Below are 72,089 nucleotides of genomic sequence, written 5' to 3' on the forward strand. Positions count from 1 at the left end.
GTTTTAGCAAAAAAATAAGAGATCAAAATTGTATACAATAAAATTATCTCCATTTTTGTTTATGTACATTCATCTCGTAACGTTAATATTAAACGAGATAATTCAATAATTATACTCACCACCTTCCACTATTTTCCCACTTAACTCGGAAAATATCGACGGCACGAAAAAATTTGTAAAAGGAATATTGTAAGAAATCGCATTGGCAACAATTTCCGTACCCTTTTCGTCTGTTGAAAATGGCGGATATTGAGCAAAAACGGTTCTCTTTTAAAATCAACAAGGCGGCTAACGCAACGATGGTATTCAGTCGCGATTTTAAAATTACACTACTATTGACCCCCCATAAAGGTTAGAATAAAATTTGGAGCAATTCGCCATGCAAGGTCTAATGCTATCCCGATTGGACTATATCTCGTTTAATGTTTAGTCTATAGAAATAAAAAAAAAATAAAAATCTTCAATAAAAATGAAATCTAACTGCATTTGGAAAAGAAGCTGCATATTAACACTAATGGACAAAGTGTGGAATGAACGAACGCATTAGAAACCTAATGAATGTGAAGCAGACACTAAGTGACAAAACAGAAAAAGGAAAATCACTCTGGTATGGACATATGCGAACGGTGGAGACAAGAATACCGCTGAAAACTTGGAAATAAAAACCAAATAGAAAGAGGATGTCCTAGATTATAGTGGAATAGACAAATAAAAAACGACAATGGGCAAAAGAGACCTCACTGAAGATGTACATGACAAGAAATGGCGATTGGGGTGTGGTAAACGACAAACAGAATATGCTGTGTAAAGCCACGGGTAATTCAGCAGATTATTCTCGTTTGTACAATCAGAAATCTAGATCATGCAAACTTTTAAATTATACTAGCTTATACTATAAATTCAATAGGATTGTCAGGGCAGACATTTTGTAGTTCGTTAATACTCGGTGGTAAGCGGCTATATATTTATTTCTTTATTAGCATACAAATCCACTTCTTAATTATCATTTTTGACGGTTACATCTGTTGGAAGTCCGAACTAGAGAAGGTACACTCGCCTTGTTGCGAAATTTATTATTTAGTACCGCTTGCAGCTTATCCGTACCATTGAGGTATACCCTGAATGCCAATAGAGAGGCAGGCGGACACCGTTATTTCTTTTCGAAAGTAATATTCTTAATGCAATACGGCAACATTGTGAAAACTCACCCACAAATAACCATTAAATCAGGTGGTTGGTAGTATTTCATGAGCGTACCGGCGGGTAACATCATGGCATCAAAACCAACGTGCAGTACATCTGTTAATAAACAAAATAAAAAAAGGTATGCTTATAGAGGACGTTGCGGCATTGTCTGGAGATTTTACGAAAGTATCGGCTCGTACGGTTTTCCGAATAATTCAAGGTAACAAACCTATCCAAAAACCAATCCATAAAAGACGTGCAAAAATTGTATTGGACGATAGTACGAAAAGTATAATCCAAAGAAAAGTTCATGGATTTTATTTTAGGAACGAACTGCCCACGTTAAAGGCTATTCAACGAGAAGTTAATGCAGACGCAGATGATACTTTAAATAAAATATCCATGAGAGTATTACAAAGAACTTTACATGAAATGGACTTTCGGTATGTGAAGAGAAATCGGAAAAGTTTGTTGATCGAGAGAGACGAATTAGTGATATGGCGGAGAAAATATGTGCAAAAAATTCGTGATTTTAGACGACTTTGTAAAAAAATTTATTATAGGGACGAAACGTGGTTGAATGAGGGTCATACGAAATCCAAAGTATGGCAAGACTTGAATATTAAAAGTGCGCGACAGGCTTTCATTGAGGGACTTTCAACCGGCTTAAAAGCACCCACGGACAAAGGAAGACGTCTCATTATAACGCACATTGGAAGTGATTCAGGTTTTTTACAAGATGGTTTAAATGTGTTTACCTCAATCAAAACGGGAGATTATCATGAGGATATGAATTCGGATGTGTTTGAAAAGTGGTTTTCGTCTATACTGACTCTTGTAGATCCTGGTTCGGTAATTATAATGGACAATGCACCTTATCACAGCCGTCGTATGGAAAAAATACCGACTTCTGCATCTCGAAAGGCAGATATAATAGATTGGTTAAGAAGTAAAAAATATAGATTTTGATGAATCCATGATAGAGGTTCAATTACTTGATATAGTGCGCGAACATAAGAGTTCATATATCAGATTTGCAGTAGACGAAATGGCACGCGAGCATGGCATCACCGTATTATGAACTCCACCGTATCATTGTGAATTGAATCCCATCGAGCTAATATGGACACAAATAAAAAATGAGGTAGTGCAAAAGAATACAACCTTTAAATTAAAAGATGTAAAATTTTATTAGACCAAGCCATACAAAATATAACCGCTTCCAAATGGCAGTCATACATTAAACATACACAGAAAGAAGAAGATACAATGTGGGACGTAGACACGCGTGTTGATGTTCTTATCAAGCCCATTATCATTACTCCAGGAGAAGACAGTAGTGATAGTGAATTAACAACAGGAAGTGATTCAGAATAAAAATATTTCTTTAAAATAATAACTAATAGGTACAGTTCTAGAGATTTTTTGTTGCTACATTCGGAGACTACCTGTGAGATCCTTCGTCCTACCTGGTTATAATTTTCTAAGTGGGTATGTACCTAATAAGTATATTATTATTATGTCAAGTTTGTTTTTCACAATTGTAGTATACATTAGGTTGCTGGGTCTAGAATTATTATTTTCTGTAAAGTTGGTATTTATATGTGAATATGAATTTTATTAAAAAAAAAAAAAAAATATTGTACATTCTACAGATCTCAAAGTCGATCACAAAGCGACTAAGTTATTTCGAAACTATTACCTATTTACAAATTCATTCACATTTACTTAAAACTCTCATGTAGAAATTGATTGTAAATAAAAGTTCAAAAGAAAAAACAAGGCTGTTTCGGGAATTCTATTATTTCCATATTAACCCATTAACGCCTACGGGTCCCATATGGGGACACAAAACCGCCCTCTATTTATGTGGGTGTACTAACTGACAAATTTAATTTAAACGCCATTGACTGCGAACTAATCGTTTGAAATGCTCATCAGATGCGCCTGACAAGATCAGTTGCTTGTTGTACTCGCGAGTGAGAGGTTGTGCTATTTTTTATTGGACAGATTATTTTCGACGACAAACATATGGACATCCCATTACGGTAAGTTAAATTATGTCGATCTTATTTATTTTATTGTATATCTAGGCGATCGATTTTATTTAAAAAACGTATTTTCGCAATACTGTTTGTTGATTTTCTAAATATATGGTTCTAGTTTTTCATAATTTCGTCGTAAACGTCACTGTCACCATATGGGACCAGTAGGCGTACTACGGACAATATGTATTAACCTATAGTTTTATACGATAATTTTAGTTTCAGAGGAATAACTCTTCAAGAAGCGTTAGATATCGCCTACTAATCTGATAACGAAGTCATTGATATATACATACAGCCACCTGACTGTCAGGATCTGACCGATGAGGATTCAGGGATGAAGATGAGGGTGAAATTGTTGAAAATTTGAGTAGTTGTCAACTGTTAGCTCCAGCTGAAGTTGTATTTTCAAATGGTACAAGAGTGGAGGACATGTCTGAAGATTTAGCAAATGAGCAATTACCTATGTGGTACAAAGTGACGCTAAAGCAAATTCAGTACTGATGGTATTCCATGGTATTCTTTATGTGAGGTGAATGGACAATAATGTGGTAACAGAGGCCAGTACGTGTTTTGGGGTTACTCCAGTGAAATCTGTAGAGAGATTTTCAAGGAAAGATAAAAGAAACGTACCTATACCACGTCCGGATGTAATTTCCAAATACAATAAAAACATGGGAGGCACCGATCTGATGGATGCAAATGTATCTTGGTATGTAAAGTATATTGATTATAATAATATAATAACATACATTGTTTCAGTTATCGTATTGGTGTAAGATCAAAAAAGTGGTACTGGTCGATATTCACATATCTTATTGATGTATCTATAAAAAATGCTTGGATTCTCTACCGCAAAAGTGGCAGAAATATCAGCCAGTTGGAGTTTAGGCGAAGTATTGCTCAGGTAATGTTATAATTTACTACATATTTACGTAGTCTTAGATGTTACTGTGATTTTTAGACATATTTGGCAAATTACAAAACGACAGCTAAAGGTCCAGGTCGAATGCCTAAAGCTGCTGAAAGTAACAGCCGTGTTGGAGACGATGTCAGATTTGATGGGCTAAACCATTACGTAGTAGTAGTGCCAGAAGGAAAAAGAAGAAGATGTGCCGGGTTCAATTGTATAAGCAAAGGGCGTACAATGTGTATCAAGTGCGATGTTGGTTTATGTTTAGAATGTTTTATGAAATTTCATACAAACACTTAATTCAGATAATATTTTGTGTATACCCTGGAAAGCCTACAGGGCCCATATGGTGACAGCATGTTTTTTGTATATTTTGAAATAAAAATTTATTTTTTTCCAAACGTAAGTTAATTTTACACCTTTCTTTATGAAAGTTACAAAAAAAAAATCATATATTCAAAAAAAATTTTTTCTCGGCGTTAATGGGTTAATCGTATTTAATTGGAAATTTCTAGGTATTATATGTGTTCTTGGAAATTGCTCAATTTGAATGCTACGTCGTGTTTAGTTTAAAACGCATATTATGACTAACGAGGGTTTTTCAAAAGGTTAATCTGACAATTCATTACAGTTTGATGTCTTAACGGTGGAAAATTTTATAAAAAGCAGTGGAAGATATTCTATTGGGGAAATGCAAGGCGATACAATAGTTATTAGTTATTCTTACGTTTACTACTAAAAGTTTCGTTTATATTTTTAAGTTATTTTCTTTCTTGTTTGTTATGAATTTAAGATATTTATAAATGATAGGTCGATCGGATAGCCAAGCGGGCTGGGCGGCTGGCTTCTCCTTCGCTTCAATGCGAGAGATGTCAGTTCAATCCCCAGCTCGGTGTACAGAAAACAAAAAGGCTAACGCAGCAGTTTAAAATTCTAAATGAATCTGCGGCTTAGTCTAGAATATGCTGGTATCTGATCGGCCTATGGTGGAGCAGTACGGCAAGAGATAAGGGCTTGCGGCTCGGTGATACTCCTCCATAGATCCCTACCGGAAGGGCGTGTGCCGCTTAAATACCGGGTATATATATAAATGATAAGTTTTGTTTATTACAAATTATTACGAACCAGAAGTATATTCGTGACACTTCATTATTATAAGGGAGAAAGTTTTGGATTTAAAATATAATATAATTTAGCACCTCGACACCGTAAGGTACAAAAGGACGGCTTAAGTAAGTAATAATTTAGCATTTGAGATGTTGTAAAATAAACATGTAGGTACATATTTCTTAAACTAAAAATAATATAAATGAATGAAAATATTGTGTTTACATCTGGATTACACAATTAATTGTTAATACGTAATATTTTGAATATAATACTTTTACATAACATTTTAACAAAATATATTTAACATATAAGTTTGCTATTATTTTCCTTATTTTAAAAATATACACGCCACCATTGAACTACACGCGTCTCTCATCTCGGACCCCTCGAGGATCTACCATTTCTAAGCGATAACCTGAAAATCCTATTGAATTTCGACTATACATATACACATTTTTATTTTTGGTCAATAAAAGGAGGGTGATGACAGAAAGAACAGTTTATTTATACATTTCTTTTATTGAAATATTAATTGAAAAAGTATTAAAAATAATTTATTATATTTTAGTCAAAATTGTAAATATTTTTTCTCAGATCTTACATAACTTCCCCTCCTATCTTCCCGACTTCGTCGCCTATAATCAAAATCCCTTTTTTTTCTTTCCTTACTTCTTCGTTCATGTCTTCTTTTATGTTCCTCATCTCTATTTTTACTCTTTCGGCTATATTTATCGCGACAAGAGGTACCATTTGAAGATTTATAATCACTTCTTGCTTCATTACTTAATCCATCACTACTATACATATGCAATTCATGCTGTTCACAATTATTTTCTATCCTTAGCGGTAATTCTACACTGTAATCATACGTTACATTAACGCTAACATTACCGTTAATTGAATTTTCAATTTCGTATGGATCAAGTCCATAATCATATACTACTCTACTATCAATGTGCGGAAATTGCTCGTAAGTTTCAGCCTTTTCTAATATTTCCTGTTGCCTTTTACGCTCAATTTCCTCTTGTTCTTTTTGCTTTTCCATTAAATAATCCTTGTACATATCTGTTTGATTTTGAATAACTTCCCTCATAATTTCTATATAACTTTTGCTGCGGCTAGTGTGTACAGATTTATATTTGACAGGTCGTCGTTTGGCATCACGTTGTTTTTTTAATTCCTCTTCTGCAGTGGGTGTTGTATCTTCTTTTCTGTTTGATTCTTTAATGTTCCTAAAAATTAAAATGATGTAAACATGTGAACACGACTTTTTTAGTATTGAATGATTAGCAGGAAATTATATAAGAAATTATATTATTTTAAGAAATATCAATGTTATAAAACTATGAATAGTTATTGTGTATAATGTCAGTATTTTACTGTGAATCTAATCCATTAGCTGAAATAAGTAGACATTGCACATCAAATTGTTGTAGAATAATAGAAAACCATTAATCAAAGCGCTTATTACAGTATAAGTTCGAGCAGAACATTTTGCACAAAACAATTCTAGTAATGAATTCTTTAATGTTTAACAACGCTGTGTATAACGTACAGGTTCTAAATGAACAGAGTATTAAATTAAGCATACAAATGTGTAAACCTAAGGCAAAATTGAGGAAAAGGTTGTTTCTTATTTTTTAATCTAAGCTCAAAAATACACAAAAAGATAAAATGAAGAAAATGGTGGTTTCGAGTTTCATAATCCAAGTTCAGTACAATAATAAATGATGTTGGTGGTATCTATGATGAGGGCCTTAGTAAATAAATACATTTTAATTCACTATATTACTTCACTTTATTGGTTTGTGCATCGCTATGCTCACGAACCCACTTGACCTATTATCGTAGAGCGATTTAAGCACCCGCAGTGGATTTAAAGAATACATGTAAACGTAAAAATATGGGTCATAGTGTTTGTTGCATCCTATTTTACCGAAAAACGGGTAGAAATAGTAAATCCACATTTTTAATAACTTAATTAATACAATATATATTGACTTTTACAAAATCACTTAATCGTTTAAGTTATACTTAACGTTTCCACCTTTTAATAATGTTTTAAGAGCGTAGGCGCAAAATTTCGGGCCAATGCTTTTTAAATGCATTTATTTTTTTCGTGAAAAGTTTACAAGATGTTACGTGTGGTCTGTACTTTTGTATGGATGTGAAACTTGGACTTTAAACGCCGATATCATGAATAAAATCGAGGCGTTTGAGATGTGGTTGTATCGAAGGATACTAAAAATTCCATGGACTAGCAGAACCAGAAGCGAAGAAATTCTTCGAAGAATGGAGCATCAACAAACTCTATTAAATATTATTAAGAGGCGTAAACTAAAATATCTTGGACATATAATCAGAGGACCAAGATATGAGTTCCTTCGGCTAATTCTCAACGGTAAAATCGAAGGAAAGAAATGGATAGGACGGAAGAAACTCTCTTGGTTGAGGAATTTGCGGCAGTGGACAGGTTTGACAGCGGACCAATTGCTACACGTAGCGCAAGACCGAGATCTGTATAAAAATATTATAAGCATGGTAGTCGCCGACGTTCCGTAGGGATATGGCACTCTAAGAAGAAGAAGATTTTTTTCGAATCCTGAGAAAACTAATAAATATTTTTGAAAAATTTAAACGCAGAATGAAAGATTACATTATTAACGAGGGCCGAAAGTCCCTTAGAATAAACAAAAAGTTTCCTTTAAACAAGATATTTGAAATTAAAAATCACACTTAATTTTCTCTTCTTTTTCACCCCTGTTACTTACTAAAATAAACATTATAGAAGTTTTCAGCAGTTTTATATTTTATATAGCTAAGGATGAATTGAAAATACACTTACCGCCTTTTGATGGAGACAAACCACTTGCCACAGGAACCAACTCGAAAATGAATTCGAATTCTGTTCTTAGACAAGCTACGGATAAAAAAGGAGTGACAGTATTGGCCGAAGAGTGTCACGCAAAAATGATATTTAAATGGCAAGGCTAGTGTGGTCATTTTTGTAACATAACCAGTCTCTCCCGGCAGGAATTATAATTTCACCGAAAACCAACTTCTCTGCTTTTCTGAGAAGGTAGATCGGGTATTCAACAATAGGCACTGATTCCTTTGTTACTAGGAAAGGTTTCTATTTAGCAAAGAATAGATAAAAAGAGCAGGGAACATTTGGCGAAATATTTCATTGTTAAAAAAAAAACGTGGCAAATCGCTCGTTGCTTTTGGGTTAGTTTTAAGGCTTTTAACAAAATATATAGACATAGGCGGAGTGAAAGTAATTTTCCAAGGGGAATAATTTAAAGAAATTTTAAACATGCTTCAATATTACATGTGGTTCAAACTATTTTGAAAAGCACATTGTCGTATGTCTAAATTGGCTCTTTTATACAAGGCAGGAAGATAGTGTTCAAAATAAAATTCTGCACTTTTTATATAATATGTTTAATAAAATCTTTATTTCTTAAAACAGTATAGTTAAAACTAACAATTAACGTTGCCGAATAAACAAATAAATCAAAAACACTCAGTCCACTAACATATATTGCACTTGGCACTGTGTATAATGTATGTGACTTTCTTTCAATCAACTTCATTATCTATAATTTGAAAGTAATTTTTTTAAATTAATTATTAATTTGCTGATATTTCTATCTGTACATTTAACCAACTTTCACCTCTAAACGATTAACGGAATTCGCAGAAAACCTTTCGTTGTAGTAAAAGGCACGGTAAACTGCACTGGTGTTCTCCATAATGTTTAACAATTTGCTAACTTTTAGGTATAAAATAAATATATGTGGCATTAACCCGTTGTTCATATTTTTGCTTATTTTGTTACATTTTTTTTTAATACATAGTATTCTTGCATACTGTTATTTAAAGTAAATTTCTTTTACCTACTTGTTTAACAATTTTTTTTTTTGAAACAAATACTACCGTGCTAAGGATAATTTATATTCAAAGTAGATATACAAAGTACTAAAATATCACTTTTAAGTTTTGTTAAAAAATACTTCGGAGTAAACTAGAACATTTTGTTAATTTTAAATAGTGGTGGTTATATTGACCATATATGTCTGTTTTTGTGACGTCTGCGATTACGGGTTAAAGTTAGGGTTTTGGTAAATATATTCAACTTTTTATTTTCAAATGAAAATACTTGTACTAAAAATAAAATAATTGTGGGAAACAATTTAATTTGTTTATGTACGGTTTCCAACCATTTCTAAACTTACAATAGGCATTCCTTATGATCATTAGGCTAATTTGCTTAATGATCTTTGTAAGCGGTTATATTATATTTTATCTCTCAAACACAACAATTAGAAAGTTTGAATATACTAGACTTCAATCTGAAAATGCAACATTTGTGTACTTAGATGATGATTTTAATTCCTCCCTGCAAAGGGTGGAATTAAAAGAATTTGGTAAGACGACAGCATAAAATCAATAAGACACACAGATAGCGAAGGCAAAAGATACATCATTCTTCATGCAGGAGGGAAAGAAGGCTTTATAGAAAACGCAGATTTGATTTTTTCTTCAAAATCAAAATCTGCTGCTTACCATGAAAACATGAATGTAGATATGTTTGTTAAATGGCTTGAGGAGACACTATTACCTAGTCTGAGTGAACCATCAGTTTTAGATAATGCACCCCACCATTCCCAAGCGAGTATAAAAAATTGGTTAGTTAAAAATAATATCAATTTTCCGGAATACGCCTTTAAATCAGAATTACTGGAAATTTCGAAACGTAATGAAAAATCAACAGTTTATATAATTGACCAAATTTTCTTAAGTTATGGATATCAAGTACTATGGTTACCACCGTATCACTGCCAGTTTAATCCCATCGAACACATTTTAATCCCACATTTGGGGTATGTGTAAAACGTACTATGATAATCAAGTTGCATGCAGTGGATACAGTGACGATGCAGTTAGGGAAATGTGGCAAGAAGCTCTTAAAATTGCAACTCAAGAAATATGGGCCAAAACTGTAAATAAATGTGAAAAATTAATAGAAAAGTGGTGGATACAGGAAAATAAAATTAGTGAAACTAATCCAGTGATTATAGATTTACATAATGATAGCGGTAGTGAATTTAGTGACGATGATTTATAAATTTAAATAATCAGTAAGTACACTATTATAATTTTATTTACAAAATAATTGTACAGCAGGTTAATCACTATATTTATACATTCATTATTAGCCAAATAAACAATAATATTTAAAATTCCATTTGGCAAATACAGGCAAAAATATTCTGAATAAAGTAATTAAAAAGATTATGGAGAACTCCAGTGCAGTTTACCGTGCCTTTTACTACAGCGAAAGGTTTTCTGCGAATTCCATTAATCGTTTAGAGGTGTAAGTCGGTTGAATGTACTGTAACTAGTATTAATAGGAGTTATGTACTTACTTCTTTACTCAAAAATATCAGCAGATAAGAGAGTAATTATTTTATAAATAGAAACCACTACTGAAATAATTTAAAATTTTAATTAAGTACACACAACTTAAAATATTTTTCCATTTAAATTCTCTATAGACTGTCCTCAGTTCAATTTCGCAGACTGACCACAAGATGCCTCTGCCATCGTGTGCATAGCGAATACTAACGAATGTTAACACAACGTAAACATGAACAATAACATAATATTTACCCGCATTAACAGTTGTGAAACAATATTCTAATTATGATTGTTACTCGTAAATCTGTACTCGTATTTATATATTTAATTATGGTAAACAGTCTTGCTCTCCCGATGTCAGTATGTTAATTCAAGTTCACCTTAGTTTATTGTATCTTTAAGTGTTAAAACATTTATATTAAGGACAAATTATTTATGTTATATTGTAAGACTTTTTGCGTTTAATAATTAAGGGTAACCTATCTAACTACATCAGCCCATAAAAAAGAAACCAATTAATTGATAAAAATATTGTAAAAAACATTGTAATCTTACATTTCGAGATGGCATTTTTGCCGTCCATCTTAATAAGTTTATTTCGCCAATCAATCCTATTCATTGTCAACCTACTTGTTATTAGGTTTGCTGCACCTACTTTTGTAGCAATTTCATCTACACCATCCCTACATCTAAGTTTTAGCATAGCTCTTCGTCTACTTCCCACCGTCTGTAAGATAAGGATTCTTTTTAGGAAGGTTGTTCTGCTGCGATCTTGCTAGATACCCTGTCCATCTTAGTCTTCCTATTTTTCCTTCCTAAGAGATATTACGTCTTTACCACTAGATATCTGTTTGTATTTATATAATGTGTGATATATCTTACAGTTGTATATTGTTCTTTTGGTTTTCTGGCTTAAGTTTCTATTTTTCATGTGTTTAAGCAGCCTAAAATAGCACTTACTTGCCAGAATTTTTCTCCATTTGATTTCATCCGTTATGGAGTTATCATTGGTAATCAGGATGCCTAAGTATGTGAATTTGTCACACTTCATCACTTTAAAGCTAGAGTTATTAACAGTGAATTGGAGACCGATGTTCCTGACTCTATCGTTGAGTGTTGATGCCATAGGTTTTTTTCTTTATTTATTTGTAGGCACATACTTTTTTAGACACTTGAGAAAGCGATTTACATTTCTTCTAGCTTGCCTGTTGTACAAGCAATTAGGTCTAGATAATCTGCCTAGGCCATAATTTGTGAGGATTTTTAAAAAATCTTTCCTCCGTTCTCTATTGTGGCGTCTCTAACCGCCTTTTACAAGACTATGTTGAAAAGGAGGCATGTCAGCGTATGTCCCTGCCGCAATCCGACATGCGTTTCAAACGCTTGTGATTATTCACACAGTATTATTTCTAACAACTGGATTGCAAACAACTTTACGCATTGTAGCCCTTACCCATCTTATTAGTTTATCGGGAATGTAGAATTCGTCCATGGCTTCATACAATTTACTTCGAGTTACTATCTTTTCGAGAGTTCTTCTTTGTTGATTAAGTTTATATGGACAATTTTTTCTTTGGGTAATGTCCTCACACTCAGCATCGAACAAATTATTGTACGGTGGAGTTCTATGGGAACCATGGAGGGACTTTTTGCGCTTAACATCCTATTACAAAAGTGCCGTGACCAAAGAAAAGATGTATTTCCATGTTGCGTGGACTTCGAAAAGGCATTCGATAAAGTACAGTATGTAAAATTAATGCAAATACTGAAAAACATCGAAATAGATGACAAGAATATTCGTGTCATTTAAAATTTGTACTGGAATCAAACTGCTATCGTACAAATTGGAGATAACTACACCGATGAAATCTCCATACACAGAGGAGTCAGACAAGGTTGCATTTTGTCGAGAACATTTTTGAATGTTTACTCGGACCAGTTATTTAAAAAGGCACTTGAGAGACAACCATATGGAATAAAAATCAACGGGGAACTACTTAATGTGATTAGATATGCAGACGATACAGTAATTCTGTCAGATAAATGAGCATTAAAATAAAAACAAATTAGTAAAAACGTTTTTAGTTTCGATATAGTTTTGAAACCTTTCTAATGTTTGTGGATTTTTGAGGAGTTTAATATTGTGGCTAGTGGTTTTGGTGCTCATCTCCTTAGCATTTGAGATTCTAGCTCTAATCTTTGCGCTAAGTAGAAAGTGGCCTGAATCAATGCTGGCTCATCGGTAGGTGTGGACATTCATTGGCTTGGAGATCTGTCTAGCATCTATAAGTACATGATCGATTTGGCTACTTGTTAAGTCATCGGGTGAGGTCCAAGTCATCATGTACTTTTTGTGTGGAAAATATGTACTTCCACGACCACGTTCTTAGCGATTGAAAAACTGACTACTCGAGTTAATATAACACTTTGTGAAACCACTGTATTTTATTATCAAATTAGTTGCAAAACTAAGGACCACAACTCATGGCAGTACCTATAACAACATAGCTGGAAACTCGGCTTCATCCATCACGGGTAGAATTTGTTAGTGTCATTAATGTGTGCCAACTATGACGTAGCTTGATATTGAAATGAGAGCAGCCATTTGGTATAGCCTCTGCCACAAAACTCATCACTAACCATTCACCCTCTTCCTTTCTCAACCCGGTTTGGGAAGCCATATTATTATTTTTATGATAAATTCATAAAAATTGTGTAGATTTTACACTACTTAAATGAATATTAAAATTTTTATGTTCTTTCGAAAGATTCCAATTTTATATCTTATTAACTAAGTTGTACAGTTCCCGTCATATAAAACTGGTACAGTTTTTTTTTCCAATGTAAACCTGTGTTCAGACTTGACACAATGGTCGTGAATAAATTCGTTGTTGCCATCACAGATAACGAAATTTCAATAAATCTAAATAAAAAAAGTTATAAAAAAAGAACGTTCAAAAATGTTTAAAATTTTTATATTGGTATTATTATTATTATCATTAACAACAAAAAACTGTATCTAATAAATTTTAATAACCAGAGAGAGGGTTGAGTTAATGCCCAAAATGTTTAAAGGATCTTTAAACGTAGGGTATTGGCACAGGGAACATTGGAATGCATCTACTGTAATTTTATAATGTGTCTGTTGCACAGCCCTCCTTTTCGCTGATTTGATACAATATTTTCATTGAACTGGCAACATTGCCCTAGAAATTAGAATGACATATGTGACAAGATCAACTTACACAACTTGAAAAACACGATTTTCGGTTATAAGAGTTGTACCATTTTTTATGACGCGAACGGTACCTATAATAATTTGTAAGCATAGAATAGGTGATAAAATTTATTCATTATTAAACCTGCAAACAAGCGGAAAGCCCTCTGCAAGCCTGTCAGACAAGTCAAATATAAACATAAATACAAATAAACATTACATTTTATATTAAAATATTTTAAAAACTTTTACATAAAATAAAATATACTACATTACAAGTACATGTTTTACCAAGCTCAGTGACATATTGGGTGCCGATATACTTGTAATGTAGTATATTTTATTTTATGTAATGTTTTCAAAGTTTTTAAAATATTTTAATATGAAATGTAATGTTTATTTATATTTATGTTTATATTGATTTGTATGTTTATATTATATGACATATCGGCACCCAATGTGTCACTGAGCTTGGTAAAACATTTCACTCCAATATGACCAGGAGCATGGTGTGCCACTCCCAAACGTGAAAATGGATAATGCATATTATCCTTTTGTCAGGTATTATAAGAATGTACATCACCGATTTTATTTATTGCATTGCTCATTTCCTGTAACGTATATTATTTATCAGTTGAAGTATGCACAGACAAGGCAAGGTTAATATGTTTGCCTTTATAAAAAGCGGTCTGCAAAAATATGAAATTATTTAAAATTGCGAAGTGACGTAACCTGAATATTGCTAGACTCCAACCAATGCACAGTGACTCACTTTCTCTTTGTGCAGTATCATGTCTAGGTCATAACTTTTCTTAGCGAAGGTGCCTTCTAAAGTCGAAAAGAGCAAAATAAATATTCTTTGAGCAAAAATTTACATCGCAGATTATTTTGAAATCAGGATTAACTCCTACCATAAATGATTGATTATTCCATTTAGTTGTTTTTGTTGTTAATTTTTTGATCTGCACATCTTGGGTACTTGTATTTTTAACTACAAAATTTAAATATTTGGTTAGAACTGACTCTGGCACCCCCGAGATAAACAGCCATATATATTTTTGTCCAGCTTTTCATGACCAGAAAACTAGTCATCACCTTTTTCTGTACCAAGGTACCAATAAGATTTGGTTTTCTTTTTGTAAATTTCCTTCTCTGTTTGTTTCTTCTATCAACAGTTTAAAAGCCATCATCATCTGCAGCCTCTTTAAGTTCTGTTGTTGTGGTATTTTAATAATTAACCTCATCGTTATCATTTATATTAATTATATTTGACATTATTGCCTTGTCTGAACTTGCATAACGGCTAAATTTAGATCATTTTATTGGATATGATTATTTGTTTATTTACTGCCATTTCTAATCTTCATCAACTCTTTTTCAATTGTCCTAGTATGTGTTGTCTGTGCAGCTACTTTGAAAGCGGACGTCATTTGATTGACTTTTGATTTGTTACAATATATTAATTTATTTTAATATATAACAAATACTACTTAAATTGGCACTGTAATTCAACTTTGATTTAACAAAGCACTTTTTGTACCTGATGTTGTCTATCTGACACTATTTCGGTTAATACATTATTACTTCAAAACATTGATTTTGTCTTTTAATTCCGCGACTAATTGTTTAAGGTACTTATTTACACTTTCTAATGATTTATTAGTTTCAAAAATTTGTATTTGTTTCTTGACATTTTCGTTGAGGGATTACAACAAACCATTTTGTTTTCGTGTATAAAAACTATTTTGGAGCCTTTATCACGTTTACCACAACTTTTGTGCGGAGTTCCAGAACAGAATATGCATACATACACTGAGCACTGCTTATTGCGCAACATTTATGATAACTCAGGCTTTATTAATGTCACTGTTCTCCCTATTATTATTGAGATTTACTTGACTACTAAGATCACTGCTGTGTTTACTCGACGCCATCTTAAAAGTCATCATTTAATACATATAGATATTTAAAAACTTTTTGATACTTACATACAAATTTCTTCTGGTACTGGTGGACCTTCTGTATTTTGTACACAATAATCATAAATTGCTAGCCTTTCATCAGGTGAATATGTTGAAAAAAGTCTATCACTGGTTTTTGGATCTGGTTCAATTTGATTCCAAGCTAATAAAACACAGTATAACTATAAAAAATGAGACTAAGATACATTATAAGGGCCGGTTGTTAGAACGCTAATCAAAACTTGATTGTAATCCAATATTTAATTACAAGCAAATACGTCACAGCAGCTGTCAAAATTATTAAAAATTGCTTATTATTATTATTGATTTGTAAATAAAAACATGAAATTAACATCAGAAAGAGATTAATTATGGTTTATTTTAAATTAAAACGCAAAATAAATCAGTCAACATAACCTCAAAATGTGACGTATTTGATTGTAATTAAATATTTGATTACAATCAAGTTTTGATTAGCGTTCGAACAACCGGCCCTTAGAGTTATAGTAGCAAGAAATAAAATATTAATTTGATAACTTATTTGTTGCTTGTAGTGCCTTAAATTCCTTGATCTTTTCTTTTAATTGAATTTATTATTTATAACATACTTTATGAAGTTGTTATGTAAGTTATTCAAAATACTAATAATGGAAAAAACTATTAACACTGGAAATTTTGGGTTTGGGTTTAATACACGGCCGGACTGGCCCGCCGGTGCGCCTTTTGCCTTCGTTAGCATCTATGAAAAATGAATATGGGTAGAGCTCAAAAAATTATGTTAATTATATTAAACAGGCACAGCATTCTACATAATTTTACTGTAATATTATTAAAGAAAAGTAGGCACACAACTGACATAATCCCCTCATCAATGTCAAAATATTTTATTTAGTTTCTAGATCAGTATTACCCTCAACATAAAAATGTGAAGTAAACTATAGGATATAAGTAAAACCAAATCAAATAAAATATGTCTATATTTTTACTGCATATATTATCAACATTGGCTTATGGAAAGAATTTCCATTTCTGTAAGTGTTCGAAACCTCCAATTTGACACATTACTTAGAGTGCCCGTATGGGTTCATTAGGCCGAGTCTGACAGGGTTTCCTTATCTGACTTTTTTTGGTTCTGGAGCGGTTTTCCTCTAATTCTCCCGAAACATGTCGATTTTATGACATACCGAAAATTTATAGATACTGCTATTTTTTTTAATTAAATAGCTTAAAAATTATAAAAAAAATGAAATTGTCTGATAATAAATATAGGTCATTCAACGCGTCTGAAGACTCGAATATGTCTGAAAACCTACTGTGGCGAAATTCATAGATAACCAGCTAATTTTTTCTAATAACTTTCATTTAAAGCAGCAAAAACAACTTTTAAATATAATTAAATTACGGTAAACAAAATTAAATAAAATTAAAACAAAATTAGGTAAAATGAAACAAAATTAAATAAATTTAAGTAAAATTAAATAAAATTTAATAAAATTAAGTAAAATTAAACAACATTAAATAAAATTAAGATAAAGATAATAATAAAAATGTAACTAAATTCTATAGTATATTTAAGAAATTTAAAAAAATACTAAAATCATTAAACAAAATTTTTAAATAAAAAAATTCAGATTTTTTAAATTTTAAGGTACTTAACGTGGTGTTATTATAACAAAATATTAACAATTTGGTAATAAGCAGACGTAAAATTTCATTTTTCCAAATAATAATAACGCGCTATAAGAAGTATTCACTTTTATCGGCACTCCCCTAGTGTTACGCGCCATTTTTATGTTTTTAAAATTAATGAGTGACTGTAGATGCGAAGCATGCGACGGGCAAAATCACTAGTGATATAAAATTGTCAGATAGTGAAATAGAATAGTTTCAAGTAAAAAAAAAATAAATTGTACATTGACTTTTATATCGAAAATGATACCTTGCGTTCATTAGGATATATATATATATATATATATATATATATATATATATATATATATATATATTGTTTTCACACATTTTACATTAAAAAAAAAAAAATGGTAAAAACCTTTAATTATCCATGTCTGTCTGACCGTAAACACAACTTTTCCGTTATTAAATAGATAGAATGACAAATGAGGTGTCGAATGAGAGCTTATAACCCAAAAATCGTATTAAAGATGAGAAATTTGACCTTGTACTTTCGGTTCCAGATTTGCAACCGAAAGCATCATTTTAAAGTCACCGAAATAGTACATGTGATATATTAATCGGCGCGTATTGAAAAGTCGGGGTCCAATATTTAGTTCCCATTTTGATGTCATTTCCGGTTAAAAAGTTATGAGCGGAAGTCTGGCAAAAATGACTAAAAATTAGCGAAATTGTTTATCAATCGATGCAAAGTTACACAAAGAGTTCAAATATCGACTTCCGGTCATTTTGGCCGAAAACCTAGGACTTACGAAGTCCAATTACTTATTTGGTCGATATTTATTAATAACCAACTGATTGTTTCACAGTTTTAACATTTTTTTAGTCTGACCCTTGAAACAAAATTATAAAATATTTTTTTGCAATAAGTTCTATTTTTAATGTAATTTTTAATTAATAAAAAATTCAGTGTTTTGTGTCAAAATCGAATCACGGTGAAATTATTTTATTTACGAAGCATACGTTAAATATATGCAAATTATTAATAGATAATTTGTAAATTTAATTAAATCTGTACTTTTTTTATTTTGAAAACGTACAACAATTTTGATATTAACTAGATATTTTTCAATGCAATATTTATTTATTCATATACTATTATACAGTCCATTGTAGTTTTAATATTATGAAAAGATAATGTATTTTTTTTTAATTTAATTTTTTTTTACACTTTTATTAATTTTCTTAATACAATACTTGATATTTATTTAAATTGTATTATATTACAAAGTATGTTTATTAATAATATTTCGTAAAAGTTCATTATTGATTGATAAAATAATAACTGCAAATTATAAGATTATAATTATTATTAGCCAGTCGCGTTCGAATCTGTGAGTTGTTTGAGACGAACTAACTGTGTATAATTATCTTATATTTTTGTAATTAGTACCTATAATTAGTATAAGCCGTTCGTTATCAAGAAACTTAAACACAATAACCGAAAAAAGTGTTTGCGTTTAATGTTATTATAATTATCCAGCAAAGAACTAACAAATTTAATTGCTATATTTATTAACATAAATATAAACGAAATCGTCCGGTATATTAACAAAATATGCCGGAGTATCTTAATCATTCCTATTTATAATTAGTGGAAAACTATGGATCACCAACTAGATAGCCAAGAACCATCTAGTTATCATCGAGGACATAAATCCAGCTATTAGAAAATTCTGCCTAGCCCGGACTCCTTCACCTGCAAAATATCGCAAAGACAGTTATAAATCACTATATGAACAGCAGAAAAAGTTTAAAACACGTAACAACGATCTACATAAGAATTTACCAAACTTTCAAACAGTTAAGCCACAAAAAGATCTCCCAGATGCAGATGAGGTAAAAAGTAATAGCCCACCACAAGAAACGTCAACGCAACGATGATAGTCCTAAATTGAAAAACACCAAACAAGCTACACTCAAAGATGAGACTTCTCATGTAATAGAAACAACAACTCCTTAACACATACAAAACAATCTGGAACTAGTAGTACATAAGTTAATGGAAAGAATGGATAAGATGTTTGATCTCATAATGTCTCTGATATCTAAGCTTAACCTTCAACACTAAACTATGTGCTGTTGGAATGCCAATGGCTTAACCACTCATTTCCACGAAGTTGAAGCATTTATTTACTCTCGTAATCTAGATGTCATGTTTATTTCCGAATATCAAATATGATTAATAAGAGCCATTTTCATATTCCCACATATTCAACCTATGTAACTCAACATCCATTAGCTAAAGCCCATGGAGGGACGGCAATTATTATAAGAAATAACATTAAGTCAAATGAAATAAATAAAATTAGTAGGGTTAACATGCAAGCAACATCAGTGTAGGTCGAAGATTCACAAGGCCCGATTATTTTATCTGCTGTTTATTGCCCACCAAATAAAATAATTAGAGCTGATCATTTTACTGAATACTTTAAGACGTTCGGACACCGTTTCATTACTGCTGAAGATTATAATGCCAAACATCATAAATTAAGCTCCAGAATCATAACCTACGTGGACGAGAATTATTAAAATGTATTAATGAGAATTATTTAATTCCTTTCTCTACTGGACTGCCTACTTATTGGCCCACTGATAGACAAAAAATTCCTAATCTTATTGATTTCGCTATAGTAAAAGAAATGTCACATACCTACCTCCAAATTTCTTCTTCATTTGACCTTTCATCAGATCATTCCCACTTCTTCATAGATCTACAAAGCCAACTTCGTAACTGTCCTAAACATTTAATACTCTCGAATACAAAAGAACAAACATTAACAGATATAGAGAAGAAATAAAAACATCCTTTAACCTAAACTCTTCATCTGTCAAAAAACTGTCAAAGTTGAAACACGCTTTTTGAAGTTCCTTATAATTTTTTAGAGATTTATAGTATTAAATACAGTTCCGTAGTAGTATTCATAGAAATTAGACGTACAATTAGAAATACAATTAATATTGTGCTTTAAATTGTGAAATTTGTTGCATTCTAACAGCAATATCGTTTGTTGAACCACCAACCATATGAGTGTCAATAGCGGGGGAAACCCCCTGACCCCAAAAAACCCACAAAACCAGCTATATCTGGAAATATATTCGATAGTCAAAGTGATGCCGAAATGGATATTTCTGTAAGTACTCCAATTCCAATTAATTTGATGAATAATGCAAATACAATCAATCTGAATGAGACACAACAAAAAGTAATAAAACAGGTAAGGCAAGCATTTTTATTCAATAGTAATGATCTAGGCCCATATCATGTATATATCGAGAATAGCTCTACTGAGTTTAAAGGTAAACTAAATCCTTTAAAGATTGGTGAAATTATTTTGTCTAACTTTCCTGAAGCAGACAATATGATTTCAAGTATAGACGCCATTGGCCGAAATAGAATTAGAGTCAAATGCAAAGATTATAAAACTGCCAATAACCTCATTAAAAACAAAACTCTAGAAATATTTCGTTTAAATAATTTAGATCTGTATATTCCAAAATTTATTTTACACAGACAAGGAGTTATTAGGGATATAGACACAGATTTATCGGAAGAGTATATTAAAAATAGAATTAAACAGTATGATAGTCATTGCATATTTGAAATTGCAAACGTTAAAAGAATTACGCGTAAAGTAGAAAAAATTGTTAATGAGGAAAAAATTGTCGAATATGTCCCTACTAAATCTTGTATTGTGACCTTTAAATCGCAAACTTTACCTAAATATATAGTAATCAATAAGGTTATTAAAGAAGTTGAAATATATAAACAGAAAGTTTTGTTATGTTTTAACTATCTTAGATACGGCCACTTGGGAAATCAATGTAGGAGTCAGCCAAGATGTAACAGATGCCAAGAAACCCATAATTCAAAGAATTGTACAAAAGTTGAGTTCACACAAGTATGTTTCAGTTGTAAGGGGAATCATTTGACCACAAACTTAAGCGCATGCCCAGAATTTACACGACAAAAGTTAATAAAAGAGACGATGGGTTTAACAAACGTTAATTTTTACGATGCAAATAAACAAGTGCCTAAGAATTCATATGCTAGTGTTCTTAGGACCAATACAGCCAACAATGATACAAATTTTCCACAAAATTCACAATCTTGTACTTCCTCCCAAGGAAATAATTTTGCTAAATTCATATTTAATCCTCACACAAATACCAGTAGACCGAATAAAAGGCAGAAACCAAATAATTCAGACCCAACTGATATAGCTAGAAAAGAAATAGTATCTACAGTTTCCATTCCAAAACATCCTGAGGGAATAGTTAAAAGTCAATTTTACCAAAAAAACTTAAACATTGCAGATTCACGGTCAGAAGAGTTAAATTCTTCTGTAATAAATGTCATTTTAGATTCGGTTCTTACAATTATTAATTCAATTAAACAAAATAATAATTTTAATATTTCAAAAGCTGATGTAATTCAGATAATTAGTAACCATTTTAACCAAAATCTAGCATCAAATTCGCAGACTTAAATAAAATAAACATATTACAGTGGAACTGTCGTTCAGCAGTTGCCAATAAAGAAAATTTAGAATATTTACTTCATCAGAACGACATCACTATAGCTCTATTATCTGAAACCTGGTTCAAACCGGGAAAATATTATAATTTTAAAGAATTTAATTGTGTTCGAGCTGATCGCCCTGATGGATATGGCGGTTGTGCAATCCTTTTGAAATCCAACATCATATATGAAGAAATAAATTTTCAAAATACGTATTCGTTTACATATAAGTGTATTTCAATAAAAATTTCACATTTCAAGAAACCTTTACATATAATTTCTCTATATAATGAACCCAGGAATAAAGTTTTAATTCAACAATGGATCAATTTTTTAGAAAATATACCAAAACCATTTATAATTGGAGGCGATTTTAACGCACACAATTTGGCATGGGGCTGCGAAGTTGATGATAGATTAGGTAAAGATCTTCTAGATGCTATAGAATACTGTAATTTAGAATATTTAAACGACGGATCCCCCACTCTTGCTATTTCCAATAAACCTTCTGCTGTAGACTTAACCATTTGTTCCCGAGATATCGCCTCTCATTTTCGTTGGAATACTCTACAAGAACCTTATGGATCTAATCATGTGCCAATTATTTTTTCATCACAAAGTTTCTCCGCAGCAAAAGCCACATCCAGTAGAAAACATAGAATATGGAACCTTAGCAGAGCCAATTGGATGATCTATACCAGTACTTTGGAAACAATGAAAATACCATTAATCTACGAAGAATTGTTGACAAATATAAACCAAGCAGCCAACGTCGCTATCCCAAAACATTCTTCCATTAAAGAAAAAAACAAAGGTCATATTCCGAAACCATGGTGGAACAATCATTGTCAGTTAGCAGCTGAAAATAGAAAACATGCGTTTATAAATTATAAACAGAATCCAACGCTCCAAAACCTAATGGAGTATAAACGACTAGATGCTATTGCAAAGAAAATCTTCAAACAGAAGAAAAAGAAAAATTGGATTGATTTTTGCGAAAGCCTTAACTCAAGAACACCAATAAAAGATGTCTGGAAAAAAGTTAATTGTTTTAAAAACCGCAAACAAGCCAACAAAGTACCTATTGATCCCGAAGATACATGGTTGCAGGAATTCCATAGAAAAATTGCACCGGCATGGGTTCCAAATGACGACACTGTACAAGAACATATCCAAACAGTACCCCGACAAAACCACAATTTTGACGAAAATTTTCATTTATGGGAATTGCATCGAGCCCTTGAACAAAGAAATAATACTTCTCCAGGTATTGACAATGTGTCATATTCGCTGTTATACAACTTACCTATAGAATATAAAATTTCACTAGTAAACATTTTCAACAATATTTGGAAAAATAAGACACCAGTACCAAATAGTTGGAAAGAGTACCTGGTAATTCCGATTAAAAAACCTGGCAGACCAGAACGTGATCCAAGTTCTTACCGACCTATCTCCTTATCTTCATGTGTTTTAAAAACATTTGAAAGAATAATTAAAAATAGATTTGAACATTGGCTAGAAGTCTACAGCAGCTGCGTTCCTTGACGTTTCTGCTGCTTTTGATAATGTTAATTTAAACATTCTTTACCAAAAAATGTTGTATATTGGAATCCCTAGATCATTTGCTCTCTTTTTAAAATCTTTGTATTCTAACAGACTAACTTTTTTAAAAATTAATAATGAGGAATTTTCATACTCTCGACTCACTAATATTGGATTGCCACAGGGGAGTATTTTAAGCCCGATTTTATACATCCTGTACAACATAGATCTTGAAGTTAGTATACCGAACCATACAAAAATTCTTCAATATGCTGATGATGTTGTTTTATACACAGCAGGAAAATTGTTAAGTACCTGTGAGGATAATTTGAAAGTCACATTAGAAATCGTAAATCAGTACTATGAAGAAATAGGTTTATCAATTTCCGACACAAAAACTGAGGTGTGTTACTTTTCACAAAAACATAGAGTTCCACAAGGCAATCTTAATGTGGGAAAGTTTAATTTCCCTATAAAAAACTGTATTAAGTATCTTGGTACCTATCTAGACAGGAAATTGTTATGGAAAGATCACATTCATCAAATTGTCAAAAAATCAGAAATCTCAATAAACATTTTAAGAGCTTTCTGTAAAACAAATTGGGGAGCAGACCCAAATATTGCTTTGATGTTTTACCGTAACATGATCAGGCCGATTTTCGATTATAACTGTCATTTATTTGGATCAGCGTCCAATACACATATAAACAAACTTGAAATTCAAAAAAATAAATGCCTGAGATTATGCCTAGGTTATTTAAAATCCACTCCAGTCCAAATAATGGAAAATAAAGCGGTGGAACCTCCATTGCATTTATGCCGCCAATTTCTTAGCGACAAATTCACAGTCCGAATTATGTCCAAAAATTGTAAATACCTTCAAGATCTTAATGAGCTATCAGTTTTAGACCTCACCCATAGGTACTGGAGAACTAAAAAATCTATACCTTTGGTAGAAAGCTATCTAAGTACGGTAAAATATAACGATATTCTCTATAAACGCCAAATTCCGCCCTACTACGGTGAAATGGCAAAAACACTATTTTCTAGAAAGGTTAGGATATGTTACTTAAACTCACATTTACTCCCAAATATGTTTGATATAATCATTAAAGAAAAATGGACAAATTATCAGTACATTTTTACTGATGGGTCAAAAGATGCAAACGGCCTGTGCAATGTTCCACGAAAATAAAAATTACCATCACCAGTATAGCTTACCCAGTGAATGCTCAATATACACAGCAGAAATGATGGCAATAATGTTTGCTCTTCAGTATGTAGTACTGAATCCGACTAGCAACTATGTTATATTTACTGACAGTAAAAGCGTGGTCGACAGATTTAACAACATTCAAACAGTTAAACAAATAAACCACATTGAACTGGAAATTCTTAAAATTCTTTATGAAACTATACAATTAGGATTAAATGTAACAATTACATGGATCAAGGGCCATTCGGGAATAAAAGGCAATGAGATCGTTGACAATTTGGCTAAATCAGCATACATGCTTGGAGAAAAAGTAAACAGAAATTTAATTCCAGCGACAGATATTGACACCGTTAGTAGACAAAAACTTAAAAATAATTGGCATTTACATTACAGAGAATGTAAGACTGGCTTAAACTTTTATCATTGTAACACTAGGATACCCTCCATAAGATGGTTCTACACAGAATCTAATCGACATTTTATAAAGACCATTAATCGGCTGAGAGCAAATCATGCTCTTACGCCATCTTACATGCATGGAATCGGCTTATCAAATACTCCCAATTGTACTTGTGGTAAAATAGGCGATCTAACACATATTATATTAGAATGTGATTTACAAATTATTAATATAAACGAACTTTATAAGGAATTAATAAATTCTAAGTGTTGTTTTCCAACAAACCTTAATCTTTTAATAGTTTCAAATAATATGGAAATTCTTCATTGCATTTACAAACATGTTAAAATATGTAAATATAAGTTGTAAATAGTATATAGGCATAATCTGTTACAGTGGAACCTCGATTATCCGTCAGGGCACCGGACCAAGGGTATGACGGATAATCGAAAAGACGGTTAAAAGATCATTAAAAAAAAATTCATAGTATAACTCCCAAATTTTATTTGTATGTTTTATTTGTCAATATAAGAGGGATTTATATTAGTACAGTAGAATCAATTTGATTTAAAATATTCCGAAATCTTTGTTTCTTTTATTGTTACTTCACATTTTGCAACGGCTGAATTTCTTTATCGACGTAAAATCATCAAATCTACCTTATTTGTTTCTTCTTGCCGAGAATTCCACTCGATGAATTGTTGTATGTGCGATGCAGCTTCTCTAGCTTCTTTACGCAAATCTTTGTGAGTTGCAATCATCAACATCGCCACCCCAGCCATACTTTTCAATTCCTTCGGCATTTTTCTTTAAGATTGTTGTTCTCGGAACATCATACTTTTTGCTCAATGCGACAGCAGAAACACCTTTCTTTCGTTATGCAATAATTTCTATTTTTTTTTTCAATTGACAAAACAACACGTTTTCTTTTTGATGCTCCAGATGTGGAAGGCTCCATTTTTCAAAACTTAATGAATCAAAGGACTAAGTGACACAATCAATGTTCGAATTTGAATCAAACTGAATTATGGTGACACACAGATATTGACTGTAATAATTATTGTGCTGTGGGTTTTTATTTTCTGTTTGCGATTCTAAAAATAGAACTCTAAAAGCACGGTATCATTTATTACTACCTATTTACCTTGAAATTTAATCCAGAGCCCTTGATAAGAACAAAAATTATTTACATAAAATAATGTGGTGGTGGCATAACTGCACGTGTATATTTCAACGAATGTCGTTTGGCTGATCGCAATGCTCAAACAAAATGAAGTTAGGACTAAATTTTTACTTATGTAGTCAATATAACTTATGTATGAACGCTGACGGTTAACAGAGGTGACGGTTAATAGAGAGACGGATAATCGAGGTTCCACTGTAATATGGTTTGAAAAAAAAAAACAAAAAAAAAGTATACCACAAATTAAAAAAAAAAACATAAAAGAATTAAGAAAATAGAAATAGAACAAAAAACAAAAAAATAAATCCAAAAAAAAAGAACAAAAAAAGCAAAAAACAAAAAAAAAATCAAAACAGCAACAAAACAAAACAAAAAAAAAACAAGAAAATAATAAAAGAATAAAAAAAAAAACAAAATAAAAATATATCAAAACAAAATGTATGTACCTATCCATAAAAATATTAGCTATATGTAGTACTAACATTTGACTATGAATCTGCAATCAATAATAATTGAAATTCAGTCGATTTTAACAAAAAACACAAACAAGTCTGGCTAATTGGCTCTGCCAAAGCCATTTTTCAGAAAAAAAAACCTAAACTCTTAAAGTAATAACTCCTAAAAGTGATAGCGAAATAGAAAATGCAGTTGCTCACTTAACTACCAGAAATTACCTACAAACACAACTCCGAGTCCTATCCTGCTCCCATAAATACACTTATATTGGAAAAAAGAAAATTGCGAAAGAGGTGGCAGCTCACTAGGCACGCAGAAGATAAAGTAAATCTCTCTGACATAGCCCTACTAATTTCTTTCTTCTTTTCACACATCATCATTCCTTTTTGTTTTTTAATTTACTTTTGTTTTTCATTACTTCAATTTCATTTTTCACGCTGTTAATTTCCATTATGGCAGTATTTTCTATTTTCCTTGCTCCATATATATCTACTAATACTTGTAGTTCCTTTTCCATAAAATTCTCCATAGTCTCTTGCAAAACTTTTTGATCGTTTCGATAATTTCCTCATCATTTTTATCATGTGGTCCATTCGACTTGTCTTTTCTTTATCTCTTTTTTGCAGTGTTCTCGGTATTTTTTTTTTATCCTTTGCTGTTGTAGTATTTCTTCTCTTCTCCTTTTCCCTATATAAGTAAAATGTAATGGCATGTCTCGCAAAACAGAAAACCAAAAAAAAGGTATATCGATGGAAGGCAGAATGTTTTTATTAGCATAACATAAGAAGTACAGGTTATAACGTCACTAAAAATAAATTAATTAAATACGCGTCAGTAGCGCGTGTTTCCGCTTTTACTTCTAATGACGGCTTCACATCGACAAGACATACTCTAAATTAGGTTTGCTATTTGGTCTTGGACTAAAGTCGAGGAAATTATGAAGCAAATAGGAAAAGATGAAGCAATGGATGATGTAATGAAAGTTATTCGAGTAGAGAAGAACACAAATAGTAGGTCTCGTCCTCTTAGAGTTATTTTTTCCAATAATAGTGTTGGTAAGGACATTTTAAGGAATAAAAAAAGACTACAAAACTCAAAAATCAAAATAAATAGTTATCAAACAAATATACAAAGGGATATGTTCAGTAAAGCTTGGAAAGAATTAAAAGACAGACAAAATAAAGGCGACAAAGGTGGATTTCATCCCCATTACAAGTTTATTGTCAGAATTTCGGAAGATTTGGTACAAAAATTCAAGATCTTATTAGTTCTGTTTTATGTTCTTACTATGACATATATATGTATATATGTATATATGTATATATATATATATATATATATATATATATATATATATATATATATATATATATATATCCACGGTGTAGGTAAAACTTTATCATTGGTATAGTAGAATTTAGACTTTAACAGGATATCTATCACAGATATAAAATCATATTTTCAGCGAATAGACAAAGAAAACAATATTTCCCCTTGGTCTCCCCTCCACATTTCTTAGGCACGCCCATTAGTAAACGCCAGATGATTATTTCCGATCCAGCTTATACGTAAGAAACAGCGGCAGGTTTGGCTTATTACATATTTGAATTAAAACATTAATTGATTCAAAAAATTGGCGATTAGTGGAGCGGTTATATTGTCATTCAAAACTGGATGATGATATTAAAAATGAAACACTAATTGACACAAATACTGGTACAAAATTTTTTTATTTGACGAAATTGTAACCTAATTTCCAATAATTCCAAAAGATAATTTTTTCAACATCGCCATTCGTCCGTTCTTTTGAATGTTAATCTACATACGAGACAGGCCGATCGCTATGCTGTGTATTTCTTTTTGGAGGTCAATTTGAAAAGTTTGGCTGTACTAATGGGAGATGTAAAAAATCAGATCAACATCGCGAAAAGAAAATTTCTCAAGAACGAGAAATTAGAGAAATTCAAGTTTGCGCATTGGCTGAAGCGACGCTGTGTTCAAGTAAACAAATTGCCGATGAAATTGATTTGAATGCAAAAACAGTGGGGAATATTTTGAAAAGAAACAACTACCATTGTTATAAAGTGCAGACAACTCAAGAAATATTTCCTGATGATCAATTTAAACGGATGCAATTTTGTGAAATTATGATGGGGAGATGCCATGCAAATAATAATTTTTTTAAAATATTTTGTTTACAGATGAGTCCTCCTTCACAATTCACAAGAAACATAATCGATCCGTTGTACGTTATTGGTCTCAGGAGAATAAGCATTTGAGCGTGTCTGTGAGTACCCATTATCCACAAAAGTTAAATGTTTGGACTGGAATTTTGAACCATATTATTGTTCCTTTTTTCATTGAAGACAATTTAAACGCAGTCAAATATCTCCAATTACTGCAAAATCTAATTATTCCTGCACTTCAACGTCTCCAAATTAACTTAACGAAATTTGGTTTCAACAAGACGGCTGTCGTGCACATAATGCAAAAGCCGTTAGAGACTATTTAGTGTTAATTTTTACTGAACGTGTCATTAGTACAGACGGTACAATAAAATGGATCCCTCGGTTACCCGAATTAACTCCTCTAGATTTTTATATTTGGGAGATGCTAAAAACGGAATTGTACAGGCATGAGTTCGAGCGAGCCACCAACTTAGAGAAACTGAAGGAAAAGATAATCCAACTTAGCCAAAACATGCGTTGTATAATAGATTTGGTTAGTGTTCGTTACAATTTGTTGGTGTGTTTGAACATTTAATTATCTAAGAATTTGGTGTAGAATTTTTAATTGTTTGGAATTATTTTTAATTTAAACACTGGTGTTGGAATTAGTTTTTATTTGATTTTATTTTTATAGAATAAATTTTATACTTTTATAATAATTTTATCTTTTTTTGTTTCATTTTTATAGAACTAATTTTTATTTTCACACCTACTACCTTCAAAAAATCTAAACAAAATATGGTTTCAAAGATATTGTTTGGAAAATACTAAATAATATCTTACTTTTAATTAAAAGACGTAATTTTTAGTTCAGTTTAAATTTAATATAAGACAGCTGCTCCTTCCTAATGCTTTACTAGTACTGTATTTATGTATTATGCTTTATAAAATACCAACTCACTATAAACCCAGGCAAAACGCATGACATGCCAAACTAGTTCTGTTCGTTACCAGTGTCCTTACTTTGACGACGCGACGTTGCCAAATAATTTTGCATGAAGCTTTTTTATTCTGGCGAATAATGCAGTTTATTATTTTTATTGAGAATAAGGCACAATGTGACTTTAAAATAAGCTTATTTTGATGTTTAGATTTCCAATTCGGAAATCGTACTTAAAATATGAAACATTAATAAATTTTATTTAAGTATATAAAACGATTTCCGAAGTGGAAATCAAAATGTTAAATTAAACTTATTGTAAAGGAAAATTGTGTCGTATTCCTAATCAAAAACAGTAAGCTGTCATTTAAATTAATTCGCCCAAATTTGATTATCTTGTGAACATATGTGATGAACATTGTTCAAATGCTAGAAAGACAACAGGTCAAATAAAACCAATACGTTTGGCAACGTTGAACTTCCCCTTTTATTATTTGCACTAATGTATTTTCGACGATATAAAGGGCGAACCTAATATACCTTTTTAAACAGGTGTTTCTCACTCCATCTTACGTAAGGTCCATACCGACCATAAACTTTACCTACATATATATATATATATATATATATATATATATATATATATATATATATATATATATATATATATATATATATATATAGTTATCGACCCATATAAGTTATCGACCCATAAATTACGAACTAAGCTTTAATGAGGTAATGACCCAAGTCCAGTGAACTGAAGAACGCTGATTAAGACAACATACGTTCCGAATGTTATACTTTTAATATTATATTTCTTTCTGTATAAAAAATCATATTGTTAGTTAGTCTAGATTCTGCTTTTATCGTAGTTAAACCTATTGTTAGTATTTTGTGTTAAATAAATATTTTTTAAAAATATAGTTTTGGAAAACTCAAATATATTTGGCGCAGTCAGATTGGATGGTCAAACGGGCGTTAATGAATATAACTCTCGGTTCGTTTCTACGATTTTTTGACCATTTGAACCATATTCGCGAAGTGAATTCCAGTTGGGCGAATTGAGTAACCTGACGAGAAGATTCGTACTTCTATACCGGAGGGACTTTCAAGTGAATATTGTGAGTGTCTCTAGATCCAGTTCCAAAGCAAGGTATTCCATGGACAAGATCGCTACATTACTGTAAGTGAATTAATGTCATATAGAGAGCCTAATTTAACACTAGATACTGATTATTCAGAGAGTAGTAACTCAGATACAGATTCTGACTCAATTTTAACTAATTTACATTTTAATAGTAATAATAAAATAATTTCAGAAATAATAAAATTAAATAATAAATTTAAAATGGCAGTTCCACAATTAAAGAAAGAATACTTAGATATGATTCCAGATTTTGATGGAAATCATACATTACTTCCTAGATTTTTAGAAATTTGCGAAAAACTTGTAAATAAATTTTATAATGCTGCGGATGTAAATGATTTTCAAAATGAATATTTGATGTCAAGTATAATAGCAAAAATAAAAGGCGAAGCCGCAATTAATATTTCTTCTTGTATTCTTAGAACTTGGCAGGATTTAAAAGACGCTTTGATAAATTCGTATTCAGATAAAAGAGATATTTATACTTTAAGCATAGAAATTTCAGATTTAAAACAAGGCAATGAATCCCCATTCGATTTTTATAACCGAATTCAACACCTATTAAATCATCAAATATCTGTTTTGTCCACAAAAACTGAACATATGGTTGAGATTAATATTCTCGGTAGCTTTTTCCGAAATTTAGCATTAAGAGTACTGTTACGTGGGTTAAAAGAACCTCTTGGAACCCTAATGCGTACAAAGAATCCCCCTGATTTAAATTCTGCATTAGGCATTCTGACAAACGATTTTCAAATATATCTCGAACAAAATAATTCTTCTCACAGTAAAAATCCCAAACTTTATCAAAATAATAATTATTCATCCAGGCCAAAATCCAATTTCCGACAAAACCAACAAATTATACATCAACCCCAAATTCAATACACACAAAGGAATCAATTTTCAACACAGAAAAACCCTATACATCCTCCGAATTCTCAATATATGAGACAATCTTCTTTCCAAAATAATCCTAGCACAAGCAAAAATTCAAATTTTAATGGAAACAATGATGCTTTCAAGCCAAATCCGAATAGAAAATTCCCAAACCCTACTCCAATGAGTACAACAACTAATAATACGTACAGACCAACACAAAACTTCCAAAATAGGACTCATTTCCGTAACCCCAATAATTTTGCAAGCCAAAATAAAAATATTATCGCGGAAGAACTTTATAATATAGATAATATAGATTGTCCTGAAAGTTCATCCCAAGACCATTTTTTAGAGGAGCTAGCCTCGGAAGAAAACCACAGCATGTAGAGTTATTAAATTTAACTAACAAAGAATGCGAATTGCCGTACATAATTTTCCCTGAACATAATTTAAAAGTTTTAATAGATACCGGGAGCACTAAATCTTTTATTACACCAAAAATAGGTGACAAATATTTTAAAAATTCAATATACAAAAAACCATTTCAAATTTCTACTGCTCTTGGAACTACCAAGGAAAATTTCTGTACCGTAATTCCTTCTTCGTCTATATTTAGGCATAAAAAGCCGCTAAAATTAAATTATCATATATTTAAGTTTCATGATTATTTCGATTGCTTATTAGGATTAGATAATTTAAAATTATTACAAGCAAATATTGATTTAGTAAATAATTTACTAAAAACACCTACTTGCTCAATTAAAATTTTCTATTATAGACCGGTCGCTGGCAGCACGAATTGTATAGTAGTGTCTCCACGTTCCGAACAAGTAATTAGGTTAAACATAAAAAATATAGAAAATGGTGACGTAATTGTACCTTATACAAAATTAGGAAAATTAGAAATTCCCCAATGTATTACAAGAGTTGTTAATAATGAAGCCCTATGCACTATTACGAACTCATCAGAGTCCCATTTTAAAGTTGATTTAAGTTCACCAATAGAAGTTGAAAAGTTCGATGAATACGAACAAATAAATCATCCCAATCTTAATTCTATATATACCGAAAAATTTAAATTTGATATTTCGAAAATCCGTACCGAACATATGAATACCGAAGAGCGGAATTCCATTTTAAAACTAATAAGAGAATATTCGGACATTTTTCATATTGAGGGCAACCAATTGTCTTTCACTAATAAAATAAAACATAATATAAAAACTTCTAACGAGATTCCAATATATTCTAAATCATACAGATATCCGGAAATATATCGTAAAGAAGTCCAAAATCAAATTCAAGGCATGTTAAACCAAAATATCATCAGACCGTCTAGTTCTCCATGGTCCTCACCGATTTGGGTGGTTCCTAAAAAACTCGATGCCTCCAACAAACCTAAATTTCGCGTTGTAGTTGACTACCGACGTTTAAATGCTATCACCTTAGGAGATAGATATCCACTTCCAAATATTACTGATCTCTTGGACAAATTAGGGCGTTGTCAGTACTTTACCACGCTAGACTTAGCATCTGGGTTTCACCAGATAGAAATGGCAGAAGAAGACATCCCAAAAACCGCTTTCAACACCGAAAATGGGCATTATGAATTTTTAAGGATGCCATTTGGCCTTAGAAATGCCCCAGCTACATTCCAGAGGGTAATGGATAACATATTGAGAGGCATACAAAACGAAAAATGCCTTGTCTACCTAGATGATATTATAATATTCAGCACTAGCCTCCAAGAACATCTCATAAATTTAAGAGAAGTATTTCAGAGACTACGTGAATCCAACTTTAAGATACAGTTGGACAAATCTGAATTTTTAAAAAAAGAAGTGGCCTACTTAGGTCATATTGTCACTCCAGACGGAGTAAAGCCAAACCCAGAAAAAATAAAGGCTATAAAACACTTCCCAATACCTGCTACAACGAAACAATTAAAAGGATTCCTAGGACTATTGGGATATTATCGGAAATTTATTAAAGATTTTTCAAAAATTACAAAACCCTTAACAATGCGACTGAAGAAGAATAACGAAATAAATATTAAAGACGCAGATTATGTTGAATGCTTTAATATTTGTAAAGATCTTCTTACAAATGAACCTATTTTACAGTATCCTGACTTTACGAAACCATTTAATCTGACAACAGATGCGAGTAACTTTGCAATAGGTGCAGTTTTAAGTCAAGGAAAAATAGGTTCTGATCTACCAATTGCTTATGCGAGTAGAACATTGAATGATTCAGAAATAAACTACTCTACGATAGAAAAGGAACTCCTCGCTATAGTTTGGGCTGTTAAATATTTCCGCCCATACATTTTTGGTCGTCGTGTGACTCTCGTGACAGATCACAAGCCTCTTCAATGGCTATTTTCGTTAAAAGATCCTAGCTCAAAATTAGTTCGCTGGAGACTAAAACTCGAAGAGTATGACTATGAGATTGTTTATAAAAAAGGTGCTCTAAACACAAATAGTGATTGTCTATCAAGAATACGATTAAATGCAAATGAAACTCAAGACATAGAACCCGAAACACCTCCAAATTTCTTCGACTATATAGAAAATTTTGATGAAACATTATTAGGAACCCCAAATAATGTAGATTCGGAGTCTTTGATTGTTGAACCCGATGAAATAATAAATGATCAAGATGCCAATGATGAAGATTCCCATGATAGCGACGGTGTTACAATCCATACAAACATAGAAAATCCGATTACAGGTATACCTATATCAGAAAGCTCGGTAAACACTGGAATAAATCAAATTATCATTTCTCAAGTTAATTACGAACCAGCAGCACCATCTATTATAAAACTTTATGATAAAAAACAAAGAATTCTTGTACAATTCTCAAAAAATAACACTGAACGCGACATAGTTAAATTTGTAAAAGAATATATAGCACCTAAAGTTAAATATCATTTGTACTTCGAAGATCCTATATATGAAATATTTAGTAACGTCATACAAAAATATTTCAAATCTTCGCAATTATCTCTTATTAAATGCACCAAGAAGCTAATTGATATTCCACCAAATGAAATTGAGGAAATAATAAAAAATTATCACGAAGGAAAACAAAACCACAGAGGATTAGATGAAACAGAAAGTAGAATAAAGGCCTTATATTATTGGCCGAATCAAAGAGCATCTACCCAAACCTTCATAAATGATTGTGAAATTTGCCAATTAACAAAGTACGACAGGAAACCTGTCAAACCCATGTTCAATATAACACCTACTGCAACTAAACCCTTCCAAATTGTACACCTAGATTCGATTACGTTGGAAAATACAAAATTTTTAACTATAATAGATTCTTTTTCTAAATATGGTCAACTATACAAAATAAATTCAGCTCAAGGCATTGAAGTAGCGAATGCATTAATCCGATATTTTACTCATCACTGCATACCAGAACAAATAATATCTGATAATGGAACCGAATTAAAAAATTCAGTTGTCAAAGAACTGTTAGAGTTACACAAGGTAAAAGTACATTTTATAAGCTCTCAACATCCAGAGTCTAATGGAATTGCCGAGAGATTTCATTCTACGATCATTGAACACGTTAGACTACTAAATAATCAAAAAGAATATAAAAATGACCATATTGAACATAAAATAAATTATGCCTTACTAGCCTATAATAATAGCATCCATTCAGTAACAAAAATGAAACCATACGAGCTGATTACGGGACATATAGATAATAATTCTCCTTTTGATATCAATATCGAGCAACAAGTTTTAAATAATTATATTTCAAACCATAAAGAAAAGATGAAAATACTTTATTCTAATATCAATAAATCTTTACAAAACGTAAAAGAAAAAGTAATCTCAAAAGCTAACGAAAAACGAGAAGAATTGCCTGAAATAATCCTCACTAAAATATTTGTGCGTAACAGACAATTCCAAGGTAAAACAAAAAATAAATACAATGCTGAAGAAATAAGCAAAATTAATAAAAAAAGGAAAACCGCGAAAATAGTTACTCGACATAAAAATACTGCCGAAAATATCCACTTTTCTAACGTCAAACGACCTAAAAGAAAACCTTACAAATTTTCAGGTTCCTCGCAATCGGATGCGCAGCAATCCAAATAAAAGATGTTACCCATAATCTAGGCATACTACCAATCAAATTGGGACCTGCAAAACTTCAAAAATCTAGCCACACATTTGTCCATTATTACAATTTAAATCCGCTTTTAGAAGAATATGATAGCTTAAATATACAATATGATCACTTGAAAAATAATCTTTCTAATTGTAAATTTTTTAATAACGAAACAAAAAATTATGTTAATCTAGCACAGTACGTCAAAAATAACATTGAGGAACAATTTGAAAATCTAAACATACATACAAAATTGCAAAGAAATAAAAGAGGTATAATCAATGGGTTCGGTTCAATTATTAAAGCTGTAACAGGAAATTTAGATGCCGAAGATGGCGAAAAAATTAACTCAATACTAGAACACTTAAAGACGAATGAAGCAAACTTGCAAAGCCAAATCAATAACCAGTATTCGCTAAGTCACGAAATTATCAATAATTTTAATGAAACAATTCAAAACATACAAGAAAATGAAATTAATTTAAAATCAAAAATTTTGGCAATAAAAAATATAGTAGACTTCCAAACAAATCTTGAAAACGTCAACTATTTAAAAGACATGTTTAACGAAATTATAATAACATACAACCTAATACTCAATACAATGGAAAATGTCCAAAATTCTATTACATTTTGTAAACTAAAAACATTACATCCTAGCATTATTAAGTCCAGTGAATTATATAACGAACTCCAAAAAATTTCATCACATTATAAAACACAACTACCCTTTGAAGTAAAATATGAAAACATTTTAGATTTCGAAGCTATTTTACAAATAACATGTAAAATAGAAAAGAACCAAATACAATATTTTCTTTCAATTCCTATTAATTATGAATCTAATTTCGACCTTTATAAATTATTACCAATCCCGACTAAAAGTAAGTCAGAATTTGTTATCATGTTACCAAACTCAAGATATTTATTAAAAAACGAAAAAATAACAATTCCTCTAAATGACATTTGTACTTATGGTAAGATCTTTCAATGTCCTGGTTATCTCCACTCTGAGATAGCGCGTTCATGTGAAGATGAAATTCTATTCCATGGCATCTCCACACACTGCCAATACTTAAAAGCGAAAATTCCATTAAACCATATCGAAATTATCCCAGAAATTAACCAATATTTAGCTGTCTTTCCTAAAGAAGAAAAAATACTCATTAAATGTGCAGAAGAGACGCAAATAAAAATCCTAAACGGAATTTATCTCATAGAGAACACACCATGTAAAATTATATTCCAGAATAAAGAGTTAACCTTTCAAGATGTCACATCAGGACAACCAATGATGATAAACGTACCACAATTAAATCTCGACATTCTTAAAATAGCACCAATGGAAATAACGTTAAATTCATTAAAACTTAAAGATATTCCAAATCATGAATTAAGACCCATATTACAAACTACGCCTGTGTATCACGTTCCAAGTATTTGGACAACACTATTGTACATTGGAATAATTATAACAATTATTGTTCTATTTAAAAAGAAAATAGCGAAAACAAAGAAAAACAATTCTACAAAGAAGGAAGAAGAAGGGCCAACAATCGAACTTCCACAACAGGCTTCGTTCTAGGAGAGGAGGAGTTATCGACCCATAAATTACGAACTAAGCTTTAATGAGGTAATGACCCAAGTCCAGTGAACTGAAGAACGCTGATTAAGACAACATACGTTCCGAATGTTATACTTTTAATATTATATTTCTTTCTGTATAAAAAATCATATTGTTAGTTAGTCTAGATTCTGCTTTTATCGTAGTTAAACCTATTGTTAGTATTTTGTGTTAAATAAATATTTTTTAAAAATATAGTTTTGGAAAACTCAAATATATTTTATATATATATATATATATATATATAGTATATATATATATATATATATATATATATATATATATATATATTACTGTACACGGATTCTGTTGGCGGTCGCTAAGCCCCTCCTTTGGCGGCGTAGTAGACAGACCTACCACGTGTCGCTCGAAATAGATTTTAGACTCTTGTTGTGTGTGCTTGTTTCCTCTTTAACTAAGAAACATAATAACCAGTGCCGGATTAAATGATATAAAAAGATGAATTTTAAAAGCACTTTAAAAATGCATAAGTTTAATAGGCAAACTCGGGAAGTAATTTCGAATGTGTTTCAATTTATAAAGGAAGAAAAATCCTTAGGAGCGCCGCAAATTCCGTTCGACCGGCTGTATGAACGCGTTGTTGCTGCTACAGGTGTATCGGAACGAAATATTAGAAATATCGTAAAAGAAAAATGTAAAATAAATGCTGGTGAAAGTTCGTCATTCCAGTCTCCGAAAAAACGTAGAAACAAAAAAAAAAACCTAAAACTGACCTCGACGATGCCGATAAAGCTTTATTAAGAAGAAATAATAAATACATATACCAGAGATAAAATTGTTCCCACGATGCCAAATATTTGGAGAAAATTTAAAGAAACCGGTTACTCAGGGGGTATGGATTCTTTACAAGTCAAATCTATTGGTTTTCGATGGAGAAAAACAAAAACAAACACAAAGCTTTTGATGGAAAAACAAGATATTCGTCACTTAAGACTGTCATATTTACGTGCCATTAAAAGCTATAGAAAGGAAAATAGGCCGATAGTGTATATGAACGAAACATACATCCACGCTTCCCACAGTTTATACTTGCTGGAATGATGACTCAAATGAAGGACTTAGAGAGGCCAATATCAAAAGGACAACGTTTAATAATAGTACATGCTGGTGGAGAAAATGGATTCATAAAAAATGCACAACTAGTTAAAAACTAGTGTGTAATCAAATTCATTAACGGGAGATTATCATCACGAAATGAATTTTGAAATTACAAAAAATGGTTAGTGGAAAAACTAATTTCCAATTTACCCACGAATTCTGTGCTTGTAATTGATAACGCCCCTTACCACAATGTGCAAAAAGACAAACCACCAAATTCGAATACCAGAAAGAGTGAAATGATTTAGTGGTTAAGAGCAAAAAATATTTACTTCGATGACGATATGTTAAAACCAGATTTGTATAATTTAATAAAAATGCACAAGCCGAGTTTTAAGTTATATGTTATAGATGATCTTTTAAGTCAGCATGATCATAGTATTCTACGTTTGCCTCCGTATCACCCTGATCTAAACCCCATCGAATTGGTATGGTCTTCTCTGAAACAACATGTTGCACAAAAGAACCTATCATTTAATATAAAAGCTGTGCAACAATTTTGTGAACTTTTTTTCTGAATTTTCAGTCGAAGAATGGAAGAAACGATGCGATCATGCAAAAAAATGCGAAAAAGAGTTTTTAAAAGTAGAACCTCAATTTGACGAAGTTGTCGATAATTTAATTATAAATGTAGGTGAGATTTCGGACACTGAAAATGAAGAAGGGGAAGAGGAAAGTGATTTGGAGTAAAAGTTTAGTTTGTGTGTGTGTGCGTGCGTGTATTGATGGTGTATTGTAATCATAAAACCGCAGGTTAGGCTAAGCAAGAAAAAACAAGTAGAAAGAACGTTTACGATCCTATAAAATTTGTGTTGGTCAAGTGTGTTTGTATCAGTATCTCAAGAACAGTTCAACTGATTATCAGATATGTCTACTAATAGCTTATTTTTTATTAAAGAAAATCTTTTTTTGCTTAATTATATACTATTATAACACAAAAAATGATTTAGAAATTTTTTTTTATTTAAAAAGAAATTGCCAGCTTTTTTGGATTTTTAAAATAACTGTAACCTATCCTTTCATCACATATTAATTTAAAGCATTCTTAATTTGTTTCTTGTTGTTTACATTACATAGAGTTTAATATTGATTTCGATAAAAGGAAATAATTAATCATTTTATACAATACAACAAATTATTTATACTAGTTATAAGTCAAGAGGAGAGGGTATTTTGATTGTTGTTAAAGACTACATTAAGGGAACTGTGCTGAAACCTTTGTACAAATCTATCGAACAACTTTTTCTTTTATGTTCATTTGGTAAAGAAAATTTTATAATTGGAGGGGTATACAGTCCCCCAAAATCTGTAGAATTAATATATGAACAAGACTGTTTATCAGTTGAAGATATATCTCAAAGGTATAATCATCACAAGACATATATATTCGGCGACTTCAATTTTCCTGAAGCTTCATGGGATAACAATGAATCAGGTGTCCTGGTGAATTGCCCTCAAGGGCCACATGCATTGTACTTAGCTGAATTTTATGGTTCCTTGAATTTTTTTCAAATGATTAATATTCCAAATGAAAGAAATGTGTTTTAGACTTAGTATTTACAAATGTTTGTGATTTACAAGTAGCAAAAGCTTTAGATCCGATTTTTAAAAATAGCTATTATCTAAGTTACACCTACAATATTAGTTTATGTGAATGTCAAGATAAGTCATTAGAATATACTGAATTTTATCATGATATTTTAAACGCAGATAAAGGTCACAATAACTATCTTTCAATGATACCTTGAAGATGCTCTAACAGAATTTTACAACATACTTACTTAATATGTCATTATCATTGTTTGTACCAGTGAAAAGATTTAGAACTTCTAGTTATCCAAAATGGTTTAATGCCAACTTACGTTATTTAGTTGTACAGGATTATGCGATTTTCGTGGAACCAAAAGATTGTGGAAAGATTTATCAAAACAAGGTTATAACACTTATCTGAATCAAGTAAACCATAATTTAGGAAGTAATCCTAAGTACTTTTGGCAATTTGTAAATAGTAAGAGAGCATCAAATAATTTACCAGATAGTATGTATTATGGTAATATTATAGCAACAACTGGACAAACTCAAACTGTAGTCAATTTTTTTCAACAGTTTATTCGCCAAAATCAAATATTAATAACTTGGAAGGAAAGAAAAACAGCAATCTTTTTATACCTAATTTTTCAGTCGAAGATATTTTTAATAACATTTTATCCTTACCTAATAAGTTAAGCAGTGGCCAGATGCTATTGCTGATTACTTTCTAAAGAATTGTATTTATACACTAACTAATCCTTTACATCTTCTTTTCGAGTCATCATTAAAGACATCAGTTTTCCCAACTTCATGGAAGCATTCTTATATCTATCTATACCCAATTTTTATATCCAGTAATAAACAAGACATAACAAATAATTGAAGCGTGTGTAAATAATCCTCTATACCAAAACATTTTGATAGACTAAGACTAAGGTTAATTAAAATTTTATTGTAAAGAGCACCTAATACACAATCAACATGGATTTTCTCAGAATAAATCAATGGTAACAAATTTAGTACCCTTTGAACAAAAAAACATTAAATGCCTTAGAGAATACCAGCCAGATGGATACTATTTATACTGACTTCTCCAAGGCATTTGACAGAGTAGATCATAACATCCTATTAGACAAATTAAATGCCTTTGGCTTCAGTCATCAATCCTTACAATGGTTTAGCAGCTTTTTAAGAAAACACACACAAGTGAGAATAGGTTGTTTTAATTCAAATATAATTCATGTGACATGAAGAGTTCACCCTTGTTATTTAATATGTTTGTGAATGATATATCAGAATATTTTAGAAACTGTGATTTCCTGATATTTGCAGATGATTCGAAATTATTTAAATCCGTAGATTCAGATAATGACATAACTTTAATTCAAGAAGATTTAGACTAGTTGAGTATTTGGTGTGAAAATATTTTGTGTTTAAATGTTGCTAAAAACTGCTATATAAGTCTTTATATAGGTTTTAAAAAATATGATACTTCTTATACAATTAAAGATAATGAATTGTCTTATATTGGAGAGATTACAGAACAAATTTTTAAGATATTGTGGATATAAATTAAACATACACATTATTAATCATGATTATACAGATATTTTGAAAACACTCAACATGAATTTATTAAAACTCGACAAGATAGTATTTGTCTAGTATAAGATTTAGTATTTGTGTTTAAATTAATAAATGGTTTAATTTGTTGTCCTGAACTTCTCCAATCTATTAGTTTATACATATGTTCCCTCCAGAAGTCTCAGATATGTTGATCTGTTTTATATACCTTTCCACCATACAAATTATGGTATGCACTCACCCATTGAGCAAACACTGAAAAGTAAACTAATAGAAAAAATTTAGAAATATTTGGTGTCTCCTTGGCTTCATTTAAAAATCGGATAAAAAGAGCTTGACAATAGTTACTTTTTTGTTTATTTTAATTCATCTTGTTTTATATATAATTAATATTTTGTTTTATTTATAATTGGGATTTTAATTTCACTTGGTGTGTATGCAATTACAGGGATTGATTTTTACACTATGTTAACATATATTTTTTTTATAATTGGGTAATCCCATATATTATTAAATAAATAAATAAATATCATTCCAAATCTCAAGTGCTACTGTCTTTACCTCTTGTAAGGTTCTAGGAGGTGGCAAATGCTGTAGTAGTGTTCTGCCAATTATGTCAGACAAAATGTTTGACCTGGTTAAGATCTGGACCTTGTGGTGGTCAATTCAAAGTCTGAATATTCAGTTACAGTTTGTGCAACGTGAGGTCTTGCATTATCGTGCATTAGCAAAAAATTATTAATAATATAAGGAGAAAGAGGTACAACATGCTCAGATAAAATATCAGTTATGTACCATTCACTGTTTAAAAGGAACAAGACATGTCCATGTCCATAACACTCATTTGGATGTTCTCAAGTCATTATTCCAGTTTGCATGTGCTCTGGCAAATTGCAATCTAGCTCTGCCGTGGTTTGCAGTTAATGCTGGGACTGTAGCTGGTTTTCAAATGCACAAGTCATGTTCTAAATTATTCTATTAACATGCATAATCTAATAATAAGGTCTTCAACAACTGTAGTAACTCAAGGTCTACCTTGTCCAGGATGTATGCTGTGGTTGTGCATTTGTCTAAAGCATTGAACAATACCATTTTCACCAAACAACAACAAAAATTCCGGACGTAATTGAATAATAAATCTACTAATTTTCACAACAAAGAAAACACTTGTTGACTGTTAACAATTTAACATCTATCACATTGTTAATTTCTCATAGCCTACTTTAGGCTTGCTTATTAAACTAAGCAGAAAATGAGGATTTTTTAATGAAAAACATGACTAGTTGTTAAAGGACCTAACTTTTTTACTCCAACATATAAGCAAATGAATCAAAAACCAAAATGTTAAGAAATCCTGAGCCTATAGTTGAGTTTTAATTTTAGTATTTTATAAAAGCTTGAATATTCCACAGGAAGTTGTGAACTTTGAGAAAAAAACACATTCTGATTGGTACACCCAGTATAGAATGACAATTTACCTGTCTAGCAATACTATTATTAAAGCAATATTGTTAAATACTAAGGCTATAACATATTAAAACATGTTCTGACAGAACATTCTGCAGCAAAAGTGTTAAGACACTGTGTGAGAATTATTTAAATTGATAAAAAACAAATATAGCAACATCTAAGAAATGTAATCAGGACTGTTAATATCCAATATTTAATTATCAACTACAACTATAGTACAATTACAAGCTAGATACAATTCAAAGTAAGTGTATACCTCTGTGAAATGTACATTGTTTTGAAAAGTATTGTCAGTCTTGGTATTACTGTAAATTTGAATTAGAAAATTGAAAATTGTAAGCTAATAAATAGACAAATCTATTATATTTTGTAAGAGTCATATTTTTAAACAAAATTAACTTTTCTTGAAATATTATTTACTCATTGATCTTTTAATTTTCTTAGTATGTGCCGTTTCATAGTTGGCTTAATAAATCCCTAATAATAACCACAGTAACTTTTAAGAAGCTTTTGACTGCAATTTTTTAAAATTTGATATAATTTATTTTTGAAGAGTATTTTGGAGTGTAAAATTATTGTAATTTTTTTTTTAATTTTTAATTGTCACTAAATACGCGCTATGGAAAACTTAATGAATAATTTGTTAAATTAAACCAATGTGCCGAAAGATAACAAGCTTTATGTCTGCTTTTTAATATTTACCTCATCTTTCTAGTAAAAAAGGATATTTAAAAAAGGATATAAAAGTATTACTTTTATTTCAGTAACACATAATGAATAGCAAATGGATATATAGTAAGTCTGAAAAAAATAATAGTTGTTATCATTTGATAACAATGCATATTTAAACAATTAATATAACAAACCTGATTTAAACTTTGAGTTTTGCTGTTGGGCTTCATTAAATATTTCCATTTTTTTAGACAGATCTGCAAAAAAGTAATTAGAAAAATATTCATTAACTACTATATATTAATTACCTAATGAAATTAAAGTCGAGGAAAGTTTTGGAGTTTCTGACAAGAAATCTTCATTAGTTTTGTAACTAGAAGATATAAGGCTACATTTTTGCACATGTTCCTCTATTTTTTCAATTGGCATTATATGTTTCTTGTTTAAAGGACAGCTAATACTGTCAGAAGCCTAAAAAAAATAAACATTTACTGTGAATACACTAATCAAATTATTCTTACATCTAGAACTGATTTGGCTGTCCATCCTAAGTAATTTAGAATTGAATCGATTTTATCTTTGGTCGAATTAATGTATTGGTTTAAACTATGCAACTGCTTTTTTCTCACTTCTATATTAAAACTCATATTTAATTTAAATTTTCAACAAATTGCATAAATTAAATTGAAAAGTACTCAACCGGTCTCAGTCTCAACCAGAACTTGACATGACTTGACTCTGGCATATGACAGTCAAAAACGTCAAATAATGTCATCTCTTCTTTTTCATTTAGTGATCTTCAACATTTGTAAGCCCAGGTAAATTTATTTCGTAATCTTCAAAAACAAAATTATTTGAAACTTTGTAAAGCTGGATTTAAAGTTGGACGGACTGTAGACGTAGACTCACTGCAGTGCAGACGTAACAAACGGACTGTAAATATTATTTCAATTTATAAATCGACGGAGTGAAATTTTTTCGCATGAGTAGAAACAGTGGCTTGAGTTGGTAAACATGATACTAGTATAATACCCTTTTATTATTTATTATTGAGAAGAAGAAGAAGAAAAACCCAGTCTAACCTTATAATAAAGATAATGAAGTCATTTATTCTAATTTAATATAAAATAGTACTAATTCTAAATTAAAATGAATTCGTTAACCAGAATGTTAAATAAATTAAATCCATTTCTTGACAATACACAATTTTTTCCAATAATATGCAGTGTCCGATATAAAGCAAAAATAGTAACCTTACCTGAAATTGGAAGAGGCAAGTGTTTTCGCAGAATAGTACATTATCCTGAAGAATACACCGTAAAACCTTTAGATGTTACCAATTTGGGAGGTAGAGATCCTGAAACAGGAAGGATGGTTGTAAAGGGAATAGGAGGTGGAATAAAACATAAGTACCATTGGATAGATTGGAAGAGGATTGGTCCAAGTGAAGAAGGAAAAATACAGACGGAAAAGGTCATTAAAATTATTAAAGATGGGTGTCGCACCGCAAACGTTGCCTTAGTTGCCCATGGAGATAGATTGAAATACATTTTAGCTACTGTTAATATGAAACCTGGAGATATTATTAAAACTTCTTGCTATATTCCAAGGATCCCTGGTAAGTAATTGTAGTATGAGTATACCAAAATGTTAACATTTACATTTTATTTATGTAGTTATGTTGAATTATTTTTAAGTAATTATTATAGTATTTTGATATTTATAACTTCTTTGAACACAGTATAATTTAGTATAATATTAACTTTAGTCAATGCTTTTTATTCCACAATGCAACAACAGGACAGGCCCCAATACTGAGGTATAAGATAATAGTGCTTATGGGATGTATGGCAGGGGGAAAGTGCTAAGCAATACTTCAGAGAGCTGGTGAAATCTGAGTAATTTGTTGCCTAAAGTAAACGCCATATAAGAAGACTAGATAGTAATTAGGCAATGATCAGTGGGCATCAAACAATTTTTAAAAATTAATTTAAATCATTTGAAAATAAAAAAATTATTTAATTTTATATATTTTATATTTAATAAGAATGTTTGATTTTGTTCTATTAAAAGCACATGTAATGAATATAATATTTATATATAATTTATTACAGACAATAAAATTTATTTTATTAATGACATTTTAAATACAGTAAGTAATCATTTAATTTACTATACTATACGATACTCTACTATAACTCATCATTATCATTCTGACTTTGAAACCCTGCATGGGTCCTAGCCTCCCCAAGAATTACTCTCCAGTCTTCCCTATCCATCGCCTTCCTCTGCCAAGCATGTATTCCCATATTTCTCATGTTTTTATTGATGTCATCAAGGAACCTTGTTCTGGGTCGTCCTCTTCTTCTGTGACCAATGGGTGTATCAAGGAGCGTTTTTCTAGCTGGGTCATTTTGTTCCATCCACATTACATGCCCTATCCACCTTAGAAGTCCAATCTTAATATGTTTTACAATATCTGGTTCCTGGTATATTCTATAAAGTTCAAAGTTGTATTGTCTTCTCCACACTCCATTGTCATTCACTGCTGAAACATCCTATTATTTTTTTATTTTTTTGCAAATTTAGTTATATTTTGTCAGACTAGATGTGGCTGGAAATTACTATACAACCAAGCACACTGTGCTCATAGCCAATATTGATTGTAAACAAAAATTTATTTACATGGTGTTTATTCAAAATAAAACTGCGTAAATTAAAACAATAAATTAAAGGTTTAATGTTTATATGTTTGAAATTGTATAATCTTTTACAGATTTGTATATACAGATAGAACTATTTACAAAATAAACTTTGATCAAATGAAAGGCAGATATCGAGCACAGTTTATTAATTAAATCTTGCTCAAGTACTTTCACTTCCTAGAGCATCTTCAGGGACATTTCGTTAATTTTTACCTATCCAACAATGTTGAGAATGTCATAAACATAAAATTGTACATTACACTACACTACACACAAAGACAAATTTTTTTTAAAAAAATGGTGAAGCTACATAATGGTTGACATCAGGAGGTGACATCCTCCTGTTTGTCCTTGTGTCATGTAGTGTAATGTACAACTTTATGTTTATAACATTCTCAATAAATTGCTGGATAAAAAGATGTAAAAAAAACTTCTGTATGTAAACAAGTTTAAAGAAAATTTAAATTATTTATATTTTAATAGAATTATACTAAATAAAATAGACAGCACAAATAATACAAATATTTACTACAATGTGGTTCAACTAATATATTTTTTAATACTGAAAATTTTATGGGTTAGGTTAGGTTAGGTTAGGTAGGCATTTTTATGTTGTAGGTTTCTGACTCTGACTATGATTCTGTCAGAATATTCCCAAGCTGAGTGAATGGACTTTAACATATACATAGTTATCAAGCTCAATAATCTTTGCTAGAGGAATATCTTTTTATGGTTCTGAAACTATCTTTTGTTGCATGTTTATATTAGCTACAGCTGAAGTATTTTATAGGAATAAAATAATTCGACTCGTCCAACGAAGACTGTACTAACTCAATTTTTGGCGTTTTTGAGTTACACCCCCGAATAAGTAGATTACCGTCATATCTTTCAACGAATAAAGTTCTAAGTTAATTTGACCATGTTTAGGCAACTGATTTTGCACTTCAATATTGTACTAACTTGTATATCTATACATTTTCCAACGAAAACTATCCTATCTTAAGTTAGTATAGTCTTCCTCGGCATTCCGAACGGAAGCGCCGTTGTCTCGTGAGTTAATACAGTTTTCGCATTTTAAGATTAAGTTGGGATGGAACATACAAATCGACAGGGAAAACTGGTTAAGGCAAGAAAAATAGGCGAACCTTGCCAACAAACATGCAGACTTAAGTGTAACATAAAAATGAATCAAGAAATGAGACAGAAGATTTTTAAAGACTTTTGGAACTTGCAAGATCATACAAGGCAATTGGACTTTATTGTACAGCATGTGACACAGATAGAGAAAAAACAAAGTACTATTTCTGCTGGTGTGCACTCTCGTTTCACAAACATGGGTAAATACAGCATTGACTAAAAGAAAGGAAACTAGAGTTTTACAATCAGATCAACGTGGAAAACATAAAGTTCGACCACATAGACTTACTCCAGATATTGCAGAAAGTGTGAGAAAGCACATAAAATTATTTCCGTTTGTACCCTCACATTATATTCGAAAGGATTCTAAGAGGATGTATCTGGAGGAGGGTTTAAGCGTTCAAAAAATGTATAAACTATATACGGAACTTTATGGTGATGAAAACATTATTGGACAACTTGCTACGCATCGCCAGTATAGAGACATCTTTAATAATGAATTTAATATGTTTCTTTAGACCAAAGAAAGATCAGTGCGATTTCTGTTCAGTCTTTAACCTAGCTGATGAAACTGGGAAGGTCGACTTACGGGAGAACTATGAACGTCACTTAGCCAATAAAATAGTGGCTAGAAATATAAAAAACAGTGACAAAGAACTCGCCTTAATAGATAAGACCATCTGCGTTTCATGTTTTGATCTCCAAAAACTTTTAGCGACTCCCCAATCGAATGAATGCGATTTTTATTATAAAAGTAAGTATGCTACATACAACTTCACCATATTTGATATAGGCAACAATGATGGTATCTGTTATGTATGGCATAAACAAATTGCTAAACGAGGTTCAAACGAAGTTGCTAGTCGTTTGTGGAAGTTTATAGAGGCCCAAAAAAAGAGGGAAATTAAATCACCGATCTTCTATTCGGATAACTGTGGTGGGCAAAACAGAAACCACACCATAGTTTCAATGTTCTCTTATGCAGCTGTCTATTTCCAAGTTAGTATTATTCATATTTAATTTTTAGAAAAGGGTCACGCCCAAAATGAGGGAGACAGCATGGATGCTGTAATTGAAAACGCGAAAAAACGTCAGTCGGTCTTGTATGTTCCTGAACAATGGATTACTTTGATAAGAATAGCCAAAACTGTCGGAAAAGTATAAAATGTAACAGAAATGTCACAAGAAGACTTCCTAGATTTCAAAAACCTTGTTGGCAACAAAAATTGGAAAACTAACAATGAAAAAGGAATGATCAAAATCAGTCAAATAAAGGAAATCAGTACTTCGTATAACATACCAAATGTTATTTTTTTTAAGTATGATTTAAGTTCCGACTCTATCAGGTGTGATCTAACAAAAGCTAAAAGAGTACGTCCATCTCGTATTGATCAATTTCCATCTAAAGTATACACAAATCTTTTGCCAATAGATAAGAAGAAGTTAACTGGCTTATTATGGCTTTGTGATACTGGAAAAATTCCTACTATGTATCATGGCTTCTATAGAAGTCTACATTCTGATACATCAGAAAAGTATGAAATCACTGCTAGCAGTGACTACGAAGAACTGCAATAACGTTTGTTTATAATATTTTGTAATTTAACTTCAATGTAGACTTTAATCATAAATACAATTTCACAGAACGATGGTATGTATTATTTATATTCCCGATTTTTTTCCAGCGAATACTGTACTAACTCATTCAAAATCCAGATAAAGAAACAAAATTGACATGTTTAAAAGCACAAATGGAACAATACGGTAAACACAATGGATAAATATAAAAAGAATTTAATAAATAAGAACCCCTGATTTTTTGTGCTAATCAAGACTTTATCTTGCTTTATTTGAAAACTTCAAAAAATGAGTTAGTACAGTCTTCGCTGGATGAGTCGAATTGTAGTTTATTCCAATAAAATATCATAGCTTTGTTTATCTTGATTGTATTGTTTCAGTATAGTAGTAGGCTTCTATCAATATTCTACATACTGTTTTAACATTTGGTAATTGTTTTAGTGAGAGCTAATGAAGGAGATGCTTATCCATTAGGGGCAATACCAATAGGCACTCAAATACACAACATTGAGATGTATCCTGGAAAAGGAGGAATCTTGGTTCATGCTGCAGGAACATATGCAACGGTATTACGAAAAGCTCCCAATAATTATGTTATTATCATGATGCCTTCAAAGAAGGAGTTTAGTTTACCAGCTCAGTGCATGTGTACTGTTGGAAGGCTGAGTAATGTAGAGCATGGTAGTACTCCCATTGGCTCTGCTGGAAAAAATAGAGAATTGGGCAATAGACCAAGGTCTGGTTTGTGGCAGAGAAAGAAGGGCTGTCATGGGAGAAAAATTAGAAGACCTCCACCAGTAAGAACGATTGTTGATAAGCCAATAGATAATATCGAAGCAATTCAACTTACCTTTTCTAGACCATTTGTAAAAACTCTTAGATTTCAATATCATTATTAAATAATTAATGTGTTATATAAAGATACTGTTTTATTAAGTGTGGATTTATGTCAACTTGCATTCTGTAATGCTACTAGAATCATTTTAATGTCTTCTTAGAGCCAATTTGTGCACAAAAATATAACAGGTAAGTATTTAGTTTCATGTTAATTACTAGTAAATAAAAAAAGAAAAGATATTTAACTATTATTCTCTCATATATGGTCAACTACATCTCCTAAGGATATGAAAAGGCTGGGCCCATCAAATTCAGATATTTTTTAACATGTATTTGTAGTTAGTTATGGCCGCCGGCAGCAGGGTGTAAGGAGGTGCAATTGCACTCCATTGTCTAGAAAGAAAGTACATAGCTATACACCTGTATATTATAGTTCTATATTTTATATTTATTTATTTGTTGATAGTTTGGTTGATATATTGGTTAATAGTATGTTTAGATGCAGATGCACCAACTGAATAAGTCCTGGCGACGCTCATGTAGTTGGTGCTTTACATAGTGTCAAAGTAGGATTACTTGTTTAACAATTAACAGTTTTATGCTTACTTTCTCAAATTTTATGATATTTTTTCAAGTCTTCTTATTCAATATTTTACTGGGAAAATTATCGAATGCATTTCATATATTCAATTATTGGAGACACTTATAATTGAGAATTCTTCACATACGCACGTACAATTCATTTATTTAAGGTTATTGTAAGGAGAATCCACGCATTTAATCAAAAACTTCAAAAACAATCAAAGTAAACCTTTGTGTGACCTTAAAAAACGAAGAAAACGGATAAAACAATATCGAGAGTAGTCTATTGTCTTATAGATAATATTTTACTAACTAATCCAGATTGTAAAGAAACTGATACAACTAATTACTAGAATTTTACTGAATAATTACTAATAATTATTCATCAAGATTATCAAGTAAAACAATATTTGAATTCAGAGAAGTCACCATTGTTAAATGATTTCTTATATAGTTTAGAAAAGTAATGTGAAATTTTGGAAAGGAAAAATTATCTGTAGTAGAGGCACATCAATGAACAATATTGTAATGAAAGGAGGAAGGAAAACTGTTATTTTTTTTTGGTTCTTCTTAACCTGAGACTCAGAGTATTTTTTTAAATATATTCAAACTATTTTTGGTTTTTACCCTTTTATTTGATTGCTACTTAGAGCAAAAAATGACAAAACAATATGCAATGGAAAATCTGGCTTTTCTCAATGTCATAATAATATATATCTATATGTATATATGTATATATATATATATATATATATATATATATATATATATATATATATATATATAAGAAAAATGAAGTACTTGTGACTCGTTTGGAAAAAATATATAAATGTTTTGGATGGGTTGGGGTCAAACCAAATTGACTTAAAATTGACTCCAACCCATCCAAAACATTTATATATTTTTTCCAAACGAGTCACAAGTACTTCTTTTTTCTTACTCTTGCAAATATGGGTTTTTTCGATGACATCCGAAACGATTATGGGCAATCCACAGTCAGAATTCTGAAGGAGTGGACTAGAATTACCATTGACTCCAACCCATCCAAAACATTTATATATATATATATATATATATATATATATATATATATATATATATATATATATATATATATATATATATTGCTATGATTGTTTATTTTGACTTTAATCTTAGTTTATTGAGCCAATAAAAATATATAACTTATTTGTTATCAAAAGTAAAATAAACTCCTTATATTACCTGTGATCGATGGATTCAAAGATTTTCTAGTTGTCTTTTATCGGGACAGAGAAAAAAGGATAAGAATAAAAAAAAATATTATATTACAAAAATTTACGTTTCTTTATTTTATATGAAAGAATAAAACAATTATCTCAAAATAACTCAAATTTTTATAATAATAAGATTTTAAATCTACATACATTTATATTACGTGAAAACCAATTTTACTTAAATTTTTCGTTACTTAAAAAAAAGAAACAACAAAACTTTAAACTTTTGATTAGCCTACCAAAACCTTAGTTCTTAAATTTGAATGCTAATGACCATGATGTCAAACCGACCCTTCACAGATATAAAATTCAATTGTACAAACACTTACAGCTTATTTTCTTGTTGAGTTGTATGTTGGAACATACCCAGAAAAGTCCAGTCTCCTCAAAAATGTGATCTCTCCTCTTTGGCACCCCGACTCCTTCCTAACGTCTCTGCAAACCTCCTGCAGACTACACAAAGACACCTGATTCACTTCTCCAAACTCAGCTACTTATTTATGACACAAGGACCTCCTTTTGTCAACTTGATGCCGTAAGAATACTTTCACATATACTTTACAAGATGCCCACGGTAGATACAAGGACCTCTTTTAATCTACTTGTTATCTCCTTCTGCAGAACTATTCACTTCTTTTCGTTACGCCGGTATCCAAACTCACGAACCACACTCTATCTTGAGACAAACGATTGTTTCTGTCAATGACCAAATTATAACTCAACAAGAAAATAAGCTGTAAGTGTTTGTACAATTGAATTTTATATCTGTGAAGGGTCGGTTTGACATCATGGTCATTAGCATTCAAATTTAAGAACTAAGGTTTTGGTAGGCTAATCAAAAGTTTAAAGTTTTGTTGTTTCTTTTTTTTAAGTAACGAAAAATTTAAGTAAAATTGGTTTTCACGTAATATAAATGTATGTAGATTTAAAATCTTATTATTATAAAAATTTGAGTTATTTTCTTGTATGCTGATTGATAAGATAACGACAGAATTTGATAATTGTTTTATTCTTTCATATAAAATAAAGAAACGTAAATTTTTGTAATATAATATTTTTTTTTTATTCTTATTCTTTTTTCTCTATCCCGATAAAAGACAACTAGAAAATCTTTGAATCCATCGATCACAGGTAATATAAGGAGTTTATTTTACTTTTGATAACAAATAATTTATTAGCTCAATAAACTAAGATTAAAGTCAAAATAAACAATCATAGCAATATATATATATATATATATATATATATATATATATATATATATATATATATATATATATATGTAAAAGAATAAATCTTCTAGCAAAAGCTGCTATCGCTTTGTTGATTTAAATGACCAAATATGGCCTAGGAGGACAAATTCGCTAAACTTCCCGTGCTCGAATCGGTATCAATAAAGTGTTATGACTCATTTCGGCCTATCCCAGCCTCATCAGACACTTGGGCTGATACAAATTCAAACTTGGAAAGTCCAACGAATGTCTCCCATAATTTCACCACAGCAGTGCTTAGCATGCAGAGACGCCACCTGCTTTGGCGATTGGCGATGGCCTGAGAGAAAGTGTCTACGAGGAGTTGTTGATAGCAACCAATTTCTAGTATAGTATTAGATCTATATCGGAATAGTTTTAGATTTAGGTTTAGAAAGAAACTCTTCAAGTTGTTGTTGAGTTAGTACTATAACAAATGAAACATTTGTTACGTTGTTGAAAATCGTACAAAATTGTTAGTATACATTAAGACCCTATATAACCTATATAATACCTATATGACATAAAATAAAATTAACAATAAATCCTTCCATCCTTCATGCTTCATTTGTTATACACTGTTTTATCCTAACATATTTTACAGTTACTTATGTCGACTTCACATGATTTTATCATAAATATGACAATATATGAGATTTGTTATGATTTCTCGTTTCTATGATGTTTTAAAAAATCGTGTTTACACTGAATGATAGACTTATGATATGAGTCATAACTTATATTGATTTTTCTTTTTGTTTAGGGTCATAGAGATATTAGACACAGTATAGGTAACAACTATTAGATTTTTAAACTATTATAATGGAAAATAAATCTGTGCTTGCATTGGCTTCCGAACTTTTAATAGTAATACGCCGGCAACAACTGCGTACAACTAATAGTAAGAAGAAAAGATCAGTGGCCTTTGGGATCGTAGGTGGCTCAAAAGAAGAAATAGTGGACGGGGTATATCAAATTTAGTGTTGATATTAAATTAAAAATAATTAATAAATAAACTAAACTAAAATTATGACTAAGATTACTATAAAATACTAAACTAAGAATAAAATAAACTAAATAAATAATAAAAGAAAAATAAGACACAATAGCACAGATTATTCAATAGGCTCAATATCAATGCAACAAACAAAAAATAAATAAATAAAGGATGTTGTCTCTCGGTAAGGGAATGTCGCTGAATTGACATAAGAATAAGGCTCTATATTTAAATATGTTGGCGTTACCGGTGTTATTACCGAAAATCATATAATTTTATCATGCGGAATAGGTACCGTCCTATTCTCCTGTGACAAGCTATGACGAGGCCATCGAGCAAAAAGATTAAAGAGGGAATCTAATCGTTATGAAAAGTAGACCAAAATTCATGAAAGTGGCCTCTTAATATGGCGGACATATCCGGAAATGCAAAGGCGCCAAATTTAAGACTATGTTCCAATGTTATTATAAGCTCTATGTTTTAAACACTTAAAATACTTTTTTTAACACTAGAGCATAATAAAGTTTTAATTAAATATCGGTAATAGTCTAAAATTTGACACAATTGTTAAAAAACTTCAATATAAATAAGCTTTCATGTGACAGTTGGGACAAACAATAACATAACCCAACTAAATTTGATTTCTTAAACAAGGAAACAGACTCTCTTTCCTTGTTTAATGTGGCCTCTCAAAATGGCACTACGACGAGGCGCATAACAGTGCTTATGACAAAGTCATATGACAAATCACACAGTGTAAACATGGAAATTTCACATCATGACAAAATCAGTGACAAATCAGATAAATTATGTAGTGTAAAGTCGACTTTATACAGGTCCCCAACACTAAGAAAGTAAAGTAGTTTTCTTTGGTATTACTAGACTAGAAATTTTGTAGTCATTTAGTAGTCATTTAACAAATATTTGTACACTAATTAGTTTTTACGTATATTACAAAGTATAATCCTACATTACCATATTCCAATTTATTTTCTGACTTGAATCAGATCTTCCATATTTCAAAAAATAATAAAACTTCTGGTTCATATACCAATCCTCTTATCTAGTCTGCAGATAAGGATTATTATGAAACGGACATACAATGATGATATTTTAAAGAGTACAATAAAAAAATTACTTAATTAAGTTGTACAATGAGCCGAATCATTGTTTAATCTGTCATACTTCAGTCATGAGACTCATTACCGAATTATGAAACCCTGTACTAGTTTGTATAGGTCTACTGGATTGGAACCATGTTTTTGGAGTCATATGTAATCTCCAAACGTATTTACTTTCTGCAATCTAGTGTCTCGCAGTCATGCAAGATGTTGACTATTTCGGGCTCTCTTAAAGACATGAACACACTTATCACACAACCTTTCAATTCTACTACGATCATACAGCGGACGACTATTCCTGCTCCTGCTATTCGTTTGATGTTCAATTTTTGTACAGTGGTGTTGTTAACTTATAACACAGATTACGCTACCGTGATAATAATTTTGTTTTCTTTTTAAAATTTTCTTTCTATTTATTTCACATTAAACGTTTAAAATTAATTTATTCATTAAGTAATAGACAAATATTTTATATGAAAGCAATTTATACAGTACAAATGTTTAATTATTTTTTTCAATTTATAAAATACAATTTAACTTTATTTAATTTAATTTTACATGGACGCAGCAAAAGGACCACAAAAACCTCTGTTTTGTTACTCTGGAGACATAAAAGCAGAATATTAAACATATAACGTCTACCTTAACAAGTATTTTGTTTAATACAGTACTAAATAACAATACTTTCTTTCATTAAAAATACTGCTAAACAATGTCTGGAAGCGATAGCTCTTCTAAAATATGTATCTTGCCTGGACAATTTTTCTTTCAATTTAAGATTTAAGTTCCAACTTATTGAACATATGCATCGGCATTCTGAAGTATTGAAAAAAAAAATAGTTTCGTCATCTAACAGATGAGTTAAAAGTGTAACAAACTCTGTTTATGCATTCTTCAAATCAAAAGGTAAATCTAAGATATTCATAATGGCCATTTTCTACATTAAATGCTGTTTTCTGTATGTCCGTGATATTTGGGTTTTGATATCTATCGTCTATAGTCTTCTCATTTATCTTTCTATAATCGACTACGATCCTCCATTTGATTTTCCCGGAGGCGTCTGGTTTTTTCGGTACGACCCAAATTGGAGATCACCAGGGTGACTGACTTGGTCTAATGATGCCTTGGTCCAGCATTGATGTTATTTTTTCTGAACCTCTTCTCGATGAACATGTGGATATCGATAAGGTTTTGGGAAAACTAGGGCTTCATCCGTCGTTCTTATGTGGCGTTTTATTTGATTTGTAAATATTAAAGGGAATATATCTGCAAATTTTCTTCATAAACTTTTGATGTGCATCTCTTCTTCTGGATTTAGATGATCTATTCTGATGACAGGATCACTATCTATTATTATTTCTGTTTCCATAGAAATTATGTCTGAAGTATAAATACAGATGATATTGGATTGCTTCTAACAGGATCGGTGACTTCTTGAATAGATTCATCAATTTTGTTGATCATTTGGGTTCAGGCTAGTTGATTGCAGAATTCACTAAGAGTTTCTTTTAGAATTGCTTCCTGTTTTTTATTGTTTTGGTTAAGTATGGTGCCTTTTGTTTGTTTCACTTTAAGTCATACTTGTGTGATTGCCCTGGGTTCTAATTGAATTGTATAAAATTGTGTTTTGTTGGTTTCATAATAAAATATAGGGAGGACATAGTGTGCCGTAGTTAGTCTGGACGTGCTGAAGCCTTTGCTAAAACTTGATTGTTAGTGTGTTGTCGATAGCCGTCGTGGTAAAACCCTGTGCGTCCTATAAAGCCAAAGTTGTATACCCTCTGTGATGTAACATTTACAAGCAACGGAATAAGCAATACAAGAGTAAGTTTTGTTGTTGAATGTAATCGGTACCAGTGTAATACTTATCAATACTCCTTTTTTAGTTTGATGTTTATTTATAAAATGGCCATTTGGTGCAAAGCGGTTCTTCCCCTGTAGGGTAAAGTGTCTCATTGGATATTTTAAAATTTTTACAAAAGTGTTTCAATATTACGAATTAGAATCTAGGCAGTTTTATGTTGATACCTATGACTTAAAATATGTTTATGTATTGTGTTGTTTTAGATTTAAAATGATACGAAAATATAAGCGAAAAACAAATCAACCATCATGGACCGAAGATGCTATGGCAAGAGCTATTGATAATGTGGACAACAATTTAATGCCTATAAAAAGAGCAGCTCTAACCTACCAGGTGCCCAGAACAACTTCGAAGCGACAATTAACAAAAACGGACATGGATTCCAAGGATGCAGCGAAAAAAATTTAGGAGGATTCACCACAACTTTTACGCCCGAACAAGAAACTGAATTAGCAGATCATATTTTAGAAATGGAGAGTCGTCTTTTTGGTCTTGGAATCACCGATTTAAGGAGCCTGGCATTCCAGTTTGTGGAGAGAAACAATATTGTCCATTTAACATGAAGTTTAACCACAAAAAAGCCTTAGCTGGGCGCGATTGGGTGTATGGATTTTTTAAACGACAAAAAATATTTCTTTAAGACTTCTTATTTCGCAAGCAAAAGCGACCGCTTTTAACAAGGAGAACATCGCAAAGTTTTTTACACTTCTGCAACAAACTTCGGAGAGATATAACTTCTCACCAAGCCGCATCTTCAATTGTGACTAAGCAGGACTGTTGACAGTGCCAAATAAACCATCAAAAATATTTTCCTTAAAAAAAAAATAAACAAGTTGGATATTTGTAGGTTTTTATGTGCCCACTCTAGTAATTTTTCCAAGAGTACGCAAATCTCCCCTTCTTGAAAAGAGGTTACCTCCAGAATCCATAGCTGCTTACCATCAGTCAGAATGGATGCAATCAGAAATATTTTCGAATATCTGGTTTAAACACTTCCTTAAATATACGAAACCTACCAAGGAGGACCCAGTCCTATTCATTTTGGATTGACATGCCACCCATACAAAAAATCTGGAATTTGTGACAATGGAAAGAGCAATGTGGATGTTCTAGTTTTACCTCCACACACATTTCATAGGTTGCAGTCCCTTGACGTAGCCTTTATGCGTCCGCTCAAGCATTATAATAATATGAGATAAAAAATGGCTGGTAAATAATCCAAGAAAACTTGTTCGTAACTAATTACGAACTAGGAGAACTTTTTGGCAAGGCATTTCAGAGGATAGCAACTAGAAAAACGCCCATAAATGGCTTTAGAACAACAGGAGTTTGCCCATATAACTCGGATATTTTCCCAGAATATCTATTTAAATCTTCAGATACTACAGAGCGACCTGCGTCTCAGAATGGAGTGTCATCGAGTGCCAGAGTCTGAGGACTAGTACGCACTTCGATGCGCATCACCTCGTCTTTCTACCTCATACGAAATTGGCCGCACACATTGATATGCATTAAAGTGTATAAAAAGGGTGCATTTTCCAGGCCATGGTGAGTCAAGCCTAGCTTTACTACGGTCTCCACGTAGGGTGTCCTACGTCTGGGGGCCTCCTTCACGGTAAGGGAGCAGGTCAGGAGCAGGAGCTGCTTAGGACCTTTTTTTCGACTTAAAAATCGAGTTTTACTTTACCATCCTGCCTGATTAATATAGAAACGCAAAGGCAACTTCGGATTGGCTAACCGAAGCCCTCTTTAGAGTACATAGGGAGCTGATATGGAGTTATTTCCTGTGAGGACCCTAACCTCCCTATGGTGACATGGCGTCCAACTAGAAAAACACGAGCCTACGACCCATTCTCCCACTGAGTTTCATCTAAAAGCTCGACACCAGTAGCTAATGGTATCATCGACCGACTCTGCAGTTCCTAACACTGACCAGTGTCGGAGGTTTCAGCGACCGAGAAGTCACCGAAGCCACCAGTTCCAGAAGCTACTGAGGCCCGGAGTAGCCGCGGAGTCACTCCCTACCCTACCGCAAGTGGTGATTAGTAACCAGATATTTTGCTTCATGGTTATCATTTCCTTCTTTACTGTTTCGTTTTCATGTATTACTTTTTTCATTTCCTCTTTGTAGTCACTATTTTCCTTTCTGATTTCTTTTAATTTCGGCATCACATGTTTTCATATCAACTAGTTCGTTAGCTCTCTTATTGTTTTCCTTTATTACTTCCATCATTAATTGCTCTAATTCATTTTGTCTATCAGAATTATTTAACTTTATTTTTGTTTTTTCTGTTTTATCCTTTATATATATATATATATATATATATATATATATATATATATATATATATATATATATATATATATATATATATATATATATATATCCTTTATCTATAATTTTTTTTCTACTGCCAAATATCTCATTCCTTTCTGCTCTCCTTTTTTTTACTTTCTTTAGAGGGTATATTCGTCACTGTCTCCCATGTTCCAATTTTATTGTAAATTAATAAATGCTTATATTCTAATTTCCATTTTATACCATCTATAATTAGTTTTTTGTACCCTATCTTCCCACGTTTCCCTTGAGTTCTTAATTCTTTGCCCTTTTTTATAATCTCCGATCTCATTATTCTTTAGTTTTCGGTGATGGCCTAGAGGAGGACGAAGTCGTTGAAGTCGAAGGTGCTGTGATGGAAGACGGTACCTGCAGAAGAAGAAGATGACCACCGGAAGCTACTGTGCTTTGTAGTGAATTAGGTACTGACTTTATTTTCGATATTTTTTTATATAAACTTTTTACGAACCTTTTCAATTTCTTTTATATTTTCAACTTTTGCATAAACTTTTGTTTAGGGTTACATTTTTTGTATTGTACTTTTATTGTATTTTCTTATATAAAAATGTGTTATTTTAAATAACTTATTTTCCACAAAAGAGTCTTCGAAGGAGGGGGGATGTCATCGACTGCCATAGTCTGAGGACTAGTACGCACACCCATGCGCACCGACCCGCCTTTCTACCTTAAACGAAATTTATGATTGGCCGATGGACTTGGAAATGCGCATATTGATACGAAATCAAGTGTATAAAAAGGATGCATTTTCCAAGCCATGGTGAGTCAAGCCTAGCTTTACTACGGTCCCCATGTAGGGTGTCCTACGCCTGGGGGCCTCCTTCACGGGGCTCTGCTCCCTGCTTGTCCTGAGACTCTTTTGCCATGGCCTTTTTTTTCGACTTCAAAACCGAGTTTTATTTTACCATCCTGCCTGATTAAGATAGAAACGCAAAGGCAACTTCAGATTGACTAACCGATCCTCTCTGTAGAGCACCTAGGGAGCTGATATGGAGTTATTTGCTGTGAAGACCTTAACCTCCCTATGGTGACAGGAGGAGATGAAGCTGATATAAAACTACCTGACAAAGCAATCAAGCTACAGAATGATGAAGTTAATTATCAGGTCCAAGAGGTGCAAAGTCAAGTCGAGAGTGTTTAAGCCGAAACTACACTTGATAGGACTGTTTCACCCCAACCCGGTTCAAGTAGTAAAGTATCCCCAACTGAGTCAGTAAAAAACTCATCTCGGACAGACAAGACGCGAAGAAACTATATTTTTCCCCCAAAATATTCTTCCTCTTCTGAAGGCTGAACCACGCCAAAGTAAAAGTGTAGTGAAAAAAGGGAAAACTATAATACTGACATCAACTCCGGATTACGAAGAACTAAAGTCTGTAAAAATAAGTCAACCGAAAAAAGCGAAGACAGTTAGGAAGCAAATTGTTGAAAGTTGTTGAGACATTACCACCTAGAAAAGTTCCGCAGAAGAAAATGATTCTTCATCAGAAAGCTTCACTAACATCGAGTATGCTGAATCAAACGTATCAGGAAGTAGTTGTATTATGTACTATTATCCAAAGCTTTTAGGATTTAAAGCAGCAAACACAAATATTCAAGATTTGAAAGTTGATGAATTCACCTTAAATTGGTTTCAGAGGAACAAACCAAGAAACAGTTCCTGGCTTAAATAATCAGGCCAGGCTAATAAATTTGATGACACTAATAAGATCGAAGTAGAATTCTTACGACAATATCGACAAAGCCGAAATGTTTTAATTTTTCCAGATGTAGATGATATCAGTGAGCTTTTTGAGTAGGATATAGTAGGAAGAGTTCAAGCGAAGAAGTTGAGGCATGAAAAAGTGCAAATTATTTAAGATTTTTTTTACTTAAAACGTGTTACATGTCAAAACGTGCTTCTTAGTATTTAAGATTGTAAACAAAATTTTCTTTAAATATGTTATTTATATGCTAAGTTACCTACCCCCTTTATTTGAGTTTTATTTGTTTTTTTTTTGTTCTAATTCCAAGAAAAATAGTTATTTTGTACCTGCATTATTCTAGTAATAACTATTAAGTTGGACTTTAGTAAAGTAAAGTAAATCACCTGATTATCGATATATTTCCGTATGTCCAGTTTGCCCCATATGCGTGACCATTTTACCCCACATGGGGCAAAGTGGGCCTTTTTTAACTTTTTTTTTAACAAAAATAGATAAAAAATATTCATGAATCAATTTGGCAAATGTTAGGATTTATTTATTTAGATTAATGAAACCTGAAATGAATATGGAAAAAAATGTCAAAAAATAAAGCGGTGATGATTTTTTTACTTTTAGGGGGACCGCTTTACCCCACATTCTTCTACCTTAAAAAATGTTACAGCCACAGATAGAAACTACTGGAAGTCATCCATTCTTTTTCTTGAGCGGAAGTTACAGTTCCAGTAGGTACATCAATCATAAGTTCATCTTTATTTCTCTGTCGAGGAAAAATCAAAGCAGGAGGAGTATGTTGTTCGAATTGCACGTATGACCGTAACATGTAGACCGTGCTCTGCACTACTTAAAGCACCAACTTATTTTCGACCTTTACTAGCATAAATTTTCCAGCGATTTTATTTGCACAGTTGTCAAACCGGACTCGTCCATAGTAAAAATGTTTTCCGGTGGAAAGTGAAACTCGTCTAATATATTTGCTCATACAGTAAAATAGGCACATACATTTACTTTATTAAAAGCTTGAGCCCTTGTCAACGAAGTATTTTCTGGAGTGCGTAATTATATTCGAGGATTTCGCTTTAAAAAGCCTCTGACGCTAATATTGTTTCTTTTAGCTACTTCGAATACAAGTTTTTGAAAATCTTTACTGGCCAGGTCAAAAAAGCGAGTTTCCATAGTGATTGTATGGTCAGCAACTTTCTGATTAATGGTAGTGGAGAATATTGGTCTTCGGTTAAAAAAATTGACCTGTGATACTTCCTCTTTGCTTAAAAAAGCTCTTTTTCAAAATCGTTATGGGAACGTTAAATGTTTTTGCTGCCCGCTTAACTCCATAGTTTTTTCTTGTATGCTTTTTAAAGCTTATTGCATATTACTTTCTGTCGTCCCTGTAAAACATGTTAATCATTAAATAGTGAAACTGAAGGTAGGTCCAATTTATTTTCTTTTTCTTGACCCCTGCTGGACCCCTAGTCCGTCCTAGATAACGACACAGGGGTCCATCATAGACAAGGCAGTAAATTTAGTTATGTTATTTTTACTTTTGTTTTGACCATATTAACCTAAAATAAAATATAGTATTTGACAAAGGAACTGTAGTCATTTTATACTAAACAAAAGCAACACTTAGCATAACGTATGTTAACAGTAAAATACTACTTACTAAAAATTTTTATTAGATTAGCCACGCCAAATTTTAATTTTATTTCACAAATTTATTGTTATGACAGCCAAGTGTCTGTAAATTTGCAAATGGGCTACCCAAGTTTGACATCACAATGGGCGGGGCTTAGAAAACCTGTCCAAACATTTCTATTTTCTGTGTATTTGCCCCATAAGAAGTTTTGTTTTTTTTAATAGTTTGAAGAGTAAAGAAGGACTTCCTTTTTGTTATGAACATTCCTTCTGTACGATTGGTATTATTTGTTGTTCGTGAATTTTTGAGGTAAGAATATAAAATTATTAAGATATTTACTCTTTAATTATTTTTTTTACTGTATTTCAAGGTATTTTGTTGTTGTTTTTATCAGGAGTATTTCAAAATAAATCAATAAATCGTTGAAGTTGAAAAATATAAATTAATTTTTTATTCTTTTTTCGTTGCCAGTGATTTTATCCTATAGAAGACTAAAAATATTCGTTTTCTCCTAGTTTAAGTTGTAATATAACATTTTGTGGAAACCTTTCTATCAAACTGCCATAATGAGTGTTTAAAAAATGTGTTTTGAATGTTGTAATAGTTTTTGAATTTATTTTCTAATATATTATATAATGGCTAGTAAATATGTGTTGAAGATATCCAGTATTACTGAATTTTTCAGTAATGAGAACAAAACTACTATTAACTATTTAAACTACGAGAAAATGAAAATATATTTAGACTTTTAGGGGATAAAATCATTAGCACTTAAAAAAGAATAAAACATTAATTTAAATATTTTTTAACTTCGTAAATAAATTCAATGATTTATTGATTAATTTTGTAATAAACCCGATAAAAACAACAACTAAATATCTTGAAATAGGTACAATAAAAAATAATTAAAGTTTTAATCAAAGAACAACATAACATTAAAACATGAAATTAATAGTAAATATCTTAATACTTTTATATTTTTACCTCACAAATTTATCAATAACAAATAATAACATTCGCACAGAATAAATGTTCATAACCAAAAGTCCTTATTTATTCTTTAAATAATTTAAAAAACCAATAATTACAACTTATTATGCGACAAATACACACGAATTAGAAACGTTTGGAAATGTTTCGGTCCAACATAAAATACTTCCCCTACTTAGTACAATGATAACATGGCAAAAGACTCCACTGGAGGTTGCTGGTCCTGAAAGAAAGTGTCTACGATGAGTTGTTGATAGCAACCAGTCGCTAGTATAGTATAACTTCAGAACGACTGCATCAAATTAGATCATTTTTTGTTGTTGTATTTGTTAATATCAGGAAAAGGTTTGCGCAAAAGATCATTTTCAAAAAAGTGTACGGAAAGATGTAAAAAACAGTTTTTCTGCCTTCCCTCGATTTAAATCGCAATATAACTATTAGAGGATGCCATACTATGATTAACAAATGACGCTAAGATTAAAAAAATAAATGTCAGTATTGATATTGACAGATTGTCATAACCACATAACTGTATTTGGTATTGCGCATATTGCGGCTCCAAATAATAATGATGAAGTTTCAACATTTTAGATGGGAAATTACGTCAATGACGCGGTTGGGACAATTTCTCCATTTCCGATACATAAACGTAATTCAACTGTAGTTGATTTAGCTGTTCACCTGATGGATGAAAAAAAGACTTTATTTCATGAGAGAAAAAGCAACGAAAAGAGCTAAACGGCCACCAACGACAATGTTGAAAAGTTTACCTTTTCTTAAACGGAGACTTGGCAATAGTGTTAGATAGATTTTAAGTTCAGTGATAAGTCAGAAAGTATTTATTAAAATAAAATGAAATAGAGTAAAATAGAATATAATAAAAAAAATAAGATAAAATAAAACAAAATAAAATAAACTCAACATGCTAAACAAACTAATGAAATGAAACGAAACGAAAGAAATTAAATAAAATGAAGTAAAAATAAAATAAATTAAAGTAAAGTAAGATAAAATAAAATAAAACAAATAAAGTAAAATAAAATAATATAAAATACATGAAATAGAATAAAATGGAATGCCCTAGAATAAATTAGAATAAAACAGAAAAAAAAAATAAAATGGAATAAAATTAAATTAAAATAAAATTGAATGAACCATAGTTTATTCTGTCAATTTAAACTATAAAAAACTACATAAAAACAAATATAATGTTAGAATACTCTTTAACATAAATCGGAGAAATTTCTTACGAAATTGCAAAAGTTTTTATAGAATACACTCAAACTTTTCGTTTTCTTTTTTTTTTTCTTTTAAAACTACCTCAAACATATATATCATTTATTTGGCTTTCTTGAATAACAAGGATAAACATGACATATCTGAATATAGTGGCATATATAAATTGAGGTGCCGTATCTGTAATACATGGGCAATCCCATTTTTCATAGCATACTTGTACAAACCACAATTCTGACTCACTAACTGATTTCACAATCCTCCATAGTTGCAATAAGGGCTTTATATTGAATAGTCTAGAACATTTAGAGATATTTAAATCCTATTAACAACCAACAATCAAACACATTAAACGCCCAAATAGAACTTGAATTCACCCCAGTCTATTCAGTGTTAATATAAATACAGGATTAAACCGTACTTCATAAATTACTTATTTAATACATATTTCACAAAAACAAAATTCTTTACTTTATTACATTTACTACTTGTTTAATCACTATCTGCCCTCTTCCACCCACTTTTAATTGTAACTTTATAAACTGAAATGCATTCGATATTTTAATTCATTTTACTTCAAATGTTATATAGGACGTAATGTTAAAAAAAAAAAAATTCAAAATATCTTGGGACATGAGAGGCAAAAGAGGCATGAGGTTAGGTTGATAATTAAAAAAAAATGTTTTTTAAATTTGAATTTTCAATTTCAAAATGGTTTTTCCTAGCTGGGTTATTTTGTTCCATCCGCATTACATGTCCTATCCACCTCAGATGTCCTATCTCAATATGTTTTACGATATCAGCTTCCTGCTATATTCTATAAAGTTCGAAGTTGTATCGTCTTCTCCACACTCCGTTGTCATTCACTGCTCCATAGATTCGCCTTAGTACTTTTCTTTCGAAACATCCTAACACGTTTTCAATATTTTTCCAGGTGTCTGAACCATATGTTAGGACTGGGCGTATTATTGTTTTGTAGAGTTTTATTTTTCTATTTCTCGATATAATTGTGGATTTAAGGAGGAGATTGAGCCCAAAATAGCATCTGTGGCCATGCAAATTCTGCGGTTTATCTCTGCGGTAGTATTATTTTCAGTGTTAAAGAGCGCTCCCAGGTATACAAATTCGTTCACGGCTTCGATGACATCGTTTTCTATAACGAGTGGTCGTTTTGTTCGTGTTTATTATTAAACCAATTTTTGTAGCTGATTCTTTTAATGCTACATACATTCATACGCCTCTCGTACAGCGTTTTCCGTTCTCCCAACAATATTGATATCATCAGCATAGGAGAGGATATGCACTGATTTATTATATATTGAACCAGTGGTTGTGATTTTTGACATACGTATTACTTTTTCCAGAGCCACATTGAACAGTATACAGAAGAGGGTGTCCCTGGCGAAGAATGTTATTTGTTTTAAAAGGTTCAGAGAGATCCCCCTGAATTCGTATTCTACATACAACTTTTTCAAGAGTTAGTTTTGTTAAATTTACCAACTGATTTAGTATTCCTAGCTCTTTGATTACTTTGAACATTTCTCTTCTGTCCACAAAGTCGTAGGCTGCTTTGTAGTCTATAAATATGTTTTGTTTCAGGGTTACAATCTGATGAATTGTAGATACGGTGACATAATACTGTGGAAAATTTATTCTCAGTTTATATAAAAAAAAGATTGGGTTTTGTTTTCCTTTTAGATCGACATATCCAACTATATATATATATATATATATATATATATATATATATATATATATATATATATATATATATATATATATATATATATATTATCATGTGGTTAAAGTAATTTGGCCATCATATAAAAAATCCACAATGAGGTATTTTCAAAACGCCACGTTTTCTCAATGATAAATAATACTGCCCTCCTAAGCCAAAATGACGTAACTCAATATTTTGCCAATTTTGCGTCAAAGGTTGTGTAGGGTCTTTATACTTATACGCATCAAATTTACTAAGAGAAACAGACGTATCTCGCATGGAACCGCTTCAAAACTGGTAATAAAGTATCTCAAAAGTAGTTGTAAAAACTTGTCGAATTTGACTTACCTAAGCAAAATTAACCTATCTCAGAGATAAGTTAATTTGGCTAAGGAAATGATATAAAATAATCTAGTCATGCATATTTTATTATTTTATGCTTAGGCAAGGGTGAATAGGCGGTCTGCAAATCAGAGAGGTAATATACGATTTTGTTGGTCTGTTTTGAGTTAAAATGTGTGTGGATGTATTAGGAGTTTCACAAAATTGTATCGCACCTCCAACAGACAAGAGAGGGACGATTAAGGCCCATAACAAACTGAATGACCATGTAATTCGTGACCATATTATATCATACAAGCCGTCAATTTCTCATTACAGGAGAGAACATGCTCCCCATCGACTTTACTACCCAGCTATGTTAGCTTTTCTTTGATGCATAAAGATTATATTTTAAAAAATCGAGAAACTCCATGTTCATATGAAAAATACAGAGTGGTAGTAAAGCAACTTATTTCTATATATAAATATTTCTATAGTAAAATTGGAACACGAAGAATGCGAAATTTGTGAAACTTTCAACTTGCACAATCTAAGCCATAAAAAAATATCATTGACAATAAATGTGATGGATTCACAGAATGAAAGTTTCACATAGAAAGAGCCACAAAATCACGTACAAAATATCGTGAAGATGCCGAAGAAGATTACAACAGCACTGATACAACTAGTATAACATAATGTGCAGATTTGGAGAAGGTAATAATGTGACCAAGGGTAGAAATGTTTAAAACCGCAATATTCATCAAACGCCTATTCATATACAATGAGAGCTTATTCCAGTGGGGAAAAAACAAAAAATTGCAGACCTTTTGCCGCTCTCTGGCATGAGGCTTTATTTGGAAGGAATAAAGATCAAATTATAAGCACGTTCTACAACTTCTTCAAATCAAAGAGAGACGCATCCAAAATTACCATGTGGCTAAACAATTGAGCGGCCCAAAATAAAAACTGGTCCTTCTTTTCATTTTTACTCTATATGGTAAATTCAAATGAAATTGCTGCAGACGAAATTGAAATTAAATATTTCGAACCAGGTCATACCTTTATGGCAGATGATTGGTTCCATCATAACGTGGACTTAACGATGAAGTGAATGAGAAAGTTGTATGATGTTCAAGATTTGTGCAAGTTGTCCAAAATGCTACTCGTCATACGGAAATCTTGTCAATGAAATTCGAGAATTTTTCATTTGGGAAGATTATTCATCTCAGTATAAACTTGGTAAAATAAATCCTGGATATTATTTGCAAAACATGGTGCAAGTAATCTTTCAAAAAGAAAACTACAAAATGAAGTATAAAAACGGTTTTTGTAAAATTACAAAAGATAATGAAAAACCAAAGCCCACAATGTGTGAAAAGGTAAATGGATTACCGCTTCAGAAAAACATAACATGCTTCACAATATGGAAGGGATCATGAAGACCCAGTTACAGTTTTGGGAAAATTTACCTACTAGGTTGGAATAAACTCACCGCCATTTTTACTTTAGTGTAATATTTAAATGTACAAGTATCTATATTTTATTATATTCTTTATTAAGTTTATTTTAATTTAATGGTATATTTCATTTTAGGTTTCATTTACAGACACTTTATTTTCATACTATTGATATGCGTCATTTGTGCAAAATTGAGAGCTTTGCATGTGTTCTTTAATAGAAAATAAAGCTAATAAAGCAAAGATCACTGAAATTATCAATTTTTATTTGGTTCTTCCTGATAGTATCTGTGTTATACAAGGTAATGATTGTATATAAATATCAGTGCAATAACGTAACTAATCGAATTGATATCAATTTCCTAAGCAAAATAAACATATCTCATTTTTTTTCTGTTAAATATATACATTTTTGTAAAACCATGTTAGTGCTAATTTTGCATCTCCTCAGTAAGTTTATATCCAAAGGTACTAAGAAAAATGTTAATTATCTCAGATGAACCAAACCTTGAGTTACGTCATCTTGGATTAGGAGGGCCGAATACCTCACCTAAGAACATACCCAAATGGTCATCTCCTTCTTACTACATTTCAACTATAGGTTCAACATCTTTTTTCTCCATTTTAAAAAAAATTCTCGACAAGCACTATCCCACCATAGCATGCAAACTTTGATTGTTTTGGGCAAGTTTGATTCTAAATTTTTGCGTCAAATATGACGAAGCAAGTTTGCGACAAAATTACTGCAATATTGTTAACTTAAAGACGATGTTTAAAGTTTGTGGCAAAATACTGCAAATCATATGCGCGTGTGCACCATCTGTTGCTAGTTTTAAAGTGAGTAAAGCAGAGGGCGAGGGGCGAACATTTTTAACTGTTGGTTGTTGTGTTGCCGAGAGGGGGCGTTTGGGCCTGCAGGACCCATCGCCGGCTCTGCGGACTTCTTCCTGCCCTCGGAATTAGACCGGGTGTTGACCATCTTTGCTTGTCACTGATAAAATGGTTTAATACTTCTACTGGTATAAAATAACGGTTACCGTGACAAGTATCTGTTATAGGTAACAGTTCCAAGGAGCAGTTACAAAATAACAGATCAAAAATAGAAAACAGAACAGGTAAAATAGTCTAAGTATACCTTGACTTACGGAAGGAATAACTTAGTAAACAAGAAAAATAAAATGGTATAAAAGTACAATGCAAAGAAAATGTTTCTAAGTGTTTCTTGACTTACGGAAGAAACAACTTAGAATGAAAAGTAAAATACACAAGATAAAAGAATAGAAAAATGCAGAAATATTCCTAAGTGTTTCTTGTCTTACGGAAGAAACAACTTAGGACAGAAATACAGATAAATGAAATATGTAAATATGAAACAAGGTATGGAAATATTTCTACGTGTTTCTTGACTTACGGAAGAAACAACTTAGAGTGAAAACAAACAAGAGAATCAAATAGGGAAAAATAAGAATACAAATACTTATAAGTGTTTCTTGACTTACGGAAGAAACGACTTACAAATACGAAAAATCAAATACAGAAAAGATGTGGAAATATTGCTAAGTGTTTCTTGACTTACGGAAGAAACAACTTAGCATAAAATAGAAAATGAAAGAGACAAATGTATTAAGTATTTTCTTGACTTAAGGAAGAAAATATCTTAGATAAAATATCGGAAATAATAATGCAACTTGAAAATATTTCTAAGGGTTCCTTTGACTTACCGGAAAAGAACGACTTAGACACACAATAAAATAACAAGTCAAATATTCAGAGAAATATTTCTAAGAGTTCTTTGACTTACCGAAAACTACTTAGACAAAGTACAAATCAAAATATAAAATAGAAAAAGCAAGATAAATATTTGTAAGTGTTCTTAACTTACGGAAGAACAACTTAGACACAAAATACAAGAAAAATAAACAATCAAAACAAATATAGATCAATATATTATTCTAACCTGAAAAGGTCTGAATATACAATAATGCTAAAATAAAATGGTATATAAAAAAATCAGAAATAAAACAATAACTTAGTAGGAACAATAATAGCACCGACTAGGTCTACAGTAGAAGAGGCAAGCTCGACTGACCGATGAGAGAAAATCCACCTGCTTTTATGTAAAACAAATCCTTTGTTTTACGTAGCGAAAGTGGAATTTCCCTGCATCGAATCAATTAGAAATTTGGATTTGGCCAACCTTGGAATTCCCAAGTATTTTAACCGATATCCAAATTCCTTGATGCGTCGAGGACATCCCCCCTCCTCTGAAAGACCTAACGGTGCTAAGAAAATTTATTAAAACAATAGAAAAATACAATTTAAGAATAAAAAAAAATACAATAATAAAATTTTTACCCTAAAAGAATATAATGTAAAAGACTTAAGATAAAAAAAAACTAAGATATTGTACTTAAGATATTTAAACTTAATTGTATATGGTCCAGTAGGCCCAGGTGGTCCAGGTGGTCCAGGTGTGCCGGGTGGCTCGTCTGCTTCCGTCAGGGCTACTTTATTCACCCTGAGGAGGTCCTACGACGTCGTGAAGATATAAGGCTACTCAATTCACCTTGATATCTCCACGTGTCGTAATGGGACCTTATCCTTGTTCATCTTTGGCGGTCGGCTGCGCTGTGGTTCCTTCATCCCGTCCGTCCGGAGGGGTCAGGGTCCTATGGTCAGCATCGTCCACCATCGTGAACTCTTGGAGGAGATTCTCTTCAATCTCGCTCCTGGGTACGTCTTCGGAGGTTTGCTGCTCGCGTCTTCGAAGTCGTTTCTTTCTCTTGTGTGTCCGGTGACTTCTCCGGATTTCCTCTCGGAGTGGTATGTCGACCGGACCGTCGAGGATGGGGTCGGTGTCCTCCTCCTCGTCGCCGTGCTCCATTGTCTCTATCAATAGAAGGCATTCGGCGTCTGGCATGTCATCTGCTGTCAGGCTAGGTTCTTCCTCCTCGTCGACGTCCTCCATCGTCTCTAGTAATTGAACGCCGTAGGCTTCTTCTTCTTCTTCGGGTGTGCCTGTACTGATGTCCGCTGTTTCGGTTTCTTCAGTGGTCGGCTGACGTGGACGGTTGTCTAATATTTCATTGTCCTCTTGGGTTGACTGCTCTGCTTGTTGGGATGGGGTTTGATGGAATTCCAGCTGTTGTGGTTTGGCTTGCCTTTCTGCTGGGGTCGCCCAGTAGATGGTGG

General features: G+C 31.6%; 2 protein-coding genes across 2 annotated transcripts; one reads left to right on the top strand and one right to left on the bottom strand.

Moving 5' to 3' along the window:
• Positions 1 to 5,758: 5,758 nt before the first annotated feature.
• On the bottom strand, positions 5,759 to 44,893 carry LOC140434706 (U11/U12 small nuclear ribonucleoprotein 48 kDa protein-like). Its single transcript, XM_072523158.1, has 5 exons — positions 44,667 to 44,893; positions 44,454 to 44,616; positions 44,340 to 44,402; positions 15,883 to 16,018; positions 5,759 to 6,485 (listed from the first exon to the last, which is right to left on the bottom strand). The coding sequence occupies exons 1-5, from the start codon at positions 44,790 to 44,792 to the stop codon at positions 5,822 to 5,824; spliced, it is 1,152 nt and encodes a 383-aa protein (XP_072379259.1). The 5' UTR covers positions 44,793 to 44,893; the 3' UTR covers positions 5,759 to 5,821.
• A 293-nt stretch (positions 44,894 to 45,186) lies between these two features.
• On the top strand, positions 45,187 to 50,485 carry mRpL2 (mitochondrial ribosomal protein L2). Its single transcript, XM_072523159.1, has 2 exons — positions 45,187 to 45,763; positions 50,007 to 50,485. The coding sequence occupies exons 1-2, from the start codon at positions 45,295 to 45,297 to the stop codon at positions 50,462 to 50,464; spliced, it is 927 nt and encodes a 308-aa protein (XP_072379260.1). The 5' UTR covers positions 45,187 to 45,294; the 3' UTR covers positions 50,465 to 50,485.
• The last annotated feature ends 21,604 nt before the right edge of the window (positions 50,486 to 72,089 follow it).

This window comes from Diabrotica undecimpunctata, chromosome 2, assembly GCF_040954645.1.
Source record: "Diabrotica undecimpunctata isolate CICGRU chromosome 2, icDiaUnde3, whole genome shotgun sequence".
In the NCBI taxonomy this organism is placed as follows: domain Eukaryota; kingdom Metazoa; phylum Arthropoda; class Insecta; order Coleoptera; family Chrysomelidae; genus Diabrotica; species Diabrotica undecimpunctata.

What these genes read in the sequence shown, in the direction of transcription:
- LOC140434706 (XM_072523158.1), bottom strand. Translation starts at nt 44,792, where the DNA reads ATGAGTTTTAATATAGAAGTGAGAAAAAAGCAGTTGCATAGTTTAAAC. An exon ending in CTCGACTTTAATTTCATTAG is followed by an intron (nt 44,403 to 44,453) that starts GTAATTAATATA and finishes ACTTTTTTGCAG; the next exon opens with ATCTGTCTAAAAAAATGGAA. An exon ending in AAACTCAAAGTTTAAATCAG is followed by an intron (nt 16,019 to 44,339) that starts GTTTGTTATATT and finishes GTGTTTTATTAG; the next exon opens with CTTGGAATCAAATTGAACCA.
- mRpL2 (XM_072523159.1), top strand. Translation starts at nt 45,295, where the DNA reads ATGAATTCGTTAACCAGAATGTTAAATAAATTAAATCCATTTCTTGAC. An exon ending in CTATATTCCAAGGATCCCTG is followed by an intron (nt 45,764 to 50,006) that starts GTAAGTAATTGT and finishes TAATTGTTTTAG; the next exon opens with TGAGAGCTAATGAAGGAGAT.